The sequence below is a fragment of the Castor canadensis genome, chromosome 1 (assembly GCF_047511655.1).
Source record: "Castor canadensis chromosome 1, mCasCan1.hap1v2, whole genome shotgun sequence".
NCBI lineage: Eukaryota > Metazoa > Chordata > Mammalia > Rodentia > Castoridae > Castor > Castor canadensis.
The window spans coordinates 136806826-136878914 of NC_133386.1; the positions used below are offsets into that span (position 1 = coordinate 136806826).

At 34.0% G+C, this 72089-nt stretch overlaps 4 protein-coding genes, 1 non-coding gene and 3 pseudogenes across 5 annotated transcripts; 6 read left to right on the top strand and 2 right to left on the bottom strand.

The window, feature by feature from the left end:
- The first annotated feature begins 14348 nt into the window (after positions 1–14348).
- On the top strand, positions 14349–15267 carry LOC141424144 (olfactory receptor 8K5-like; annotated as a pseudogene).
- A 9490-nt stretch (positions 15268–24757) lies between these two features.
- On the top strand, positions 24758–25615 carry LOC141410488 (olfactory receptor 8K5-like). The gene has a single exon (XM_074066490.1). The coding sequence runs from the start codon at positions 24758–24760 to the stop codon at positions 25613–25615; it is 858 nt and encodes a 285-aa protein (XP_073922591.1).
- Positions 25616–30879: 5264 nt separating this feature from the next.
- Positions 30880–31012, bottom strand: LOC141416599 (small nucleolar RNA SNORA1). Its single transcript, XR_012441236.1, has one exon. It is a non-coding gene; the product is annotated as a small nucleolar RNA SNORA1 (small nucleolar RNA).
- A 6814-nt stretch (positions 31013–37826) lies between these two features.
- On the top strand, positions 37827–38774 carry LOC141425730 (olfactory receptor 8J3-like). The gene has a single exon (XM_074083104.1). It carries the CDS (start codon positions 37827–37829, stop codon positions 38772–38774), a length of 948 nt encoding a protein of 315 aa, XP_073939205.1.
- An 11594-nt stretch (positions 38775–50368) lies between these two features.
- LOC109677132 (olfactory receptor 8K3) lies at positions 50369–51328 on the top strand. Its single transcript, XM_020153271.2, has one exon. The coding sequence runs from the start codon at positions 50369–50371 to the stop codon at positions 51326–51328; it is 960 nt and encodes a 319-aa protein (XP_020008860.2).
- A 4322-nt stretch (positions 51329–55650) lies between these two features.
- On the bottom strand, positions 55651–57634 carry LOC109677131 (RNA-binding protein 7 pseudogene; annotated as a pseudogene).
- Positions 57635–63078: 5444 nt separating this feature from the next.
- Positions 63079–64038, top strand: LOC141425731 (olfactory receptor 8K1-like). The gene has a single exon (XM_074083115.1). The coding sequence runs from the start codon at positions 63079–63081 to the stop codon at positions 64036–64038; it is 960 nt and encodes a 319-aa protein (XP_073939216.1).
- A 7751-nt stretch (positions 64039–71789) lies between these two features.
- LOC141425734 (olfactory receptor 8J3-like) overlaps positions 71790–72089 on the top strand; it is a 1103-nt pseudogene continuing 803 nt past the window's right edge.

A 72089-nucleotide genomic window follows, 5' to 3' on the forward strand; every position in this document is an offset into this window, starting at 1 on the left:
TTTTTGTTTTTGTAACCTGCTTACAAGGGTATCTAGGTGATATCCCTTTGTTCTCAGGGCTCAGCATTTGGATGTGAATCTGCTGAGCCCCTGCCAGCATGCTAATAAATATTACTTCCCAAAAAGCCTTGGTTTCCTGTGTTTCTGTTTGAGATTCCTGTAGCATTCATGGGGCTCATCTGGCACTCAGAGGAGAAGGTGTTTTCACCTCCCTCTTGCTGGGACTTGGCATCCCCGGCTCCTCAGGAGAGTGACAGTGGACAGTGGCCCTGTTGGTCAAATTGAGGGAATCACCTCTCCTGGTGTGTTGGAGAGCACGTTTCAGTTGCAGAAAGGAACCTGGAGAAGGCTCAGGAACCAACTGGGAGCCTTGCCCATCAGACTGCCAAGAACCCAGGTTTGAATAATAGGCCTGCCTTTGGGAAGCAGGAGAGACTGATCACCTCCCAGAGACCTCTGAGTAACCCTGTCTGGTGTGAAACTGGGTATCTCAGGTTTAGGGAGCAGGGTGAAAGTGTGTGAGATACCTCCAGGAATTTGTGTGAGACACCTCCAGGAATTGGAGTTGAGCTCTTCCTGGGAAATAACCACAACTGAGGTTAAAGAATGGGTAACAAAAATTCAATTCCAAAGAGGGAGACTCACAAGAGAAGAGATGCATCATCCACCATTCCACCAGATAGCCCCCTAGTTGTGGTTTAAAAAGTTTTACTGAGAGTGCACTCTAATTGTGTGTGTGTGTGTGTGTGTGTGAACTTGTTTACAGCATTGAGAAAAATTTAATTTACTTCTGGAATTCCAGTTTATCTTATGCATGCTTAAGTTGACATTTTTTTTCTGGCATGCTTACTTTATAAAACTTGTGTGTGTGTGTGTGTGTGTGTGTGTGTGTGTGTGTGTGTGTGTAAGCATCTTCAAAATGGTTCTTAAGCTGCTGTTATAAGGTTAATGTGATATTCAAGGTAACAAAAAACCGGGGTGTTTATTTTAAAGATCTCTGTTATAAACTGCTAAAGCTTTTTACATATGAATATGTAAATATTTTGAGGATGGTTTTTATTATACAGTCAATGTAAAAACTTGTTACTCTATTCTACTGCTTCTTTTAAGAGAACCAGTTTTCAAACATTTCAATCAGGTCTCACTAGGATGCAGGCATTCAGGGGTTAACATCCTGGTTCAGAGCAGAGGAGAAAAAAAAAAGTGGGCAGAGCACAGCCTATAGCAGGAATCTTAAAATTTTGGTAGTTACAAAATGAACTTAACCTGTCGCATTCTGTCATAAATAAAATCTGGGATTTAATACTCTCTTATAATACATGGATCTGTTAACAAATAGACTTTCTATATATTGTTTTTATACAAAAAATAATTTTAAGGTTGCTTTCTTTCTGGATTTTTTTCATGCAAATATAAGGCTTTAAGTTAAAAGGGTTTATGAGTTATTTTCAACAAGTAACAAATATATATATATACATATATATATGTGTATATGTATATGTATATGTATACATATGTGTATGTATATGTATGTATATATGGTATCAAGGATATGGGTTTTTAAAAATAAAAGGTTAAGAAATACTTTTTAAAAATGGATAAAAGCAAGTTCCCCAAAGGATACAAAATAAAGTGTCATAAAGTTACAGAATAAGTTGTCATAAAGAAAATGGAGTTTATAAATGCTTATGTATGTGATCAAGTTGACTAAAATCCAGTTACATTAAAGGTTTTATAAGGTCAAAATTTAATGTACTGATGTTAAACTAAAACTTAGTTCTCTAAGCTTGTAACAAGACTATCTTTAAAATATTATATTGTTCCTGATAACATTTACAAAAAAACTGTCTTAAAATGGTTTTTGTTTTGTCAAGATAACTGTCAGAAATTTTTGGTGCTACAGGTTAATCCAGAGATTTATCAAGACAAGAGTTTATAAAAACACAGAGAGGCAGGAGGCAGCTGAGCACAGGCAGTGCTGCTGCACTGATATGAGGGTTATGACAGATTTACTTATGCAAAGGAAAATATATTTAAAAAAAGCTAAAGTGGACGTGGACTCTACAGATAGGATTAAAAAAAAAAACTCAAAAAGAAACATTACACTGGAGGTCAAGACCTCTAGTTTTTACTGGAATCATTAGAATGGGGATGTTAGTCCTACTCCTTCCACATGCCAGGTGGAGGGAATTTTTGGCCTAGAATGACCAAATTCAGCCTGTTATTTTATGGGGGCTCCATTGACTATAGGTTGGTGGTATCCTGATGTATGTCTTGAGCCATGTGTTAATTTCAACAATCTGGGATATGAACCTTTATCAACATCTGAGTCATGATTATTGGCCATTAGGTTTCTTAAATCCACACTTAGTCCTCATAAATACTTACCTGTGCTCTTTGGTGATTTTTGTCAGGGTTTTGACTATGAAGGTGACTGAGTCATAATTAAATAAAAGTTTATTTAAGAGTTGGTTTATGTAAAATTTTCTAGATGACCTCATGGTTAGAAAACTTGGGTGATTTTCTTGGGTGATTCTAATGCAATCGGTATCCTACATGTGTCTGTGACTGGGCTATTTGGGATCACTGACATTGTTCTTCCCCCCTCCAACTGATGAGAAAATGTAAGGTTTTACTTCAAGAGCAAAAATTAAACTAATATGTATATATAGCCTCTCTAGAGCCTTGATGCTGTTGCTGGTTCCTGTATACTAAATATATCTATGTTTTTCAAGTATATCAAGCCTTCTAAAATACAAAATTACATAAACATTGTAACAAAAAGTTAATGGTACTGATATACTGTTCTGTGAGTTGCTAAATTGTCATCAGAATTATAACCATGGATCTTTTAAATTTTTGTCATTACAGGTCTGATCCTTCTGGGACATTTACAATCAAGTCCATAAAAAAATGACTCTAAAAAGTACTTATGTGTCAACCAAGTAAGCTTTTTAGGATGTCTACTTTTGTTGGATTTTGTTTTGTATTGTCCTTGTCTAGAAGCCCACTGTCTAAGAGCCACTCCTTCTAAGCCTCTTTGTTGCTTAAATTTGGCCAAAAGGGTTTAATTGCTACTGACTCCCACCTGATCTGCTCATTACTCCCCCCTCACAGAAACATGTGGAACTAAAACCAACAAAATAAACAAAATCCAGAAAGAAACCAAGTCCTCACAATAAGGGGAAAAAACGAAAACTCGAGAAAGATCTTCAGTCTAAGGCCAGATCACCCTTAACACTCCCCATCTCATCTGATCTCACAAGCTAAACAGGGTAGGGCCTGGTTAGTACATGGATGGGAGAAAGACCTTCAGAGGAGACTGCTCAGAGACAAGCAGTTTGGAGACAAGTGGGGAATGCCATCAAAGTACAAATGGTCTCACTTATGCCAGACCTCTCAAAAATAACCAAAACTGAGAGGATTGAGGAAACAGTTCTTACACATGTGTAGCTATCTGACATTAAAGCCCTTCCAGATACAAACTCACATTTTTTAGACAGGGTCTTATACTTAAATAGAGACAAAATGACTATTTTTACTGGCTCTAAACATGCCCTCCGGTACTTAAAGATGGTGGGTTAACTTTTTTTAAAACAACATGTTTTTCTGGACATATATATTGGTAATATATTGTTGTCAAGATAATTCTACTCAGTTTAAAAAAAAAGGTTACTGTCTGGGTAAAAGAATAAAATGTCCAACCATTAAAACCCCATTGAAGGGGCCCTTTTATTGTTATCTTGTCTATCCCCACTACAATGGGACTCTAGTCACTCCAGAAGCTGACTAGTCTATGCATAGTGGAAGTTTGAACATGGGACATACCCCTGCTCTCCTCTACACATTTGGACTCTTACCTTTTGGGTTGGCCCTTGGAAGGTTTCCACCATGTGGTAAATGTTATAAGAGAGCCATTGTTGGGACCTCCACACAGCCATACTTTGTAACATACACCCACCAACAGGTCCGGTGTTACATTGGCTCACATATTCCCCAGGTTTGCGATGTCACCAGTATGCAATATTAAAGTCCCAGAGTAAAAAACACTGTACAAGCAACATTTGTCATGGAAAGCAGGAAGACGGATCTTATCTTGGGAACATGTTTGATGTTTTCCTGCCTGGTTCCCTTAGTATTGCAGTCCATCAGGACCATTATAGAGGTCACTATAGAGAAAAAAGCTGCCCGTGTAATGATGCTATAAAAATACAATCTCCTAAATCAAGATGATACTCTTGGACCCTAGGTGGGTCGGAGCATCAAAGGAGGGAATAATTCAGCAGGTAGGAGGGTCCCCCAAAAAGAAACAAGTCTGTGTTCTGGTAATGTAGCAGGGGGGAGGAGATGGCATAGCAGGGAGACAAAACTTAAAAATCTAAACTTGAAGAAGGTCACATAGCACTGGGGGAAAAGTAGCCAATAGAATTACACACAACCATATATGGGATAAACCTTTCTTTTTGCTTCTGTAACCTGCTTACAAGGGTATGTAAGGTGAAACTCCTTTGTTCTCAGGGCTCAGCCTTTGGATGTGAATCTGCTGAACCACTGCTGGCACACTAATAAATATTGCTTCCTGAAAAGCCTTGGTATTCTGTATCTCTGTTCGAGATTCCCTTAACAATACCAATCAATAATGTTATACCATGCAAACATATACTCTAAAACTGAAAAAAATATGACTTTAAGTGTTTCCAGTAATGATCAAATAAACAAAGAGAAGCCATCACACAGGTAACAACTAATGTCAGGAAACAAACCCAGAAATTACTAGAAAAAAAACTCAAATCATCTCTCATTTTTACCACTTTTATTTTGAGAAAACAGCCAGTTTGCACTATGAGATAGAAATCCACATACAATCCACAGTCTTTCTGAACTAGCAAACCAGGAAAAATTTATGGTAGCCAAAGGAACAAGAAAACTTAGATGAATCTTTGTGAACATGTAGCCACAGAAAGGGAAATCAATGTTCTGTGTATAAATGCTGTGTCATCAGTGACAGTGAGACATGCAGTATCCCACAGAAAGCTAAAACATGAATTGATATATGCATTACTACCTATAAGGTTGAAATTATATTCTGAGTCAAATCATGCTTGTTTCCTCTTAATATCTATTTATTTATTTCTGGGAGGATTGTTTTATTTTATCATTTTAGGTTTACTTACACATACACACATTATTTGAGCCACCCACCCTCCTCCATCTCCAGGGAGAACCTATTCCACCCTCTTGTTCTCAGAATTAGTTGAAGAAAAAACCTTAAAAGATAAAAAGAAAAACATAGTGTTTTTGCTAGTTTGAGATAAAGATAGCTACACAGGGATATTTCTTGTGTTGTTTCCGTGCATATGTATATTTCAACTCAAATTGGTTCATCTCTACCAGACCACTTCAGTACTTCCTAATTCCCTTCCCATTGTGGGCTCTGCCAGTTTAAGATTGTTATATTCACTCCTATACAGTGAGCACATCAACCATATTCAAGTTTTTGGTTTCCTTCCCTTTCCCTTTCCCTCCCATGTGTGGTCTCCCTTTACTGTGTGACCGATGTCCAATAATATTCCTGCATTCATTTTAGGTCTATAATCCACATATGAGAGAGAATATGCAATTTTTAGCCTTCTGAGCCAGACTAACTTCACTCAAGATGATGTTCTCCAGTTAAATCTATTTTCCTGTGAATGATAAAATTCCATTCATCTTTGTGGTTGAATAAAATTCCATGGCATATAAATACCACATTTTCTTAATGCATTTGTTGGTAGTGGGGCATCTTTGCTGCTTCCATAGCTTGGCTATTGTGAATGATGCTGCAATAAACATGGGTTTGCAAGTGCCTTTGCACTAGCTTGAGTCATATTCCTTTGGGTAGATTCCTAGTAATGGTATTGCTTGATCATATGGCAGATATGTTTTCCATAGTAGTTGTACTAGCTTATATTCTGACCAGCAGTGTGTAATGGTTCCATTTTCTCTGTATTCTAGCCAACATTTGTTGTTGATATTCTTGGTACAGTTCTAACAGGAATGAGGCAGAGTCATAGTGTGGTTTCGATTTGTATTTCCTTTATGACCAGGGATTGTTGAGCATTTTTTTTATGTGCTTTTTGGCCATTTGGACTTCTTCCTTGTTTAGTTCAGTTGCCTACTTCTTTTTGGTTCATTGATTTTTGGGGAGTTTAATTTTTGGAGCTCCCTGTATATTCTGGTTATTAGTCCCTTCTCTGATATAATGCTAGCAAAGATATTCTCCCATTCAGTGTATGGTCTCTTCAAGTTAGAGACCATTTCTCTTGTAGCACAGAAGCTTTTTAATTGCATGTATTCCCATTTGTCAATCTTTTCTCATAGTTGCTAAGACACTTGAGTGGTACTGAGGAAATCATTGCCTATGCCTATTGCTTCCAGAGTATTCCCTGCTCTTTCCTGTAGTAACTTAAAGTTTTGGGTCTTATATTAAGACCTTAATCCACTTTGGGTTGATACTAGTATAGAATGACAGGCATTGGCCTACATGTGCTTTTAAGTCCTTAGTGTATGTATGATGAAGTTGGGTGCACTAGCATTGGGTGTGTATAGGTTGATAATTGTTATTTCCCTTTGATGTATTCCCCTTTTATTAGCATGAATTGACCTTCTTTGACTTGTTTGACCAATGTAAGTTTGAAGTCTACATTGTCTGGTATAAGTGTAGCTATTCCTTCCTGTTTTAGGGGGCCATTACCTTGGTATATCTTCTTCCAGACTTTAACCCTAAGCCATTATTTACTTCTGTCAATAAGATGGGTCTCTTGTAAACAACAGCTTGTTGGATCTTCCTTTTTAATCCAGTTTGCCAATCAGTGTCTTCTGATGAGGGAGTTGAGTTCATTGACAGTCAATGTTAATATTGATCAGTTTGTGGTGATTCCTGCCATTTAGTTGTTTTTATTGTTTATGGATTTAAGTGTGTACAGCCGAATCAGTGCTACTCTCTGATTACTTATCTTTTCTTCTTCTGCAATTTAATATTGCCAGTCAACTTGTGGTTTTTTTTGCTTTCATCTTCTGTGTGCAGAGTTCCTTGTAGAATCTTCTGTCATGGTTGCTTGGTGGTCATATATTGTTTAAGTTTTTGTTTATCATGGAAGATTTTTATTGCTCCATCAATTTTGAATGCTATTTTTGCTGGGTAGAGTATCCTAGGACTGAAATTATTCTCATTCAGATCCCAGAATTCCCCATTCCATATCTTTCTGCTTTCAAGGATTCTGTTGATAAATCTGCGGTTATTTTGATAGGTTTACCTTTATATGGCATTTGTTATTTCTTTTTTCTCTTATAGCCTTCAATATTCTTTCTCTGTCCTCTATACTTGTTGTATTAATGATAATATACCATGGGGAGGTTCTATTTTGTTCTAGTCTGTTTGATGTCCTGGAGGTTTCCTGTACCTGAATGGGCAAATCTTTCTCGAGGTTTGGGAAATTTCCTGCTATTATTTTATTGAATATATTATGTATCCCTTTGGCTTGCACTTCTTATTCTTCAATGCCAATGGTTCTCAGGTTTGGTCTTTTGATGGAGTCACTGAGTTCTTGGAATTCCTTTTACAGCTCTTAAGTTGTTTGACTAAGAGTTCTTCTGTTTTTCCTTTAATTTCTATTTTATCTTCAAGCTCTGAGATTCTGTCTTCCACTTATTCTAGTCTGTTGGTGTGACTTTCCACTGTGTTTTTGGCTTGACTAAAGGGACTATTTTTTCCCAGGATTTCTGTTTGAGTCTTTTTACTGAAGTTTTCTATATCTTTGTTCAACTCCTCTTTTATATTTTGTGTTGTCTTCTTTGTTTCATATATCTCTCTTTTTATACTGTCCTTTGCTTCACTTTGGTGTTTGTTGAAGTCCTCCCTGAGTTCATTTAGTTGTTTCTGTCTTCTCAATTTCTTTATTTGTGGTGTCCTAAAATTTCTTGAGTGCATCTTGTCCTTTCTGGTTAAATATATCTACTATCTTCTCCATGAGTTTCTCAGGGCCTTCTTCCTTGATTTCCTCTTTGAGAGATTTTTTGTGGGCTTTACTGGGTTCATTAGGGACATTTATCATTGTTTTGTGGGGAGTCAGGGGCTAATATCCATTTTCTTCATTTCCCACTGAATCCTCCTTTGAATTTTTTTTTTTTTTGAAAAGTGTATTTTCCTTCCCTTCTTCTTCTCCCCACTGCTGCAATTGGGCTGTGCAACTATGTTCTTGATTGGCTAGTTGGTGTTTTTTAATTGCCTATTTTTTTTCCCTTGATTTAATTTTTGTGTTGTTACTGACATAGTTGTTAGCGAGGTTTATGTGCTATTTCTGTCCCTGGCCTGGAGGTGCAAATTAGTAATATCAAATTCACAGGTTCATTGCCAGACCAGTTATTTACCTATTACATATAAACTCCCTTGATGATAATATCTATAAAGAGTGGGAGTTGGGGAGGTAATGGTTTTTGGGTAGATATAGAAATTTGGGTAGTTAATAAAGGTGGCACTAAAGAGGGTCAGAAAGAGGAGTGGATGGGGGAAGAGGTATGGGGGTTGCTGGGTTTTGTGGCCCTTGTGTGTGTTTGGATGTATTTCCACTGTTCTAGTGGATGGTGCTGTGTCAGGGATTGTAGGGTCTGGGGTGTGTATGGTTGATACAATAGGGTAGTTAGTGGGTGGCAAGTGTGTAGGAGGGAGGGGTAGTGTGTGACAGGTTGGAGAAGGATGGGGGGTAAAGACAGGGGGAGAGAGTGAATGAGAAGGGACAGAAAGAATAGTTGGGAGAGAGAACAATGGATTGTAGCACAAGAAATAAAGGAAAGTGAAGGGGGTACAAATAGAGATAAGAAAATAGTGATGGTGAAGTTAGTAATACAGAAATAAAAACAGGTATAGCAATAACAAAAGTTCAATCTGCTTTTTCAAAGTTCTGGACTTATTCCTTTGGCATCCAATTCTGGTATTGGTGTTTGATATTCTGGGCTTTCCAAAGAAGGGTGTTGCCCCTCTTGTTGGACACCTTGTGGTGGAGACTGCTGGAGGGATTTTTTCATTTTTTTCCACTTTCCTTGGTCTTATGGGCCTTCCATTGCAAGTGGGAGTCCCAAAGTGGTCTTACCAGGCTTATAAACAGTAGTTGGTTCCTTCTGTCCACAGTGCAGGTTGCAATTGTGACCTGAAGTAACTCACTGCCAGTTCATGCAAGGTGGTCAGATCTGTTGTTATTTTCACCAGGTGGCAGCTACATTGTCTTACAGCTGCAACTCTGGCTGGTCAGCTCCTCCCCCAGCAAGGTAGGGCAATCAATTTTCTGTACAGTCCTCAGTCCTGTGAGACTAGCTCAGTGATCCAACACAGCTCTGCTTTGGGAGGTTGGCTTGTTGCCCCACTCCTGCTCTCAGCCTTTTTACTTTTCCTATCTTTATTCACTGAGAGTTCAGCTCCTTGCCCCATCCCTGCTCTCCAGGGCAGATTCAGCATTCCACCCCATTCCCATTGTTGGTGTTAGATTACAATTCGCTGTTTATGCTTTTCTGTTTTGTTTGGGGGTTTCAATCTGCCTAGGGGCTGCCTTGGATTAGGTTCCCAGGAGATCAGTAGGGGAGTCACATGTAGTGCATGTTGCTCACCTGTTGTGTCTGCAGGTTTACAGAGGCAGCTTTGAAGCCAGCCCATGGGGAGAAATAACATGCTGTTTTTCTCAAGGCAGACACTTCTTGGGATTGGGTTCAATATGGCAAGGTGTAGGGAGGCTTTCCAAGGGTTAGGGTCCAGGATATCACAGAGTTTGATTCTGGTTGATGCTTTATCTTCTGCTTATTGAAGGAAAATAAAGGGAGAAATGGCCACAGAGCTTTTTTCCCAGGGCAGACAGGTCCTGTAGGCTGTGCCATTAGGATTTTCTGGGTGTTAGTTGCAATTAAATGTGGTTTTAAGGGTCAGTCCTTGAATTTTATGTGCACTAAATGTGTTGGCAGTTATTATTTTGGCTAGAAGCAATCAGCATTACCTAAGTGTAGCTTCCACATCTTGAGGTGGTTTCAAGAGTCATGGAGCTCACGAATTCTGGTTCCTCACCCTAACCATCAGGATCTAGCTCTTCCTACTATTTAAAAAATAGTCTTAGAAAATTATACCACACTTTAGTCTTTTCTAGGTCATAATTTGCAATGTTCACAGTAAAATCCATAACTTATTACACAAATCTACGGGAATATTAAATCAAGGTTTTATGTGGGAATGAGACTGGCTCTTTCTTATTTCTTTTTTCTGCTATTCTTAAGTGGTTTCTGTGTACCTGGACCATGGATTATGGCTTTATTAGTTTCTGATTTCTGTTATTCATTTCTACCTTCAATTACAATTAGTTTTCTGTATGAGGAATTCTCAGATCAGAGTCAATAGACTCTCTCTTCTAATGATAAGACAATTCTGCTTTGTAACACTGCAGGGTATTAGACTAAAGAACTAACCATGAGCACCAAAATAACCTGTGCTGTAACTCAGTTTCAGAGTGCTTGCATAGCATGTATAAGGCACTGGATTCAATCCCCAGAGCATGAGAACACACACCACTTAATTTCTAAAATAAAATCTGAAAAACTATTTCAATCTAGAATAAGTACAATTGTTCCATACAAACCAATTAAAATGGACAAAAGTTTAGAAAATTTAGAAAAGTAGATGAATGAATGCTTAACATATACAGGAAGTAGTGTTCATTTATACCTAGGAATAAACTTAATTAAGGAAGGGACAGATAGCTACAATGAAAACTTTTAAAAGCTTTCTTCAGAAAGAAACTGAAGAAAACACTAAAAGATGGAAAAAATCTAAATTTCTAAATTCACGGATCAGAGAATTAATACTGTAAAAATGGTTACATTACCCAAAGTGATCTACAGATTTAATGTACTACCCATCAGAATTCCAATAACATTCTCCATAGTAATAGACAAGAAATGATACTAAACTTTATGGGGAGCACAAAAGACTTTAAATAGCCAAAGAAAACCTAATCAAATTGAATAATACTGGCAGTGTCAATATAACTAACTTCAAATCACACTGTAGACTCATAGTAGCAAAACCAGTATGCTATTTGCACAATATCCATGCATCAGACTTTTCATGATAATCCTAAACTCAAGTATGGAGCAATAGGAGAGTGGGTTAAGAATGGTGGAATATTTCTGCATTGGAATATCATGCAGTAAAACAAACATGGATGAATTTCAAAAGCAATATGCAGGCTGAAAGATCAGATCAATCTTATAAATTAGAACTGGGCATGGTGGTGCATGTCTGTAAGCTCATTTCCCCAGAAGGAGGCAGGAGGGATGCTAGTTCAAGGCCACCCAGGCAAAATTAGTGAGATCCAGTTTCAAAAAAAAAAAAAAGCAACAAAAAACAAAAGAATTAGGCACATAGCTCAAGTGGTAAATACTAAGAAATAAACCCACTTAACTAAGAGTGTAAAAATTCACAATTTCTAGTAAAGAAACTGAAATGCAGTTATTTTGCTGTTAGTTCTAAAAACAAGCAAATTTGATGTACGTCAACAAATATACTTTTTTATATTAGCATTTATGTTAGGCTTTTCATAATAACCTCCAAGTCAAATACCTATCAATAAGAGAATGGATAAAGAATTGTGGTTTTCTCCTGCAAGGGAATATCGTACAGCAAAATAAACACAACATGGATGAATTGCAAAAGCAATATGCTTATGAAGGATATCTGATCAAAAGAGTTGGAACCAGGCATGTTGGTGCACACTTGTAATCCCACCACTTGGGAGGAGGTATATTTCTAGTTTTGGAATCTCCAGGACTAGCAGGATTTAAGGCATAAGGCGACATTCTTTCATGTATAACATGCTCTCCTACGTGAACTAAACATTAGTCAATAGGCACAAAGGAAACACATTTTCATTATGAGTCATGAATTTGTGCAGTGTAGAAATATGTATCAGTATATCATTTTTTCTAAATTCTTAGACACATGAAAGTCATAAAGAAATGGAATGCAATGTTATGAAAAGTGGTATATTCTACCTAACATTTGTCCTCCCACTAAGATTATACTGAATATTATACAACAGTGGCCAGATAGATAATATATTACATGTATGTATAGTACATGTTATTGCAGTGCAATTATTTTAACAGAATGCATGTTACTACAATGACTACCCAACTGCAGTATTTCCTGAGGTGAATTGCTGTTACATTAATCATTGATTCATCATGAGTGAGTACTTTTACATAATGCAGGTCTCTACAGAAATCTACAGAAAATTTGCGTTGTTTTGTTCCTTTGTTTGAGTTGTCTCTTACATTTTCTCACTGGGGAATTATCTTAGATAATTAGTATGAATATTAAGGCACCATTTTTAAGTCTCTCTCAAAAGATTTGGCCATAATGATCTAAATGAATTAGATACTGCTTCCTCAGGGATCATTACAAAGCAGGAGGAAGACCATACATTCTCCCTACTCAAAGAAAAAGTATGGACATGGGAAAAAATTGATTCTTCATTAAGAATGATAAGAATTGTTGGTGATTTTGACAATTACTTGGACATGGATAATTTCTCATTACTTCTGACTTATTGTAAGTACTCCTGTGGTAACTGTTTGATGGTTCCTTCAAACAAACTACAAAAAACCTATTATGTCCTTTGTTAATTGGAGCCCCTGGAATAGTACAGTGTTTTTAGGGCATAAATTTTATGGATTAAACAGACATCCTGGTCTTATTTTATTTTTGAGAATTGATATTCTCAAAAATATCAGTAAAAAAGATATTGAGAGATATTTGAAAATTACAAATATCTTATGGATTAGAAACAAACCTTATGGATTAGAATCTATTAAGTATAGAATGTCCAGATAAAATATAGGATGCCCTGTTACATTTGATCTTCACACAAATAACAATAAATTATAACATATATCTTATCCAATCTTAAGGAAATAAAAATATTATTTTATGTGACTCTATATGGAGCAATGCTGAAAAAGAATATTTTAAATATTTCCTGTGCACTGTTTTATAAACTTACTAATTTTTGTAACACGTTGCATGCCCAAATTACAGATTTTTTTTCTTACTCAGCTGTTTTTCTTAATGGATTGCTCACTGATGGGTTACTTTTTGCTGAACAATCATTACAAATTGACAAATACACAAACATTTTTCAATTGTAGAAGTTTTGAAAAACTAACTGCGAATTATTCCTTACAAGCTTATCAGATCAATAAATTGAATCAGCAAACGTTTTTCACATTAGAAGAATGATCGGAGTAAAAGAATCCATTCATCTTCAGAGTGAGATGATAGCTCATACTAAAATTTGGAGAGACTTTCAATAAACTATGGGCTCATTCTTAGCAAAGCATTGAGCCTTCAGGATGGTAGGATTGAGAATGGGACTCTGAAGAAGAGATTTGAAATAGGAATGGGAATCAAGGGAGAAACCACAGACAACTTTCTCTAGGAAGAAAGAATAGAAGTGGCTCAGGATCTCTACTGCTGCCTTGTTTCCCAGGACCCATTCCTTGAACCACAAAGGCAAGTTGGACACCGATAATAAACAGATTCATAGAATTGCTGCCAAATGTCATGTGGCTTGGGATTGCAGTGGCTCCAACTTAGAGATTTGTACCTTGCAGTGATCTCTCAAAAGTATCTACCTGATAGTTATGCAAGCTAAGCCTGGTTTTGCATTGCACTATCATATTTCTAGCACGTACTTTATCTCACTAAATTTTTTGAAATCCTATTATTAAAAATCATCCTTACAGAGATCTCGGTTTTCACAGGGATAAACAGACTATAATAGGTAGGGAGTTCAAGGAAGTTAGGGTGAGTCAACATCACTGTATTTAATAAGAAAATTTCTATTCTGCATTACATATTTTTGTAAATTTTGTGGATTAGTCATGAGGTGATCATAACAGAAATACTTGAAAAACCACAGTATTACTGATTATAAGCACTCCATTATAAAATTGAAATCAATTGACATTTTTGTAATAAATATCCATATATATTTTTTAATTGCTTTGTTTGCAATGAATTTTCTCCAAACATTACTTACTTTATTTAGAGTTTAATCTACTTTATATAAATTTGTATGTTTTATACGGATTCTTTCTTGTGGGAAGTAGAAGACTCATTAAATCTTATTCAAAATCAGATGTAGAAATAATTTGTTTTTCCAGTATTATGAGTAAAAATTTCCCTTCTGTCTATAAATAATTTTTAGGTGATGCTACAGAAAAGCTTAAAAATCCACCTGTTTCTTCCTAGAAGAGATAAGTGAACTATACAAATGGGCCACAAAAACATAACAATGCCAACTGAATTCATTCTGATGGGAGTCATGAGGGTGCCTAATCTGCAGCTTCCTCTTTTTGGGGTTTTTTAATCACCTACACAGTACAGTGGTGGGAAACCTGGGCCTGATCATTTTGACCAAGCTGGATTCTCATCTACACACACTTATGTATTTTTTTTAGACACTTGGCTTTCATTGATCTTGGCAATTCCACTGTCATTTGTCCCAAGATGTTGGTAAATTTCATTGCAGATCAAAGCACCATTTCTTTTTATGCTTGTGCTACACAAATGGCTTTGTTCATTATGTTCATTGTCAGTGAACTTTCAGTCTTGTCAGTTATGGCTTATGGCTTATGGCCATCTGTAACCCTCTGCTCTACAATGCTGTCATGTCTCAGAGACTTTGTCATGTGCTAGTTGGCATTCCATATCTGTACAGTGTCTTTCAGGCTCTTCTGTTTCCTATTAAGTATTTTACATTGACTTTCTGTGGAACTAATACCATCAGACATTTCTATTGTGATGTTGCCCCTTTGTTACCTTTGATCTGCTCACATGCAAGAGAAACAGAATTGTTGACTCTGTTATTTTTAGCATTTAATTTAATTTCCTCCCTCCTGGTAGTGCTTTTGTCCTACATACTGATTTTGTTAACCATATGTCAAATGCATTCTGCAGAAGGCAGGAGAAAAGCTTTCTCCACATGTGGTTCTCATCTGACAGTGGTGGTGGTGTTTTATGGGACTCTACTCTTCATGTACGTGCAGCCCAAATCCACTCACTCATTTGAAACTGATAAACTAGCATCTGTGTTTTACACTTTAGTGATCCCCATGCTTAACTCCTTGATCTATAGCTTAAGGAATAAAGAGGTAAAAAATGCCTTCCACAGGGTCTTTAAGAATAACTGAAATCTTTGTATGTATTTTTCAGTATAGAATAATGGTGGTATAATAAAATATGATAAATGTAAATGTCACATGGTAATTTTTCTGAAAAATAAGTACATTTATTTTTAACTCTAGAGCAATGACTAATTATAATAAACAAGTTGATTGTTTCCATCACATTTAGCTAAGCTATTTGTCATAGTTTAGATCTCAGTATGACTTCCATATTAATGTTCCTTGCTTCTGAGTCTTTTAGTGTTATGTTTTCCCTTTTAGAAGGGAAAACATAAAGGATAATAAGAAAGGTACAGAATTTTTGCTAATTTGAGATAAAGATAGCTATACAGAGAAATTCCTATATTGCTTCCATGCACATGTGTATTACAACCCACATTGGTTCATCTCCACCAGACCTCTTCACTACTTCCAGGTCATTTTCCCATAGTGGCCTCTGTCAGTTTAAGATTACTGTTTCACTCCTCTACAGTGAGCACATAAACCACTTTCAAGTTTTAGGTTTCCTTTCCTTTCTCTATTCCTCCTGTATGTGGTCTCCCCTTACGGTATGACCCATGTCCAATAATATTGCTGCATTTGTTTTAGGTCTATAATCCACACATGAGGGAGAACATATGATTTTTGGCCTTCTGAACTTGGCTAACTTCGCTTAAGATGATGTTCTTCAGTTCCATCCATTTACTTGAAATGACAAAATTTCATTCTTCTTTGTGGCTGAGTAAAATTCCATTGTGTATAAATACCTCATTTTCTTAATCCATTCATCAGTAGTGGGGCATCTTGGCTGTTTCCATAGTGCGGCTATTCACTATTGTGAATAGTGCTGCAATAAACATGGATGTGCAGTTGCCTTTGGAATAACCTGAGTCACATTCCTTTGGGTATATCCCTAGGAGTGGGATTGCTGGATCATATGGCAGACCTATGTTTAGTTTTTTAAGAAGCCTCCATATTGTTTTCCAAAGTAGTTGTACTAGCTTACCTTCCACCAGCAGTGTATGAGGGCTCCTTTTTCCCCTGCATCTTTGCCAACACTTCTTGTTGGTGGTATTTTTGATTATAATTATTCCAACAAGAATGAGATAGAATCTTAGTGCAGTTTTTATTTGCATTTCCTTTATGGCCAGGGATGGTGAACATTTTTTTTGGCCATTTAGATTTCTTCCTTTGAAAAAGTTCTGTTCCAATAATTATAGATAATTTTTTTCTTTTGCATATTGTTGTTTCTTTTTAGATGTGATATCATTTTTATGTATTTAACTTTCCTTCCTCTACTAAGAATTTTTTAGTTTATGACTGAACACTATATTGTGAATGCCTGTGGTAATAGTGAACAATGTTGCTAAAAATAAAAAAGTAAGAATAAAATGTTAATGTGCAATTGTATTTTATATTTTACAAACAGAAAATGTTAAAGAATTATATTTTGATTTCCCAAATTTTATCTCAAGAATTTAATATTGTTATAAAGCATTCATCTTTGCTTTATTTATTTATATGTATGTATATACATCCATATGTATGCATATATCCATCTAATATCTCTGAGTTTACTTACCCTTGCCATTATTGATAATTTGTGCTAGATATTGCCTCCTGGATATTGTACATAGTAAGTTATTTTACAGAATAACTAGCCTGCAAATAGTTTATGCCCATAGTGTAAAACCTCCCAATAATTCCATTGGCTTATCCATTTCTCTAGACATTGAAAACATTATTTGATTTATAAAGTTACCCCAGTTAAGATCATTGTTTTACATGTATGACTCTGTTTGACTTTTGACTCTTTTTATTTATGAAGATTGGTTTTGTTCAATACATTGAATAATTTGTATATATCTTATTTTTACTGTATGGAAAACTTAAGTACTCCCAGATGAGAGTACATGAAAACTATGGTCTATGTTGCTATCTCCATCTATATAGGTTCTCTGAAAACGTGAGAGTAATATTAAAATCTAACCACACATTCATTCCAATGGGCATCATAGATTTTCCCTGAGCTACAGGCTTCTTTCTCTAATGTTTTCCTCATTATCTAAGTCAGTTTTGTGTTGAGAAACTCAGACATGATAATCCTAACTGAGGTGAACTCCAGGATACAAATATACATTTACTTTTTTTCTTAGACACGTGTCTCTTGCTGATTTTAGTTATTCTATAATTTTATGAGCCAAATGTTGGCAATTATTGTTGTGAATCTAAACACAATTCCCTATATATTTGTGCTACACAGATAGTTTTTCTCCCTTGTGTTCCTTCTTTGTAGTTCTTACTCTGTGGTTTCCTACAGTGTTTCTTTGGTCAGTTTTAACCCACTGCCCTACACTGTCATCATCTCACATAAGGATTGTCAGGTACTACTGGCAATCTCCTGTCTCTACTGCATTTATGTGTTTCTTTTAGTCACAATCAAGATTTTTACTTTAACCTTCCATATCTACAATGCCATCAGTCATGTGACAGTCTCCTTCCTTTATTATTTTTATTCTGCTCATGAATTTGAATTGATAAATCTGATCTTGCAGTTTTTTAATTGATTTCTTCTCTTCTGATCATTTTTATATCCTACCTGTTCATATTTGCAGCCATTATTGGGATGAACTTAACTGAGGATGTATATAAGGCTTTCTCCAACAAAAGATCCAACTTGAATTTGGTCATAGTGTTTTACGGGACTTTGATATTTATATATCTGAAACACAAGTCCAGTCACCCCTTTGACACTGATAAAGTGACTTTCAGACTTTACATGCTATTCTTCCACATGTTGAAATGCCCCATGAAGATGTAAAATATTTCTGAAAAATAATGTGAAAAATGATATAATTTTCTTAAAGTTATATATAATGTGGTTTCTATAAATTTGATTATGTACGTGAAATTTTGCTCTTGAAGCCTCTGTATGACTTCAAGAGGAACAGCAAGCACAAAGGAGTTCAACGTATGTTTATCTATTTTCTTACACATGACAGTCAAGTCTATTTTTAAAGATCAATTAAGAAAAATAACATTAGAAGCCTCTGGCTTCCTTCAGAGAGATAAGTGCTTTATATGCATAAGTAAGTTTTACATTAGGGCAGAATGTGCTAGATAAATATAGAACTAGGAAAATCAGGTAAAGAAAGTGAGAATGGTGATAGTAGAGGTATTGCTAGGTATTAAAGATTTTATCACTGTTATTCCAGTATTTTATGGATTCTTGCATTAAAGATTCTGATGTGTATATCAACTATATCAACAATTGGAATAAATGTTCAGTGCCTGTGTCTGTCTTGTATGTGTTTGTTCTTTGTGTCTATGTAAGCTCATTCCTTCTGCCTCAGTCTTCATACTTTTTGTTGGTTTATTTTGGAATTCTATAGGATAGTAGTTGTTTATGAAGTTTTGATGATATGAAGTACTCAGTCATACTAATATATACTCAAGCAACATTATTCCAGAAGTTGTGATCACAATATTTCTTTAATACATTCATTTTTTACATGAGTCTTTTGAATGAGCATACTTTGTAATTCAGTAATTCATAGGTTCTGACTGACACCTGACCTTGTCTCAATACTACTAGGTTATTGACATTAAGATACATCAATTAAGATAAAAAGTTTAAAGTTGCTCATAAAATTCTTGTGTTTGTCTCTTCCCCAAGTTGTTTTTATTTCATAACTGATTTTGATTTTTCATGGGTTTAATGTTTAAAAGTTGCATCCCATTTGTTTTTCATCTTTGGGTAAGAGGACAACTGTATAGTGAATTCATTTTGTTGTCTTTCATAGAGCTGATATTTCTGAATTTTGATGCATATGATGAAGTGCTATATTTTCATGGTTGACTGCATCAATTTGTTGATTGACTTGTGAGAAGAAAAAAGAAAATAATTGGATAGATGGCAGTCAATGCAACCAATGTCATATTAGTAAGCAAGGTGTATAGTTTTCTTGCCTTCCAGCTTGCTTCCACGTAGCTCCTCATATTTCCCTTTGTGATTTTGTTAAATTTTGTTCTTTTTTAATAACCTAACATTTTACTGAAGATATTTAAGTCTAAATTATTTTCTATGTTCACTATCATGAAATAAAATTTCCTGTATAGTCACTAAAAAGTGAATTAAATGTTTTATTACTTACATAATATACTGTCCCTTGAAAATAAATATTACCAAATTCTTGGTGTAGTTAAATTTAATCTTTAAATTGTACATCAGAACTACTAGATGATAGTTACATATCATACCTATTGATAATTAAATAATGGCATTCTTCATATCTTAATTAACTTAACAATTCCAACATCCTTGAGTTAAGTTCTACTAAAAGTTCCATTAAAGGTAGTAAAATAGAAGCTGGAAGAGAGTGAATAAATTATCTCCACTCACCAAGATACTAGTTATTAGAAGAAGATCTATCTCAGATTATATAATCTTAACAAATGTTCTATATTGTCTCTTAATAATTGATTTCTGCTTCATTAATGTCATCCAGAGATGACAGATAGGAAAATCTAACTTTGGAAGTTGTCACATCAGGAGAGTAGAAAGACAGTAGGATCATGAAAAAGGAGAGGGTCTGATATGAACTACAGAGAAGTTCAAGCAGAGGGGTGCTCTGGCAATAAAGGTTGCAGTGGATAGAGACCCTTCCCTCCCTGGAGAGCAGCAAATTTCATCACCTGAGGGTCACTGCAGAAACAGCATTGAGCCCATGGCCTTCACGTCCTGACTCTTGGTTTTGTGTGTTGCTTTGTGTGTGAGAGCCCTAAGACCAGATCCTCTGAATTGCAGGATTTCCACAGATTCTTATTCCTACAGAGAGGTGAACTGCTGGGCAGGGTCTGAAAACAGAGGGCCCTGAGCCCAGGCCTTTCAAGCCACATAATTTCCACAGCCTCCTTCTCCTCCCCTTGAGGTGATCTTCTAGACACAAACCTTGAACAATTCACTAATCTGAAATCATTTAGATGTGGGTAGATTCCAGTAATCCAGGCTAGGCTAAACCAGTGGGAGAGGTGAGGCAGCAGGGAAAGGGTGTAGGAGGGTGAATGTGGTGCAAATACTGTATACACATGTATGTAAATTGAAACTATTCCAGGAATAGGGTGAGGAGAGGATGAAGGAGATGGTGGAGGGGATGAAGGATGAATTCCAGTATGATATACTTGATACATTGTAAGAACTTTCATGAGTCCCACAATGTACTCCCACCCAGCACAACAATAAAAAATAAATAAAACCATGAAGTGATATGTGAAAAATCACTTACAAAGGTTTGCAGTCTGAGTCAAACCATGTTAATTTCCTCCAAAAAAGAAATCAAGAACAAACAAAATTAATATTCTTATAGCCTCCTTATTCTAATGTGAAAAAATACATAATAACTTCATGATGACTTTGGAACTTTTTTTTTAACAGATAAACCTGATGTCATTGTGTTTTCCATTGTTACTTTAATACTTGACTGGATACATGAGGGAATGAGGACCTCTCTGATCTAGAACTCCAGGGAGTTGAGCTCATGTATGTTGTTTTCTTCCTTTCCTAGAGCTGACCCTCACATTTTCTCACGAGGGAATAGGTAGAATGTCATCACAGCAATTTTATTTTAAGTCTCTCAGATGATGTAGGCATAATAAATTGAATAAATTGTATGTTATTTCCTCAGGGAACACCACAAATAAGAAAGAAAACCATAAATTCTTGCCACTCAAAGAAAAAGGAAGAATAATTCAAGAGAAGGAAATCTGACTTTGTGAGAGGTGAGTGGATAAGAATTGTCATGGGTTTTGATGATCAGCAGGGTTTGGCAATTTTCCCTTGCTCTTGAAGTCTGTCAACACTCTTGTCTGTGAAAGATGATTCCTTCACCTATACTAAAAAATCACTATCTTCTGTGTTAACTGTTGTCCCCTGATTGAGTATTTTGTTTCTAGAGCATGAAATTCTCTAACTGAATAGATGTCATAAACCTATTTGATTTGTGACAGTTGAATGTGCCCCTTAGATATTGCAAGTGAAAAGTAAGCCAGAAAATCTTAAAAGTGTATCATTGATCTCATTGATTAGAATCTACTAGGACTGAATTTTCAGGTAAAATATTAACTCTCAATAATTTCTAATATGAGCAGTTATGAAGTGTAAAATTGAGCCACCTCCATTCATACATTTTGTACTCTGCCTTTATGGTTTGCCATAAATGGAGATATTTAGCTTATGCAAGTTAAGATATTCAGAGAAGACCAGAGATATTCTTTGCCACACAGGAAGACTAAAAGGATACAGATTGGCAGATATCTTCACAGTGATATAATAACTGACATTGAAAAAGGAGAGAGATTTAAGAAACAAACTAGAGAATCCTTGGAAAAATGTAAATACTTCAAATAGTAAGATTGTAAGTCTAAATTCTTTTGCTCAATACAATGCTTCTTGTCTATAGTAAAATCCTACTCTGTGGCCCTATGCATTCAAAATGAAGTTTTCAAAAAGAGACTTCTTCAATTGAAGTAACAGTTGTGTAGTTTTCATTGTTCAGATGTAGAATCTGATAGCAGAGAATTCAGTAGATTAAGCTGAAGTAGGTTCACTGTGCTCAATCAGGGAAGGCACACTTTGTTTTCCTCACTTCCGAGGGTAGCTTTATTACACAGAGGGCTGGCACTTATTACTGAAATATTGGAAAATCATAGTATTCTTTGCTCTAAATGCTCTATTGCAAAATTCCAGGAATAATTTAGCTTATTAATTACAGTACAATAAATGCTAAAAAGAATATTTTAAATGACTTATAGATCCTGCCATCTTCATGTTATATAATATGAAATAAATCACATTAAATTCTCAAATTTCATGCATGTTGACATAAACTGTATTTTTAGTAGGAATTGATCCACATGATGTATGTCTTCTAAGCTACACTAATTAAGGTTTTCTATTTTGAAAAAGAAGTAAAATTGTACATACTTTCTGAGAAAAAAATGGAAATATTTAGAATGGAAAAATTTTAAATTCAATTTTAAATAAACTATTTGTCAAAACAACATAAAATCTATGAGTAGTTTAATTTTTCTAATGAAATTCCAGTCTCATTTCCACATACTGGAGGATAAGAGTGTTTTTGAAAGCCTTTGCTATAGCATAAGAGAACACTATTCAATAATAAATATCACTGATTTTGAACCTTGCAAACAGATCCAGCAATCATCACACACAGTACCATTATTTCAATTCCCTGTTAGTTGAACCCTACAATTGCCTGGAGATAGGTTGATGCACCATGTTTTCAGATATCATGTGATGGAGTAAAAGTTTGGATGAAAAGAGAAAGTGAGAATAGCTGATTTTAATTAATATAGGTTGCTTCAGTAAACTGAGCAAAGACATATCTTTGTGAGTTCATTTTTAAAAGCCCCACACAGGACCTCTGAAGTACAAATGAAAGACCGTAAGTTTAAATTTCATTGGTTTCATGTTATGTATACTTCTGTCGTTAAGAGAACCAAATCCCCATAAGAATTGTCAAAAAAAAAAAGGAAGTATTTTTTGAGGGGTGTAATTCAGTTTATTAAAAGTCAAGGAAGGGAATTATAAAATGTAGCACAGTGGGACCAGGTGGAAGCTGGAAAAAGAGAGAGGTTTTTTTTCTTTCCCAGGTGCTTTTAAAACTTATGCTAACCTGTGGAAAGGGAAGAACTTGGGAATGTGTCTGCCTCAGTACAACAGGATAAAAGTGGGGAGAAATGAAAAAAGGAGAATCATTTCCTGCTCCCCATGAAGTAAATGGAAGTACAGACTCAAGTGCTGGCCCTCATCTCTTAGTCTATACTTTCAGAGAGCTGAGGGAAACACATGGCCAAAGATAATGGATCTTGGTGGTTAAAAGGATGTTAAAACAGGAAGGTGTCATCCAACTTCCTCAAATCACAGGGACAAAAGGTGTGTATTAGAACTTCCATTTGGTAGACATGTCTTTCATTCTTTCTGTCCCTCCTCCCATCCAAGGAGCTTTGGAGCTTGTTAACATCTCAAAGAGAAAGGCAGATGCAGATAGCCCTGGAAAGCAGATAGACCCGTTCTTGCAACTTAATATGCTAAAGGAGATGGAAGGGGATGACTAGTCCTGCTGGTTTTTTAGTTTTTACTTTCTAATTTTAGTATCTGAATTTGCCATGTTCATCACCTTCTTTTTTTTTTTTTTTCTTTTGCAGTACTGGGCTTACCCACTTGAGCCACTCCACCAGCCCTTTTTTTTGCAATGGGTTTTTTAGAGATAGGTTCTCACAATTATTTGCCCAGGCTGGCTTTGAACCATTATCCTCTGATCTCTGCTTCCTGAGTAGCTAGGATTAGCGGCATGAGCCACCGGTACCCAGAAAACCCCTTTTAATAATTATTAAAATGATATAACTTCCCTGTTTCCTCATCTATTTATCCTGCCTCATCCATCATTCATGGCTAACTGCAATCTAACATTCTTCATTCAAGGACTAGAGACCCTGAAATCTTTTAGGGAATTGGAAGTCATAGACAGTCATTAACTACTTCCCGCTGACATGGGACATAGGCCTAGGTCAGGAGTCTCTTGCTCTTGCTCTCTGTAAGTGGAAACATCTGGAATCCCAGGTCACAGATGATCCAGGGGTTCCTAGTAGAAGAGTGCATATTATTTGGAAATCATAACCAGTGGTAGTTGTGTTTAAGTAGAAGAAGCAATTCTCAGAATTTAGTGAAGTTAGCCCTTGAGTTATATCATCTGTAGTTTTACTGCAAGAGGAAATTGTCTCTCCTATTTCTTTCCCTTGAAACTCATTTGGACACGAAGTATTTGCATTATTGCCCAGCACAATCAAGATTTCTCATGGAGATCTGGATTGCTCATGGAGATCTCATTCATTTTTAGAGATCGATAGCCCTGTTACCCCATGATTTGGGTCCTAAAGGCTTTCCATTCACTTCTACTCTCTGTCTCACCACAAAATGTTAACAGCACTGGTGCAGTCTGTGATCAGAAGACTTCCAAATTCTTTGTATCCCACCAGGAAGAATCCATGGCAAGACCCGTGGGTATAATAGGAGTTAATTAAAAGTTAAAGAAGGGAAATACAAAGGGAAGCATGGTTAAGCTCAGGTGGAAGCTGGAAGCAGAGAGAGTGTGAAAGTATTTTAAGAAAAATTGTGACTCCATTTTATAAAGGAAATAAAGTCCAATAGTTCTGTATTAACCCCTGTATTATTTTGTTACCAATAGGTATATTCCACATATCATTGACTCTTTATTAAAAATTCAATCTATGTTATGACATTGCACATATTTCATATAGATCCCTCCTTTTGGAAAGACGGTCCTTGCATTAACTTTTTACAATCAGAGGTTGAAATTACTATTTTCTCTCACCTTAGAATAAAAATTTCCATTCTTTCTATGAATTTTATAATTTATTTTGATCATTACATATGAAAACTTATAACACTTCCTCTCTCTCTTCTCAGAAGGACAAAATGAGACCACAGAACCTAACAGTGCCTACTGAATTCATTCTGATGGGAGTCACCCAGCAGCCTGAGCTACAGCTTCCCCTTTTTGTGGTCTTCCTCATCATCTACATAATCACAGCAGTGGGAAACCTGGCCATGATCATTTTGACCAAGTTGGAGTCCTATTTGCACACACCAGTGTATTTTTTTATCAGACACCTGGCTTTCATTGATCTTGGCAACTCTACTGTCATTTATCCTAAGATGATGGTAAATTTTGTTTTGGATCAAAATACCATTTCTTATTATGCTTGTGTCATACAGATGGCTTTCTTCATTATGTTCATTATCAGTGAATTTTTCTTCTTGTCTGCCATGGCCTATGACCGCTATGTGACCATCTGCAATCCTCTGCTTTACAAGGTAATCATGTGTCAAAGACGTTGTTATGTTCTGGTGGCAATTCCTTACTTCTACGGGGCCTTTCAGGCCCTAATGATCACTAGCAAGATTTTTACATTGGCCTTCTGTGGTTCTAATGTTATTAGTCATTTCTACTGTGATAACGTTGCCATGTTACTTATGCTGTGCTCAAATGCAAGAGATACAGAGTTGTTAATTATATTGTTTTCAGCAATTAACTTGATATCCTCCCTTCTGGTAGTCCTGGTATCATACATTCTGATTCTGCTAGTGGTATGTCAAATTCGTTCAGCAGAAGGCAGGAAGAAAGCTTTTTCCACATGTGCTTCTCATCTGACAGTGGTGGTGATGTTCTATGGGACTTTACTCTTCATGTATGTACAGCCCAAATCCACTCACTCCTTTGATACTGACAAACTGACATCAGTGTTTTATAACTTTAGTGATTCCCATGCTTAACCCTTTGATCTATAGCTTTAGAAACAAAGAAGTAAAAAATGCATTTTACAGACTTTTTAAGAATCAATTCAAAATTTGTACTTAATATTATGTAAAGAGTACTGTTTTAATAAACTGTGATTATGGCAATGTACTTGACATTATTTCTGATAGATATGGATATATACTTTTGTTTCCACATCAAAAACTCTTTATAGCACACAGAAAGTAAGATTTCTTTGTATTCAACCACATTAGCCTTCATCTTTCAGATCTCAGTTAAAGCACATCTGTCCCAACATTCATGCTTCTGACTCAATGTTCTTTTAGCACTCCAGTACAACTTTATATTCTCCCAATGGAAACATATATTAAACTTTATATTTATAAGCGATGTTTGCTTTTCAGTTTTGTTTTGTTTTCTTGATAACTATCTTCTCAACCTTACTTTTGTTACATGTTCTAAACCTAAAACGATAATGTAAACAAAGTGAGTCTCTGGCAAACAAAATGTATTTAATTGTTTTGTGCTTTTTCTTGTTTTCTATCTTGCAAATGTTTTCCTTTTAGTTTGAGAACTTATTTATATTTAAAGTACTGGAAAGAGAGGACATACTTTTGGTGTTGTTGCTAATTGTTCCCTGCATTGCAGTTTGTTACTGTTGATATTTTTCTCTGTAAAATATTTTCTTGAGTTTGTGGCTGAATTCTGAATTGCATATGTCTACATTGAATGTCCACAAATATTGAAGAAGAACAGTCAGGGAATTGTAAGTCGAACAGTTCCTAAAAATCCACAGGACATAAAGATATTCACATTACAAAAAGCCATAGTTCAGAGTCCTGTTAAAAGCCAAGGCATCCCACAGAGATCTCAGATGCAAAAACTACTTTACATACATTTGGGAGCTTGAAAATAATTCTCAAATATAACTGACTGATCCTTGTTTAAAATAGTTGACATTTTTAAAGAAACAAATCAAAGCAAACTCAGTATTCACTAATGTAATATTTACAGTACTTAGCATCTAATTATAAATATAAAATTGATCAGGAAGCATAAATATGTGACTCTCTACAGGCAAAAATTAAATTACACCCTTAAATGACAGTGACACTAGAATAAGCAGTCAAGGAATTTAAGACATCTGCTATAGATATGTCAAATATACTGAATGTTTTAGCAAAAACATAAATATTGCAATGGATCAATTGAAGTGTAAATAAAAACTAAATGGATCTTCAAACAATGGTAGTAGAATATTAGGAAGTTATTGAAAGACAGTAACACAAAAATTATACACAGAAAAATAAAAGATGGTGGCTTATACAAGTGATGCTAGGGGTAACTAAAGACCACACAAAATGAAGACAGAAAAATCAAAACACTAAAAAAAAAAAAAATCACAGAAATATTCTTTGTGAACTGTAGAGTAAAAGCAAGTTATTTCACAGATTCATAATTGTAGGTCTAAATGAAAACAATAGAAACACGGGAAGAAATGTTGGCTTGAATTTTTTTTCAAAATTACTTTTTTCGAATAAATCCAGAGCTGGGTGTGGGCAATATGCATCTGTAAACCCAGCTACATGTGAGGCTAAGGCAGGGAGATCAAGATCAGATTCTGTTAAAATAAAATGAAATAAAATATCAGAGACATAGAGGCTAAGAGAACTCTAAGAAATGTAAACACAAAAGAAATTACACAGAAATGTATCAAAATCAACTTCCTGAAAACCAATCATAAAGATAATCTTTAAAGACAGCCCAAGATAAAAGACTCACTAGAAACATATGAAGAAAACACTTACTAGTAATTTCTTGGCAGAAAAAAAAATACCAGTTATAAGACATTATCCTAGGTCAATCTACATGTATAAATTAATAAAATTCTATACCCAGCAAACATATCCTTGGTCAATAGATGCTATATTACCAAATATTGTCCAATCTTTTCCTAGAAAGTTGTATTTTATTTACTCATGAATTACATTTTATGTGTGTGCTTATGTGTATGATTATATGTGTGTGCTTGTGTGTGTGTAATATACATAGTAAGTGTATAATATATTAACAATGAAATTCAAACAAAGATATACATATATATATATACCCCATGGCTAGTGATCTTACTTTTTTAAAATTCAGTTAGACTAGGCATGAAATATTTTGGGCTTTTTCTAATGGGATATTCTGAGAATAACAGGTAAGCAAGGCACTCTCCCTTAGGTAATTATATGCAATTAATTTACATTGGAATTAGATTGAAACGTCAACAAAATGAGTCTCAAGGGCAAAAAGGGAAATTTAAATTCATTCTGTAACAACCTGTCAGGAGTAAATCTGAGGAAGTCGAAGGAAATTTCCAATAAGGTAAGTAGAAAAATTGATGTTTGTAATTTTCTAAGAACAGAGATCAAACTACGTTATTACCAAAGATCCAGGAGGGACCTAGTCACTGCAAACAAAGTTTCTTTACTTTGAAAAATACTGCTCTATAATCAATAGGATTAAATCCAGGACAAATCTATTATGCTGTCCCAATACACTCTGTTTTTCATTATTTATATACCTTAGCTTTCAAATTAATCAAGTGCTTCAGTTCACTCTGTTAAGAAGGACCTTTGTCTATCATTATTTACCTGGCATTCTCCTGTCATATTTTTCATTTAAGGGTAAATTTCATGGGGAAATGGCATGCTGCAGTACTTATGAGATCAATTCTTAGGGCAGAATAGCATTATTTGACTTTGAATCCACTATTTATTTTTTTTTCATTTTTCTTTTATTATTCATATGTGCATACAAGGCTTGGTTCATTTCTCCCCACTGCCCCCACCCCCTCCCTTACCACCCACTCCGCCCCCTCCTGAATCCACTATTTATAATCTGGGTGACTTTATTAAGCCAACCATCTTTATGAACCTGAGTGCCCTTGCCTTTTAAATGGGGATGTTATGACCACTTACTTCCTTGACTAGTGTGGGGATCATATATACATTAATATCTGTGAAATGCTTACAAAATTGCCTGTGTACAATGAGTTTCTTCTAGTCTTTCATGTTTATTTATATTCTCTCTTCTGGGCCTCCTTTAATGATTTCCATTAAGTGTTCATGCGTAATTAGAGTTGGCAGGTTTTTGAGGGCAGAAGAGAGATGTATGATTGGGAGGTCATCAGAAACGGCTCATCAGTCAAGATGGTAGGATGCAGCAAACACAAAGATATTTTAAAAATCCTAATATACACATATTATAGCATTAGATTTTGAATTTGGTGAACAAGCAGGGAGTACTGAAATGCCTTTTTAACAGTCAGATGTTTCCTCATCACTGCCTGATTGATCACCAGTAATACAGAAAGTCTTTTTCTTTCAATTGTTTAAATAGATGTCATTGTTGGCAGTAAAGCAAGGTATATGAATTAGGTATAAATGCTTATTTTAAAATTAAATGAAAATTTTAAACAGCTGAAACCAGCCTTTTTTCTATACATAAAATGACTTTTGGCCAAATTAAATAGATCTTAATATCTGAATCAAAACAACCATTTCAAAATAGCTAACACTTTAAACACTTATTTTACTGAAGCTTCAATAGATTTGAGTGTTTCTCTGTATGTCTGTGGACTGACAGGAGCAGTAGTTTGTTCTTGCTTTAGTTTTTGTGGTGCTGGCTGGTGAACCCAGGGACTAGCAAATGCATAGAAAAACTGAGTTACACCTCCAACACTTGTCTATATTTTGAGAAAGGGCTCAGCCTTATCTTGATTTCAATATATGGCCAGACTCCCTCAAACTCATGACTCTGCAGCCTCAGCCTCCTAAACACTGTAATTACAGAGTACACGGCCATACTCAGTGGGAGCAGAGGTTTCTATTTGGAATTTGAGACAAAGAAAGCAACCACTATGTAGTCAACTGCAAACCCCTTCTCTACATGGTCACTGTGGCAGAAAAAGTGTGTGTGGGAATAGTAATTGCTCTGTCTCTACCTCTGCTGTCTATGCCCTTTTGGCGCACATGCCTTAGGACAGAACATTCTGATCTTCTAAGACTGTATTTTGCCTTCCTGCTTCTTGATTGGTCTCATGTATGACATATTTATTCTCATGACTATTCTGAGTCTGAGGAGCAGAGAAGTAAGAAGCTCTAAAGAGAACTTTAACTCATTAATTTAAAATACCAACAAAATGCCTTAATATTCAATTGCACTATTGGGTTCAGCCATCTTCATTTCATGGTGTCAGGCCAGTTAAAGTATAAATATTTTTACCAGCTCAACTTTTCTTCTTTTCCTGGACAAAAACTTCCTCTGCGTGAACTCTTATGTGTCAAGAATTTAACCTAAATAGGAAATATCATCTAAGATGTCACATCTCTCACAAATAAAGGGTATCACCTCAGAATGTGGTTTTCAATCCAATTAGTATTTTATGTCTCAATAATAGAAAGGACTCTTGGGATGATTTTTTGATTAGGAGCATGCAAAAAGTTCTATATTCTTCATGACAGATTCTTACCCTTTAGCAGACTTTATTCTATAATAACCTTCTCATTAATAAGGTGACTTAGAATTAGAAAAATCAAAATAAGATAAATGTATTGTCTGGTCATTCACTAGAGTTGTATGGATATTTTGAAAAATCAGTAGCTCTGATAACACACATTAAAGATAACACATACATTAAAGGAATAATTGTGATGGCTTTCATGTGTTTGTTGTCTATATGATGATAAACACTTAAACAGTGACATGGAACTCTGCTAGTACAGAGTTCTATTCACACTGTGTATTCTCCCTCAGCAAATAAGTTGCATCCTTTTTTTTTTTTTACTGAAATGATTTAATTTTTATTCCTTCCACAGAAAACACTAGAGAAACTTCGAGCCAAAAATACATGCTGACTGACTTTTTACAGTGTTTTTAGGCAAAATTAACGTCAATAAATTATTTAATAATTTTACATGTTTTGGTTAGTTTTTCTGCACATCAAGGTCACCTTTAAAGTTGATTTTTCTTCCAGGATAGCCCTCTTTAAAAGATGCTTAATCCAGTTGTCCACAAAATTTGGGCTTCGTCTTTAACGTGGCCACTTGAATTGCAGATTGGAATTATTGATGGCAACTTCAAAATTCCTCATCTGAGGACCTGTGGGATTTAATTTCCTGAAGCAATTTATTGTTCAGTCCTAGGAGATTAATTATAGAAAGCACTTTATAAATACCAAGTTTTTCTAGGAAACATTTTTCTCATTGCATCTTTTCATCCATGAGCTTAAGCAAAATGTTAAAGATCTCATTGTCACCACTGCAATGCATTTACTGTGATGGAAGCATGACCTGTGTCTCAATTTAGCCACATTGACCAATCTAGGACACCAATCGACAGTGCCCCCTCTCATCTGGAATGAGGCAAATAAGTTGCATTCTTACATCTTAGCATTATTCTTATGGTTTAAATAGAATTTTTTATTTCAAAATAGATGCATTTTCCCAATCTTATTTGTTCCAATCTACCTTAATATTTAAAGTAGGAATTGAGAGGAATTGAATCAGAAAATGACTCAATATAATTTTCTAAGATCCATTCTATTTATTTATTTTATTCCTTATTCACTTACTATACTTCACGCTTTAAAGAAAAATTGAACCCAATAGCAGGGATATAATATTGCTTTATCAAATCATATCTTGTTTGCTTACCATGTTACCTCAGATCCTTTCACTAAATTGATTTATTGGCATGAGTAAATTTTATTTTCAGGAGTAACATTTTATATTATAATGTAGAAACATTATAATAAGTCTTTGGTCGTGTAAAATTTTCCAAATTATATAATTTCCAAATCCTATTAGCTCACCATTAAACTTAAAAAATATTAATAGCATTGTCTAACATCATGAAGATAGAAAGGACTTTAAACAACCAGGTTAAATTTTGTTCCCTTTAATTTCCTTTCCTTATTTGGGAATTCGATAGAAACATCTTTCCTAGATAAAAGAATTCATTGTTTTTCCATTATTAATAACAATGTACAACAGTGGAGTATAGGTTTCTTTAATTTGGCTATTCTTTTACTGATGAACATTGGGTTGTTTTCAGCTTTTTATTTATGTATTTTCACACACACAATTCTGTAATACCCTAGTACTTATGAAATTCTAGTGCCTGTTCATTCTAAAATAAGTATGCAAGGACTCGTCCACATTCTAACAATGAGTTGTGAGAAAAATATTTTGTAAGTATGCATAATAATCTGAAATCACAAAACACAAAAAACTACTGTTTATTGTGATTCCTTTTACTGATCAGTATTTTCTTCTTCATTTTCTAAAATAGGATCCTATATTTGCTGCCGTATACTTTCCATTTATGACGATAAACCTGAAAACCTCCAGTACTAGGTATGTAATATCAGCCATCCCATAGATAAAACATGAATGATATCAAAATTACCTTTTCTATTAATTTTTTTACAATACTGGAGTTTGAACTCAGAGCACTTATGTACAGTTGTAAGTTAATGCATGCAAAATAGAATTATTTCAACTATGTCAACAGATGGAAAGATAAATTTCAGTGTATTTATAAAATAGAATACTGTTTACAAATACAATGGACTGTGAAATACTAACATTAAAGTCAGCATACATGAATTTCAACAGTTTTAATCAGGCATAAACATATTCTTCCATTTTTCTGAGGTTCCACAACAGGTCACAAATCTATCATGATAGAAATCATAGCAGTTGTGGCTTGGGATATAGTGTGTTGGCACTATGGCAAAGTAGGCAATACTTTGGGGTAATGAAAATGCTTTTGAAGAGAGCAACAATAGCACAGATGTCATTTTTTCATATGTCATCTATAAACAGTTGCATTTTAGTGAGCAAATTATAACAGTATAATTAGCAGTTGACAAAACTGTAGTATTAAGGCATATAATATATTATTTTGAGATATACATAAACACATACACATTGTAAAAGGATTGCCATAATTAAGCTAAATCATTGTTCTTCATTGGCTATATATTATTATTTTATAATATGTTATAAAATATATTATAGCCAATGAAGAACAAATTTTGCTCTCACCAGATTTCAAGTATAAAATTCATTACTGTGAGCTATAATCACCATGCTGAATAAGGTACTTTCTAGTATTTACCATACCAAGTAATAATCTTGTGAAAATTTTATTTATGTATTTTAATAACATACTATTTCTGCAGAACAGAGTTCCAGAAGCAGGTTTTCTGCAAATGAAGATTTTTTCAACTCTTTGTTGCACTAAGATGAGAATTTAAAAATATTTGTTTCTCACTTCGTTGTAAATGATCATAATTAAACCAGGAAATCTCCCCTCATTTTATTTTCATTTTGACTCCCTATTGTTATGGGATGAACTTTGTCTGATCCCAAAATAATATGTTGAAGGAATAACTCCTAGCACTTCAAAATGTGACTATATAGAGAAATAGAACCTTCAAAGAGGCAATTAAATTAACATAAGATCAATTAGCAGGGCCCTAATCCAATAAAAGTGAAGTCCTTATGAGAAGAGAGACTGTGGAAAGAGGAAAGGAGACACCAGACATGCATGTCACATTCATTTTGTAAGGGACTGGTAGTTATGTATAATTAAATAATGTAATGCTTATGCTAATGGCTCAGTGCTTATGCTAGTGCTTTTTTCCTAAGATGCATACTTGTAGTTAGCAATACAAAGTGTCAAATATGGTTCATCTATTTATATTTTTAAATTGGAACTGACATTGCTATGTCCAATATACTAAATAAATAATATCAATATCAAAATGGATTTTTCCTTGATCCCAATCCAAAAGAAAGGATTTTTCCTTTCTGAAAGTACTTATAAATTAATGTGGTGGTTTTGTTTTGGCAGTGAAATTGAAAATCAAAATTGCATACTTTATAAGAGAATCTTTTTGAGGGGAGCTGTATATACATCTGCTCAATGTCAAAATGATGCCCATTCTTGGGAATGTGACTGCAGATCCAGACATTTTCTCAGGAAAATTATCCATTAAATTTGGTAGAATACAGGAAAAATATCATAATATATAATCAATATGATGATACAACATGTTTAGATAAACTATCCATCTTGTTGAAAAACAAATCTGCTAACATTTTAGTTGAGAAGATAGCAAAAAGACGGATGGCGTTATTAAATAAGACAGACTTCCATTTGAGGAGAGCCATTGGCATACGCAGGTGGAAGTCTTAGGTTGCAGAGCCCTTGATTGCTACGTCGATTAAACCAATCCAATATGTTACTTCAAGGGGGAAATAAAACCCAGGAAATATTTATTTCCTGGTTTGCCTGTAGTTTACCTTACCTAAATTTGTGTATTCAAAAATTAATCAACTTTGGGCCAGGCACTGTGGATTGTGCCTATGTTTCCAGCGAAGATTAAGAAGATTACTCCTGTTCCAGGGGGTAGTTAGACCCATCTCACCAGATACATCAGACACTGTGGTTCAGGGCTGTAATTCCAGCTTCCTGGGAGAATATAAGTTTGAGGATTACACCCCTGGGTTGGTCCATGACAAAAACGTAAGACCCTATATAAAATAACTAAAGCAAAGAAGACTGGTGGAGTGGCTCAAGTGGTAGAGTACTTGCTTAGCAAGTGCAACACTCTGAGTTCAAATCCCAGTACCACCAAAATAAATAAACTATCTTTTCATTTTCTCCTATAATTTATAATAACAGAAATATCTGAGTAGAAGGAAACTTTTTAAAATGCACTTTTAACTCAGGCTTTTGTTAGTCATTAGCTATATATATGAATATATGTATCCATATATTTATAGCATATAATCAAAATTATATTATAGGTCTTACAAAATTCAAGCCTGAATTGACACTATATTCATTCCTAATTTCCGATTTGTATCTACTGCTGTAAGCATTACAAAAATTTCTTTCATATAAAATGTCACATCTCACCAAAAATTTTTAAAAATCTCAGAAGAATTAATATGTATAAGGAAAACAGAGGCCCCAAAATGCAAATGTATCATTGGTGTGAACCTGTAGGTAGCATAACTTACAATATGATATAGACCTAATTGTGGAACACGTTGAAAATAAAGAAAAATGTATTTCAATTTTTCTAAAGAAGAGTTGAGTTGAAGCATTTTAATTAACAAAAAGCTTTTATGACTATTCTGTATACCAGAGCATCCTGTCACCATGAGTAGGAAGGACACGGTTATCAATGGAAGTGTTAAAGATTGTCCTAAGGAAGTAGAACACAGAGATGTTTACAATGGGAAAATAAAGTATAGAAAATAGCAAATACTCTTATCTGAAGCTTTGAAAGAGAAAATTAGGGGATAAACATGTTCCTGGAACTTTTAAATGATTACTTTAAAAATACTATTGCACTTTCACATATAGTACAAATTCAGTACCACACTAAGCTTCAACAGAAGTAGAAAAGATATAATTTGAAAGCATTAATTTTGGCTGATAGTTAATATGTTTGACAAAAGTAAAGAGTGAAAGACTCAGAAAAATAATAAAACTACAAACTCAGAAAAGTCAACAAAAAAGATGAGGGACACAGAAGTAATACTGAATAGTATAGGGTTTGTGGATAAACAGAAAACTAGGATCTTAAAAACAGAGGAGCGGGGTTCAGGGGAACAAGACGCAGATTGAATGAGGAACATATTAGGAGTTTCAGTTACAAATTAAAAAAAGGGAAAAATCTTGAGCTAGATGAAAAACAAAACAATATGTAGGGTAATTTCTCTAGTTTCTGCAAATCTAACGCTATGAAAGTGTTCTAGATTTAATTAGCCTTCCAAAACAATTAGATGTTTCCCAAACTCTTAAAGCTGAAGGGGTTCTCAACATCACTTTGCTCACTCCATCTCAGACCACATATTCTGATATAAAATAAATGTCATGAACACCTACTTAACCATGAAAGAAACCCAGAAAAGTCTTGCTTGATCTACCCTCTATTATTTCCTTGTATGTCACTCACAAAATTCATTATATAAATTGTACTGAGGAAAATGTCTTGTTGCTGCTCCCAGCTGTGAAATCTGCCATCTTTGATAAAGCTTCTCCACTTTGGCCCAAGCCAGGGTTATCTTCCACCAGAAATCCCATAGCAAACTGCTTGATTTTTTTTTTATTTGTTTCCACTCATCCCGAGACTCTATACCTTTCCAAACCTTAATTAGATCTGTGTAACAGCAAGAGCAATATTTTCAAACATAAAGGTTATCATGTTGTTCATCTACCTTCCCCTGAAACTTCTAAATGTCTTCACACTCGGAATAAAATCCTATGTTATTGTGACTTACATTGCCTGCTTTTTCCAAATTTTCTACCTTATCATTAAAATCCAGAAACAATTTCCTCCAAGTCTGTACTCAAAAATGACAGTGATAACAACAGCAAAAACACCACCAGCAACAAAAAGATAAATTCTTTTCTATGGCAGAGAAGTATTTTCATGGAATTCATTCTCTTTTAAATTAATTGTACAAAATTATGTGTTTCATTGTTTCATTGTCACACTTGCATACTATACTATGTACTTCACCTGGAGTCTTGTTCAGTTTTTGCTATCATTCATAGAATAGCTGATTCCTTCTTAAGTTTTTCATTTCAATTCAAATGACCCCTCTCTGGAATACTTCCCTTAATTTCTCATGTGAAATTTCTTTCCAAGTTTATCTTAATGTATCTTCTGGTTTAATTTACTGTTATACTTACTTTCTGTAATTATCATGTTCATATACATCTCTAACAGATTTTTGTTCATTTTCTGTACTGAACTAGCATGCCAATGAAATGATAGATAAGTAATTTAACTGATGCTTGATCATTGTCCAGCACAGAGTAGAAATTCAATTATGTGCTTAATCAATTAATCCTTAATTCAAATAAGGAATGATAGAGAGTCTCAGAAACAAAGTGATATCAGATCTTCAGCAATGTTGGAAATTATTTTAATCTTATTTCTCTGATTCTTCAGATATTCTCATTTCATTATTTTTCTTACCTCAGACAAGTTTTCTAATTTTTTCCTAATATATTATTTTTTAAAGGAGAGAAAATGTCAATAGCTCTTAGCTTTTACTGCTCAAACACTTAGTACAATATAGTCTTGACTCTGGAATTTAACTTCAAGTTTTTAGGATAGGGAATAGACTAACGGGATATTTAGTCTAGATGTTCACCACTCAAACTATCAATCATTATTGCAAAATGATTGCAATCGGCTTAGTTAGGTGTAGGTGATCATTCTCAAAATAAATAATTTTAGGAATACAATTAATTGTATTAAAATAGCATATGATTCTATGATAAATATATCTAATGCAATTATCATAGATACCTTATAAAATAAAGATGCTTATTATTTTAAAATATCAATATCATAAAATACTATAAACATAACAGATGAAATTAACCACTTTTAATGAATTTTATAAATAATATTCTATTTTATAAATAAAAATAATTTTGAAAAATAAGAGGAGTAAGAAGAATGCATCAGACAAAAACAAGAAAGGAGTAGGAAGTCATCCAAAGCAGTATTTAGTAAATTACGTTAAGGAATAACAAAAATTTATTTATTAAAAACTAAAAAGAAGATAAATGCCATGGAAAATAGATCTAAGGACATACCTCCATGTATTTTTGTCTAAGTTAATAAAATAGAAAAGAAAAAATAGTTAATAGACATAATGGTAACTTCAAGTTCTGTATAAACCGTAATATATATATATATATATATATATAAAGGAAATGAGGCAGGATGTTAGCAAAGTAGAAAACAAGACATCTCATATTAAGAAATCAAAAGGAGACCTTGGTTTATTTAGAGACACACAATTCATTAAGCCTCTAGTACTCTATACAAGGGACATAACCTATAAATAATGGATTCAAATGTGCAACTGGATTGTAAGAGAGTAAATCCTCAAATTTTTGAGTGATATGATACTGAGCTGTTATTTGATTTACCATTTTCACTTTTTCTGTCTCCCAAACAATGGCAAGGTATATTTATTTACCCTGGATCTTTGAGTTTAGAAACTGAGCTACATTAGTACATTATTTCAGGAAATCTTAACCAAGGAAATGCCTTTGCTATCTAATGACTATCCTAAACAATAATTTCTTAGAGTTCTTTTTTCTTCCCCAAACAGATGAATCTTCAGCACCTGCATGGCTCCTGGAAATATCACCCAGGTCACTGAGTTCATTCTCATTGGTGTCTCAGACCTTCCTGAACTACAGATCCCCCTTTTCCTGGTCTTTCTGGTCATCTATGGGCTTACTATAATAGGGAACCTGGGTATCATCACCCTCACCAGTGTCGATGCTCGCCTCCAGACCCCAATGTACTTCTTCCTTCGACATCTGGCTATTATAAATTTTAGTAACTCGACTGCCATTGCTCCAAAAATGTTGATCAATTTTTTAGTAAATAGGAAAACCACCTCATACTACGAGTGTGCCACCCAACTTGGTGGATTCCTGGTTTTTATTGTGGCTGAGGTTTTGATGCTGGCTGTGATGGCCTATGACCGCTACGTGGCGATTTGCAACCCTCTGATGTACGTGGTGGTGGTGTCTAGGAGGATCTGCCTTCTGCTGGTGTCCCTCACATACCTCTATGGCTTTTCTACAGCTATTGTTGTTACACCTTGTGTATTCTCTGTGTCTTACTGCTCTTCCAATGTTATTAATCATTTTTACTGTGATATTATGCCTCTGTTAACATTGTCCTGCTCTGATACCTATGTTCCAGAAACAATTGTCTTTATATCTGCAGCTTCAAATATTGTTTGTTCCATGACTATAGTTCTAGCATCTTATTTCAACATTGTTTTGTCTATTCTAAGGATTCAGTCATCAGAAGGAAGGAGAAAAGCATTTTCTACTTGTGCTTCACATATGATGTCTGTGACAGTTTTCTATGGTACTTTACTGTTCATGTATTTGCAGCCTCGAACTAACTATTCATTAGATACTGATAAACTGGCTTCTGTGTTTTATACATTGGTGATTCCTGTGCTGAATCCCATGATCTACAGCCTGAGGAATAAGGACGTGAAGGATGCCTTAAAGAGGCTCATGGCAAATCCATGCTATTTCCTTAAGCCAATATAGGTTTTGAACTCTGTAGGTAAATAAAGAGATATGTTGCCTTTATGCAATAGAAATAATTGGTTTAGGTGGCTGACCTAAAGGTTTACAAGCAATTGGAGAATTAAAAGAAACTTGAATTTGTGGAGCATTGAATTTAAAAAATTCAACTGAAATGTTTTGAGTTGTTGGAATAATTCAGAAATAAAAGGTGTTACTTAACAACTTTATCCCCTAAAAAAGCAAGTATCAGTTTTCTAAGAAATGTGTCTGGAATCAGAAGAATAATAAGATAATACTAAGTATATGCTTCAGTAGAACAGCAAAATATGAATTAGAGACATAGCTCAGTTTTTCTTATTTTTTGGTTTCTATTTTTCAGACCTCCTGATACAAACTCTGTTGTTTGTAGCAAGCTAAATGATTAAGCGTAGCAAGTCTCTGTATCTTGAAAAACTGTAATTATGGATGAATAAAATAATTTTTACAAATAAGTTATCAAAATTCAACTGAAAATACATTTAAAATAAAGCTCCTTCTTTCTTAATACTCTTTTAGTGAAGAATTCAATATTCTGAATGCCAAGCAGAATATATCTAGTTATTTTATTCCAATTAGCATAATTTATACAACTTTGAAGTACAAGACATGGAGTACTTTTTTGTGGTACTGGGACTTGAACTCAGGGCCTACACCTTGAGCCACTACACCAGCATGTTTTTTGTGATCATTTTTTTCAAGATAAGGTCTTGCAAACTGTTTTCTCAGACTGGCTTTGAACCACAGTCCTGCTGATCTCTGCCTCCTGAGTCACTAGGACTACAGGCATGAGCCACCAGTGCCTAGCATGGAGAATTTATCATTGAGTATGCTTTCATGCAGAATTTGACTCATATATGCAGTATATTCCATGAAGGTTTTCCTTTCCCCTTGTCCTAGGTATCACTTTATTTTACTGTATAAAATACATTATCTGGTTCTTGATAATAGTGGGCATTTCTGCCATTTTGATGGAAGATCCTTAAATCAGTAGGGGAAAATTTTAGTTGATTTTGTAAAATTTTATTTTGCTTTCTGTTAGTTTCTGATCAGTGGGCATACACCTAAATACCTTAAACAATTTTGAATGTACTAGAAGATCAGGCTAACTGTCAGAACTATCAAGTGAGAATTTTATATCAAAGCTCCATCAATCCATATTAAAATCTGGATTTTAATAAAGCCCATGGAGGATTATGACACTGCATCTTATGACTTATTCTGGCAAATAAAATATTAGACAGGAAAAGATAAAAGGTATAGGAAATCAGATTAACATTCCATGTTTATGTCTATTTTGCTTATAACTAGATACTAGTGTTTCATAGTTCTCCCAATATAGTCATTAACTCCTCAGGCACAATAGGTATGATGCAATAAAAGAAAGAAATAATCTTACAAGTTGCCATTGGGTCATCTTCAGAGTGGTCTTAATGTTAATGTAGAGAGTCCACTTTTGTGCCAAATTTTCTTATCCTCATCACTTTCATGAAATGATACACATTCAAGAGCAAGTTTGGGACTATGTGGAAGAAAATTTCTCCAGGCAGAAGAAATAGCAGATGCACAAATCTTGTAAGCCAAATGTGATTGCTATTTTTTTTAGAAACTGCTAGAATGCCAGTGGGGCTAAAGTGTGGATATCCTGGCAGAGAGTACAGGGATGATTTCCCAATGGAAAACATGAAAAAACAGGCATCACTCTAGAGTCTTTATCGACTAATAAGAACTCTGTGAGCTTAATCAAGTCACCAAAATTTAGTCAGTTCACTGTAGCCACTAGGAAACTCTTGATTAAAACATCTCCACTAACTGAAAAATTATCCAGAGCTTTCTTTCACATTCCCTAGCTTAGGGAAAGGAAATATGAGTAATCCTACGTGAAACATTTTCTTCTGTCACATTGTGACAAATGTTTAGCTCATACTATAGGTTATTTTCTATACTTCAGTAGATATTTCTTGATGGATGGGCCTAGCGTAACAGTAAGTAACTGCAACAATGCTTCAGCAGACAAGGGGATCCCATAATCCCTTAGAATCATTTTACTTTCTTGAAATTTAGAAAATCTAATTAAGAATTAAAACTTACATTAAAAATAAGAAAGAACAGAATTATATAGTGTCTTTTTTGCATTGATTAGCCAATTCTAAACACATATATTAGTCTATTCTACTATGATAAGATAGAAATCATTAATTTGCCACACTCAACTGAGTCTCATCACCCATTGTTTGTTACTATACACGACTCTTTCACATGTTTATTCACAAATACTGTGTCTGAAAATCTGGATTGTGGTGTGATATGAAAGTGAGGAAAGGAATATTACAGGATATAATAAACAACAGTTATCAATGGATACTCATAATGGTGTGTGCAATTCTGAATAATAAATTTAAATTGCATATTAAGGCCCATAAGGTGAGATATATTCAGGGTTCCTATTAATAAATCAAGGTGCTTTGAGATTCCATTGGAATGTGGATGTAGGTTTTCTTATAATCTTATATTCAGCACAGTTTCACATAATCTGTTGAGGTCCAGATATTGCACATCATGAACTCACCAGCAATTTACACCTGTTCTGAGAAAAGCTGGGAATACCCTCTCCTTAGATAGGTTGCGTGTATTTCAAAATAGTGGTATTGGGTAATAAAATTGATATAATAGCTCAAGATAAGAATGCTTAGAATTTAATAACAGTATACCATGTAAAATAAGCATCAATCTCTCAAGCATAAAATGTCTAAACATGATCAGGGAAAGACAAATGGAAAGAGATGATATTGATGAGTGAGAAAAGAAATACAAGTGAGGTATTCATAACATTTTTCTAGAACACACATATGAAAGATATTAAATAAACATGGGAAGGAAGAGTTGATATTTGAACAGACCTTGAAGGATAAATGAGAATTTTCCCTTCAATACCTATTTTTCTCTAAAAGAGTGAGAAATGACAAGGACAAATGCAGAAATAAGGAATAGCATGTGTTATTGACAAGTGGAGACTAATAATGCTACTGAATAAATAAAAATTCATTGGTGGTTAGGGGTTGACTGGCTAAAATTGTGAAAAGTCACCCTTTCAAATATGCATCCTCTCTTGAACTCAAAATAATTTCCTTTCATACACAAATTTTAGATTTTGGTGTTTTAAAAGTAGAAAAAAGCAACAGAGATGAAAAGTGACAAGAATAAATAAATGAAAGTTGAAAGAAACATTCTTTCTGGTCTAGTTTATTGTATGCGTTTCATAGAATTTACCTTAAGAATATATGTAATATCTGGAAATTAATAGTTCTCATTCTGTGATTGAATGAAAGAATGCATAAATTGAATAGCTTCCAAAGGAAATAAGAAATACACAAAACTCTATTTCCTCTTTCCCTCTTTTTGTTTTGTGTTGCGATGATGCAACTTTCATATTTTAATATGCAAAATATAGGTTGGGATTCATGAATTTTGGTTCTTATTTCCTTTAATTTCTAAGTGGATAAATTAGAATTTAAAACTCCACCTGTATTAGAGTTTGAGGAAAAAGTAGTTCATTTGTACAGGATAAATTTTAAGTGAACAAGTATGTCTTGAAAGTTGTACTTACCTTATAGTGTCTCTCAGCAATCATGCTTATTGAAACAAATACATGTTTTGATAAATTTAGCCATAGTTGTTAGCACACCAGAGCCATTAGCTACTTCTAAGGAAAAAATGGAAAGCACAGACCTTGTTTTATTAGTGTATTTATTTCTAGTGTAATTACCACAGTACATGAGAAAAATTACGATTCTTCCTATTTTTTTAATTTATCTTTTCAGATATAAAAAGAAAATAAAAAAGATGAGAGTTACTACATTTGAAATTATTTAAATATTTATTAATTCAATTATGAAAACAGCCAAAATGAATCAGAAATGACAGACAAATATTCAACTTTGAATGCAGTAGAAAAATGATTTTTATAAGAGGGGGGCAGGGTTTACTACATAGCTCCAGCTGGCCTCAAACCTGCTATTTAGTCCATATTGGCCTCAAACTTGAGATCCTCCTACTTCACCCTCAATAAAACAAGTGCATTATCTCTACAAGTTTGGTTACATGCTTAAAGAACAATGCTCAGACATTTGAACAGAAGTCAAGGCATTGTGAATCATTCCAAGATTCCCATATTAGTTTGTCCAATGAGTTTTCAGGAAAAGATGTTCAAATTTTCCGCAAAATAAAACCTCTTCTTACTCTGTATTCCTTTCTCAGATTCAGAGTATGCTAATAATGTACATTGGTAACAAAAACTATATATGAGATATTAAGTATAAAATGTCACTAACTGGACTTAAAATATATACCATTTGGCTTTGGCTTCTCTCTACTTCCTCATCTAAATTCCTGAAGACACAAAGGAATTCATTCTCCTGAATCCATAGGAGTTGAAGAGGCCCCTCTTTCTGGTATTTTTACTCATCCTCTTTTTCACAGTGCTGGCAACCTGACTTTGACCCTGGTCATTAGGACAGATGTAAGACTCAATACATTCATGCACTTCTCTTCCTGCTTACTTGACTTTTGTTGACTTCTGTACTCTTTTTCCATTATACACAAATGCTGAAAATTTCTTATACAACAAAATAATACGTGCTTCAGTACATTTTCTGCTCAGTTAAGCTGTTTGCTGGATTTCCTGACAATTACATGCTTGCCACTGGCTTCCATGGCCTATCACAGATATGCAGTCATCTGTAAATCCCTTCTGTACATTGTCGCAATGTACCCAGGAATCTGCATTCAGCTTTAAGTGTCCTGTGTATCTGCAGCAATGTCATTCCCGATGCCATTCCTTAATCCCCATCTTTTGCATCTCCTACTGCACTGCAGTATCATCAGTTCTATGGTAGTATCTCCTTTATGCCCTTACACCAGCCTCTAAACGTTCTCTTGACGTAAAGAAAATAGGCTCTGTCTCCTGTCACCTCCATGTTGAACCTCTTGATCAACAGTCTCAAGAGGCGGGATAAAGACAGTTTTTGTAAGTAGAAACCAATACTTTTTTTTATGTTCATGAATTAAGGAAAACAGCTTCAATAAATAAAACAACAGATTTTATTTAACGATCTGTTTTTTCCTCCCAATAAAATTAATAGGCGCCTTGGTCTTCACTGGCAACTAATGAATATCTGTTCATTGTAAAATGAAATAATGGAATTATTTGTAAATAAGTTTTCAGGATATAGTACTAAATTTATATCAAATGATATTTTTGTCATAAAAATATTTTAAAATTTGACATCTACACAATGGTGTGCTTGGTAAGAATAGGTAAAACTAAAGCACCCAGAACACCCAGTATGAGCTTATTAGAATGCTTCAGTAATATGTTGATAAGTGTGCTAGAATATTTTTATTTGGATATAAATTGTTAATAACATATCCCAGTATTTCCCATTTTCTAGTATTAAATTATAATGAACTATTAACTCATGGTAATCCCATTCCACTCCAGGATGCATTTGACAATGACAAGAAATATTAATGATTTTCATGAGAATGAGGAGTTGTTGAGGAATGCTGTTGCTGCAGATGAGAGAGGCCTAGGATGATGCAAAATAAGCTATGACTCACAGGTCCTCACACAAGGAATTTATCTCTTCCAAAAAGGTTAATGCCAAAGTTATGAAAATACCCCTCTGAACAATTGTTTTCTTAACAATTATAATCGCTCTACAGATCTCATTCAGCCTACACTGGTTGATAGTGCTTCTTCTATAGTCTTGCTTGTTTTCTGTTCATCTGTGCTGTCAATCCTTAAACCTGTTTTAAAATTTGAAATTAAATTATAATTTGACTTTTCTTATCCATCAGTTTTAGTTTTAGAAAATCTGGGGTTCCTTTGCCATCTCTGCATGAATTTATAATTCCTAAATTTACTTGTTTTTTTCTACTAAATTATTCCTTTTTGCCTAGAAATGTATCCTACTGAATATAAATTATAGCTCATGCTTTAAAAGTCAATAGTGGATATTGACTTTTAAATTAACAATGAATATCTCTGAATATGCTTTATTGGAATATGAAACAATTCATTTTTAGTGTGGTTTTTGATGTGGTCGAACTTATATCTGTCATTTTACTATTCCCTTTCTAGCTGTGTTTTTGTTTCCCTGTTTCACTTTGACTGCCTTCCTTTATTTTGAAATGTTTCGACATATAAACTCAATACCTGTAGTGTTAAATAAACACACACACTTGCATTAATAGTGTATACCTCCAATTGTTCCTTAGGTTGGATAAATTCTATTTAACTATTTTCAAGTTCATTCAATACAGAGCTAAGAAAATACCTTACAGATTTTCTTTCATAGAAAATGCATTGTCCATGCAAATTTGTTCCCAAACTACTTATTTGAGTACGTATCTATCTAAAAAGTACACAATTTAGTGAATAAATATATATGTAGATATATTCTGAATCTTAATCTTGCCTTGAGTCTAACTATTAAAATTTATCAGTTTAGCTATTATGTTCTTTAACATCAGATTTTCTGTTTAGTTCTTAGAAACACAATTCTTTTATTAATTTCTTTTTTCCTTTGGTAAGATACTGTTTGCACATTCCATTATTTCTTTATAAAGGGAGATTTTTTCTTATTTTTCAAAACATATTTACAATAAGAATTTTAAAGTCTTTTTCTATTAATACCATCATCCAGATCCCCTCAACAATCATTTCTATTGACTGCTGATTTTCTGTATGCTACCATTATTTCCCTATTTTTTGTGTTGTAATGTGTCTTGAAATTTGGACATTTTATGGCATATCAAGTGGCAACTGTGGTAACAATCCCTGTAAACATACACACACACTCACACATACATTCATATAATATACCGCCAAAATTGCATTGAAATCCCCGCAATTAATGTAGTTGTTGCTCCTGTTTGTTTGTTTAATGAATTTTGGGACTCTAGAATGTGTTAAGTGGAAGTGTATGTCCAGTTAGCTGAGTCTTAAGATAATATCTGAACAGAAATTTTTATAAGTTTCTTCAACCAATAGATTATGTCTTCTATCTTTGCTGAGTATTTGTGATGGGGCACAACTTTAACGCTGCTACAGTCTAGAATGTGATCCTCAAAATTCAGGTGTTTCTGTTGATATTATTAAGAGGTGGAGCTTTTATAAGGGATCAAGTTGGAAGGGAAGAGAGCTATAAATGGGTGAAAAGAAGGCATCTAAAAAAGGACCTGAGGAAGTGGGTTTGCTCTTCTTCTCTTAGGCACTATGAGAACACCTATGAGAGGTTATATATGAGAAATAGGCTTTCCCCAGACACTAAACATGCAGGCATCTTGATCATGTACTTAGAGCCTACAAAACTGTGAGAGAATAAATGTCCCTCAGAAATTACTCAACATCAAGGTATTATATTGTAGCAACACAAACCAAGACAAATGTTCATGTAGCTGACAAGTCTGCCTACATCTTTACTTCCTGCTTATTCAGATCCTCAAGTCAGCCACATGAAGAGAATGGAGCCCTTCCAGCTCAGCTTCGACCAGAGCTCAGTCTTTCACGTGGACTTAGTTTATTAGGTCCCCATTAATACAACAGAATTTTTAAGCCCCTTGTGGACATCTTTTTAATAAACCTTCCTTCTATGTTTTTGTTTACCCCAAGAGAATTTTCTAATGTAAACAATTGTCAATGATTTTTTTCAACAAATACTCCAGTCATAAAACAATTAGTGAAGAATAATCTTTAAGTGAAGTCAAATGAAGACAAAGGTCCATGAAAAGGACTTTCCCAGAAAGCTCAAAAAACAAATTAAAAGTGACAGTGTACTAGACATAGTAGTCTCTGAAGTACTCCAAAACTGATTTGGTCATTCCAACAGCAACAAGTTTTCTGATTTTCATAGATGCTGTGGTTGCAAGGCTTTCTTTTTAAGACTATTTCATAATTACAGAATGGTGAATAGAATAGGATTAGTAACAAAACCATAAATCTTGCTGTTTTTACCAAGGTTTAGCAGTTTTCCTTACATAATTGAAAGGATTGTTGCTATGCTTTGATTTAGTTTAGTTTAGTTTTAGTTCTATAAAAGTACCATTTAAAATACCAGTGTTCTTGTTTACTTTATGGAGGGATGAGTTCATGAAGTTCCTCACATATCAGTTTTTCTTGATTAAAATATTTCAGAATAAATTTATAATTTCTCAGTTAATCAGGATCTTTCATGATTGCATAAATCTTTACCCATTCATCATAAGGGCAGCAAGATCACTTGAGTAATCACAGATGGAAATGTTTCAGTACCTGTATTATTGGGATATGTGATTTACTACCTGACTAGGAGGTGATGACATTTTAAAAAGGTAAACCATGTGAGTCAATTCCCTCTATATATACATGTATATATGCATACATATAAACATGTGTGTGTATTGAAAAGGGTAGGCATAAATATTCTATTTTTATGTTATTCTGTTTTTCTGGAGAACCCTAATACACTAAAGAATACAAATTTTCCTTGATTAACAGGGAGACTCTAGGTGTTTTGTTATACTCTCAAATGATTTATGGATATCCAGCTGAGTGTTTGGCAGCTTCTTAGGGAGTGCCTCAAGAGGTGGAAAAAATCCATAAATTGTTCTCACTATTCCATGGGAGAAACGGAGGAGTCAAGAAAGACTCTTCATTACAGGTAAAAAAAATAACCAGCATAGAACATTGCATGTGGTGCCATATGTTGCACATATCCACAATGTTTCAGTGACATTTACAAAGTGCCATTTTAATTTAATTGCAAAACCTCAAACTCATCACTTAGTTCTCTGTGCTTTCTACCACTCAATAATGCCTGAACAGAAATAAAATTTTTAAATATTTTGTATAGTATGATAGCTAAAAGTGTATTAATCTTACAAATGACAACATGGTGTTGCTTATAATGTACTTGTTTTATATAAATAAGGTTATCTTCAACTGAGGCAAAAATTGAGAGCAAACTGAACACTATTAAAAGGATATGTATTTTTTTTTAAATGGCATAATGAGAAAGCTATCTGCTCATGTTGATGTCTTTCCAAATATTTAATATCTCTAGGCTCTTGTGACCCTGTAAGGTAATCTTCTAAGATTGGCTTAAAATAGTGTAACATTCAATAATTATTTTAAGTAATATATGGCTATGATTCTTTTCTCATTTGTTGATGAGAAAGAAAGGGAGTTTTTACATCATGCTCAGATGTAAAAAACACTATTTGAAGACAAGAAGACTTTGAAAAGCCAGTTTTATGGTAAAATAGAAGTCCAGACTGTATTTTGATTTCTAGTGAGATATGACAAAAAGCAAATATAATTTTCTCAAAGACAATGTTTTCATAAAAATGTAATTACTACCCAAAAAAGACAGTAGAATCCAAAAAGCAATCCAGTTCTTTCTGTAAAACTCCAAAGCTGACTGTGAGAAGCTCCCTACAAGAATATAACTACTTACCTAGTGTGATTTTCTTTTTGTTGGTGTTTTTGTTCTTAATTATAAAACAAAACAAATAAATAAAATACAAGGTTTACTTTGCTTATTTACTGAATAAATTATTCTAATACTATTTACTGGTTCTTATTTCCATATTTCTAATACAAGAAAGACATACTCATAGAGACATAGTAGGAAAATAGGAGATTTCTGTCTTATGAACAATATTTTAATTGATTTAATTATAAATTACATGTAATCATGTTAACATTCAATGTAAAATGTATGCTTTATTTTTACTAACAACTCAGAGATTGCTTTCTTAAGTATTAAAACCCATTAATTTCAAATAAAAAATTTTCTTACATCAACATGCCTTCCTCCTCATAATTTTTAATCTTTAGGAAATGCCAATATACTTTTTCTTTTAAATGTGTATCCGCATTATGTGTTATATCACAATTTGAAGAAGTTCCTGTTATTTAAATGCACAAAAGAATTTAAAATCACATCCAAAGTTCATGGGCATCTGATCCATGGTGTGTTTTGTCCCTTTCGTATTATATAACATAGAGTTTCAGCTTTTCTTTAAACTTTAGTACTCCTTTAACCAAAGGACATTTTCAAGAACTTCCAATGCTCTTGTTCCCAACTGTCTCAGATTTCCTATCATTCTTTTAAAATCTTCTGTGATAAAGTACATTTAACCTTTTACATTCTAGTTAGTGTTCCTCAGTTATAATGAAAATGCCTTCTTAGAAATAGTAATATTTCAAGCAAATTTATGCCAAAATAATTAACATTAATTTATGCCAATATAATTAATATTAAAGTATTATTAGATGAGTTGTGGAAAAACACAAAGTGAGAAATTCAAAACAGTAGCACAGTGATTGTCCAGTTTTTGTCATGGAGTGGAGGAGAGCTGGGGAAAAAACTGAGATAAGCTGTACGTATTACATCCTGCTTGATTCGTCATCAACTCATCATTGTAAACCTGACAAGTGGCTACATCCTACTGCAAAATAATTTACATATGCCTATGAAAGTAAAACCTCTTCCAGGTATGATACATTCACAAATTTAAAAAACTAACAAAAAGAACATTTTATACTTAATATTTTAATATTATTTCTAAGTAGCATAGGAACATTGAGTCATTTAATCTTCATAGATTCTTCTCAACAAATACTTGAAAGACATGTTGGTTTTCAGTATGAGAATAAAGAGCTCTAAATCACACAATCTAAAATTCACTCTTTCCCCAAAGAAACCTATGAATGTTAATACACTAGACCATATCTTTGTACATATGCCTCCTGGCATTTTCTTCACTTATACATAAATGACGCCACTGTGATCTGTCATGTTGTTGCTATTCATACAAATGCACAATATCTATTCAGTGAATGGAAGTTTTAGCTGCATGAACAGTAAATGTAAGTGTTTTCAGAGGACTATGTTTTGAAGTAAGTGAGTTTGTGCATTTCTGGAATTTGTATCCAGAAATTTTTTATAAAACTGCAAGTATAGAATATTATTAAATTAGATTAATAAATATGACTAGATAACAAGAGTCACAAAAACAATAAGGAGTTTAATACTTGACCATATTTTGAAAAATGAATTTTAACATAAATTTAAAAAAATTATTTTATAAGCTATCTATGAATTAATCTATCATCTGTCTATTTCATCAGGATTTCTCAAACTCAGCCCTATTGATATTTTGCATTGGATATTATTTAGGCAGGAATACTGGATACAGTAGGATGTTAACACTTTAACATCTAACCTTTAGATACCAGAAGCAGCCCAATTCCTATTGTGACCAAAAAATGAGTGTAGACATTGAAAATGATGTCTGGTGAATAAAATCAATCCCAAATTATCACTAATGATCTATCTCTGTTTCTACCACTAATTCTATCACTCATATTTTATTTATGAAAAATCAATTTATTTTCAAATACTGTAAGTTGGAAAGTTTGATGTATTTTATTTGCTCTAGCTTTATTTACTAAAATTCTCCTTAGTAAAAACACTCAAAAGATATTGAGTATGCTGCTATCTCTCTCCAGAATAGTTTTCTTATAGACCTGAATGGAGAAGCACAATCTCACAGTGGTGAGTGAATTCATTCTGGTGGGCATCACAGATCGTCCTGAGCTGCAGGCTCCGTTATTTGTGCTGTTCCTCAACATCTATGTGATCTCAGTGGTGGGCAACTTGGGCATGATCATCCTCACCAAGGTGGACTCCAGGTTACAGACCCCAATGTACTTTTTTCTCAGACATCTGGCTTTCACGGATCTTGGTTATTCAACAACTGTGGTTCCAAAAATGTTAGTAAATTTTGTTGTAGATCAAAATACAATTTCCTATTATCTTTGTGCTATACAACTAGCTTTCTTTCTTGTCTTCATTGTTAGTGAACTTTTTATTCTGTCTGCAATGTCCTATGACTGCTATGTGGCCATCTGTAACCCATTGCTCTACACAGTCATCATGTCACAAAGGGTGTGTAATGTACTAGTGGCAATTCCCTATCTCTACTGCACATTTGTGTCTCTTCTAGTCACCACAAAGATTTTCACTTTACCCTTCTGTGGCTACAATGTCATCAGGCATTACTACTGTGACAGTATCCCCTTGTTATCTTTACTTTGCTCAAATACTCATGAAATTGAATTGATCATTCTAATCTTAGCAGCTTTTGATTTGATTTCCTCTCTTCTGATTGTCCTTGTGTCCTACCTGCTCATCATTATAGCCATTCTCAGAATGAGCTCTGCAGAAGGCAGGCGTAAGGCTTTCTCCACCTGTGGGTCCCACCTGACAGTGGTCATTGTCTTCTATGGGACTTTGATATTCATGTATGTGCAGCCCAAGTCCAGTCACTCCTCTGACACTGATAAAATGGCTTCCATCTTTTCCACCTTGATTATCCCCATGTTGAATCCCTTGACCTATAGCTTGAGGAACAAAGATGTAAAATGTGCTTTACAATGGACATGGAATAACTTATGCAATTTGTTTTCATTATCTTGTCATAAAATATGATTCCTGCAATTTAGATTAATGGCATAAAGTTTTATTCTGTATGAATCCAGAAGAAATAACAAGTAAAAATTTTTAACACGTATTTGCATATTGAACTATGCATACAGGTTATTTTAGTTGATGTATATAGATTAATAAAGAAAAAAATTAAAATGTTGCCTTCTTTAAAAGGGATAAATGAGTCATATGCATAGTAAATAAGTTTTATGGGAGATAGATATCTAGATACTAGATGGATCTAGATAAAAAACTAGCAGCAAAGAAAGTAAGGATGCTAAGGTGGAGAGAACCCTGGGAATTACAAAAGGAAATACAAAGGTATTGTGCTTTCATTGCCTGTCCTAATAAAACTTACAGTGCTTATCTCCTGCATGTGCATTTTGTTTGTGAGTATGCAATCTCACTCTTTCTGGATTAGCCTTCCTAGTTTTCAGTAGTATATTCTGCAATGTATTTAGCACTAGTTATTTATATGATGTTAATTATTTGAAGCCTTATAGCTATGCTGAAATAATCAATATTACAAACATTATTGTCTTCCTCAACCTCATCAGTGCCTTTATTTCATATACTAATCTGTTTAACTGAAACTCAGTAATTCACAGATTCTGACTTTCACATGCTTTTATCTCAATCAGCCCATGTTTTTTACATTCATGGGAGGGTCCATGAAATAAAATATTATGAAGCCCCTTACAAATGTGTGGAAGTTTATGCATTTACTCCAGTTGTAGGTCTTTGTAACACCTGTTCACTTGTATAGATTTTTTTATATTCGTAATAAGTAAGGTAATCACTGATATTTGAAATTTATGTTTTCCCTGTTTCCATATCTTCAGGTGAGAGTGCCATTTAATAATGAATTGATTTTGTTGCCTTTTATACCATGTTGACATTTGTCAATTTTGATCAATACTGAATTTACATTGTATTCTTATGGACTTTCCTCATGTGACTGCATTCATTTATTGTGGAACTTGTGAGAATGAACAGAAAACAGCCATTGAGAGCACAATTTCACACTACTCTTCTGGACTTTGCATGATTGTTACATATCACTCCCCACATTTTCCCATGAAAATATGTTCATTTTTTAAAATCTTATTATTTTTCCTTAGGTCACCCACACTAAATAAAATCTATGTATAGGCAATAAAAGTTAAATAGACATATTTCATTGACATAAATTTAAAAGTGCACAGTTCATTGTTTCATGAGGATAAACACTACCATATTGTTGAAGCAGTTAAACTCAGTCTTTAAGATGATCACATGAACTACCAAGAAACACTAAGTAACAATATTATTGAATAATAAGTGATAGATATTCTCCCAGTCTCAGTTAATTTAGCCATCACCCCTGTGAGGTCAGCTCAACTAAATATTACATTTTTCAGATGACAAAATAAAGGCTTCAAGAAAGTAAATTTACAAAATTCTCCAAGGGGTGAAATACTGGAGCAAGTTGTTAAAACCAAGTGATGACTCTCCAGATTACATACTCTTAACTACTCTATATTATCACTTATGTCATCCAGACATAAAATCTCAGTTTGGCATGGTTCAGATTAGAAGAGGAGAAAAGTCATAGGAATCAATTATAAGATAAATAAATTCTGGTGATCTAAGGTACACTGTGTCTAAATACATAATACCACATTTTTTAATTGAAATTTGGTGAGAGTAAATTTCAAGTGTCCTCCCCCTCTAACACATACTCTGGGTGGTGGATTAGTGAATGAATTTGTTCATGGTTATCAATACACTGGGTTTCTGTATATGAAATAATCAGATTATACACCTTCAAAGTATATAATATTATTTCTCAATGAAATATTTTTAATGAATTAATATTACTGAACAACTAGAACCATGTCAAACATGTAAAATGAATTCATGAAAGACATAAAAATCAGTAAATATGTAGACTCAGAAATATAAGTGCTCAGTCTTCCATTTTGGGTGACGTGGCTAAAATAAAAAGTCATCACTAAGTGCTTAGATGCAGGTAGCTTAATAACATTTAGAATAAATTATAGAGCAGAAAGGTGTTACAGAAATTAGTATTAAGTAGTCACACATGTACTCAACAATTAAAAACTAGTTTTCCTTGATTTCTGTTCTTTGAAGTTCAGCCACTTTTGAGAGGGAAAATGGAGGAGAAGCAGAACTTTTAAAAATGGCTACAGCTAGGCTGGCAGAGTGACTCAAGCTAGAAGCCCTGAGTACAAACCCCAGTACCACCAAAAAAGTAAAATAAAATGAGATAAAAATTGCTGTGGCTGATGATCTGTAGGTAGAAGTCTACCAGGGACAATTAAGAGACAAATGCTTCTCCCTAAGGAAAGGAAGTCAGTCGAGGAAATAATTATTCTCTATTAAATTTTCTTTCTTGGAAAAATTGTGAGCTTCAGACATGTAGGGGATTAATTTAAGGGCAAAAGATGACAAAAATACTAACTCTGATATTGTGGAGTTACTGAATTAATGAAAAAGAAATCTGCCAGGTTCCAAGAGTAGACATTTTTAAATGAATTTATCTTCATTGAACCAAGGTTTGTTGAGCAGCCCAGTATATGAATAACAGAAATATTTCTAAGTAGTACAATTGGGAAAGGCAGAACTCAACATCAATTAATGAAGGTTGAACACATGTTATTTTTCTAAGCTGGGCCATTCATGCAGACTTAGATGGACAAATTGCTTCTCTGAAAGATTTACCATATATTTCATATCACCATGATTAAGTTAAACATCAAAATTAGCCACCACAGTGATTAGATGAAAAGGGAAATACAACTCAGAAATATATGTCAACCTCAAGAAAACAAACTCAATAGAGTTTGTCATTGAAGGAGTTTCTGGAAAATAAGAAAGAAAACAGTAATTGAGGAATTTGAGAATGAAATTTAAACATTATTATCTCTAGAATAAGAAATCTTCTGTGATTTAAAAAATATTTTATGAATGGTAACAAACTTAATTTTCTCAAGTCAAATTGTATTTTCACACAATTTCTTTTTTTAATATTCCATAAGTTTTACTTACAGAAACACCAGTGATATTTTAAAACTCTAAATGAAACTTACAAGGAGGAAAACAAAAATGACTAAGATGAAGATAATATTGGAATTGCTGATTAGACATTACAGAAAAAGAAGGATTAGTGAAGTTGAACATATAGCAATAGAAACTATTCAAAAATGGAACATAAACAATTTTTTTTAATAACACAACAATGAGCTATGGAACAATGGAAACCAGGACACTGTGCATGCTAGGTAAGCACTCGATCACTCAGGTACATCCCCAGTCCTGTGAAACAATATGAAATGATCTGAACCACAGCTAAATTGCAATAAAACAGTATTAGTGTTTGTTAATATCTACAAATCTGCTGAGTTATTTTTCATGAAGAAGATGCCTGAAAATAACATGCTCATGGAAAACATATCCTATTAATCTGTTTAAACAAACACTTTTTAAAAAATCTTTACTCTATGTCAAGTAGTTACATAGCTCAATTTACCAAGACACAAGACTGAGTACATTTAGAAAAAGAAAATCTGAGCATATACAAACTCCTGGAGACCAGGGACAGTTAACTAGCTCAAAGTGCTCCAATTTATAATCCAGAGGCCACGGAAAATCTAATTCTAAAACACCAGGTCCCATTATCTACAAAATATGTATTTCAGGATGCTCCAAGTTAAAGACTAAATAAAAGTTCATTGGTAACTTACTGAATGCAATGTGTCGAAGTTAGTGATGCCAAAAAAGGGGCACATCTGTCCTTTTTATGCTTTAATATATTTTTTAAAAAGGTACAAATGCTGTGGCTAATATTAAAAAGAATTCAAGTTTTTCAAGAAGCAAATTTTTATAAACAATACTGCAATGAAAGGGAAACAGTATGCTGATACAAAAAATCTTTTATTAAGCAAGATTGAAATTTTTTATTTATTTATTTTTTTCTTTTATTATTCATATGTGCATACAAGGCTTGGTTCATTTCTCCCCCCTGCCCCCACCCCCTCCCTTTCCACCCACTCCGCCCCCTCCCTTTCCCCCCCACCTCAATACCCAGCAGAATCTATGAAAATTTTTAAAATCAGAAAGTGTTAACATTGAATTCTTTCTAATGTTTACACAAAAAAAGCAAGCTGTACAATCTCCATAATAAAATGTGTCCTTGAACACTTGTCCCGGTTACTTTTGCAAATGTTAAAATTTATAGTTTGAGTAATAAAATCTTTATGAATCTTTCTTCCTAAGAAAAAATACTTTCAGTGAAATATTTTACCTTTTTATGACTCATTGATATTTCTGTTTTTCCTGAAAAAGGGAATTTACACTAACACTGTAATTTTTTTCTTTTCTTTTTCTGGTAGTACTGGGGGTTGAACTCAGGGCCTCCTGCTTGATAGGCAGCCCCTCTATCACTTGAGCCATGCCTTGAGTTCAACACCGTATTTTTTAATATAAAACATACATATAAATATTCAGCTTCCTGAGTGATCAGTCATACATCAAATATGATTTATTTTAAAATCCCAAAATTTTAGGAGTAGTATACGTAGAGTTACACTTGTATGTTCAATCAGGATAAAACTCAGTGCAGCATGTCACAGAACTTATACTCAAGTTCTCTAAGTTAAGCAATATGATTTCTCCCCAACCATGATAAACCTTCTCAAACACTAATAAAATGAATCATTCAGAACTTATGTTTTCTTGTTGACAAAATACAGATAGCCATTAGTGTATTTCTGTGAATCCTGACTGATCCACATGTGGAGGACAAAATTTCCCGCCATATGACACCTAGCTCAAAACATTGTTCATCACTTCTTGTCTCTGATAATTTTCTGGAGAAGAGAATGATCTCTGAATAATTTGTGAAGATGGAGTCATATTATCCACAGTCCTTTCATATCTGCTGCTAGGAGCCTATGTGGTAGTAGGACTTGAATTTATGATACACTGAAACTCTGTGAGGAATGACTACTTCCTGACCGAAACTGAATTTTTATGGACCTCCCAAAAACTTTGATGCAGCTAAGTAGAGTCATTGCATAAGGAACAGATACTTCATGTTTGAAATTCACAAATACATACTGCTTTGGTTTGTTCTCTTTTATCTCTTGGAATTTTCACCTGTACTACTAGCTCAGCCTGGTGGAACAGCTCGAATAGGAGCTCCTCTGTCACTTTAGTTTCAAGGTTACCCATAAAGAGAGTTTGGTCCTTCTGCTGTTGCCACCCTCATGTCAACGTCATTCCCTCGCCAAGTAGGACTCAGGGTCTCAGCCATGCACTCTAGGAAACCCCACATTATTTATCTTTTTATTTTCAATAACTTTTTATTAGGATATATTCATTATAAAGGGGGGAATTTGTAGTGACCATCCTGATTAGACTTATATTGTGCCTTATTGACATTACCCACATAGTTTCTCCCCCTCACCCCCCTTCCCACCCCACTTAAAGCAATTGCAAGAGGTTTCTTAGTTTTGTTTCATATAGGCATATGAATGCCGTATAACATCACCTTAATCTCCTTCCTTCACCCTTCCCTGGCCCTCTCCCACTAGTACTCCCCACCTACATACACACACACACACACACACACACACACACACTGTACTGATTTTACAGTCCTGTTTTTCATTATTAATATTTAAGTTGATGTTCAAAGGAGTCTCTCAGTGTATGCCCACTGTGAGTATACTTTGCTTTGGTTCGTTCAACCCCTTCCATTATTCTCCCTTACCCCTTTACCTACCATCCCTTCTGTCAACAGCTTTCAATACACATCCTTATATCCTCTACCTTCGCATATTATGTTATGCTCTGATGCTCTGTCTAATTTTCTTGATTTCTTAATTGTGGAAAGGTACCACTGAGAAGAGGTGCAGGTGGCATGGAGATGACAACTTAGTAAGTCCATGGATTCCCTGGACAAAGAGTAAACCATCAGAGAGCTAAGCAGTGTTACAAAGAACAAAGATTTCAGGTCAAGAAACAGGAGAAGATATATTCTAATTTCCATATCAGTGAGTGCCACACCCAGGATTAATGAGAGATACACCCTTCAAAGAGTGTGTGATGTTTTTCTTTCATTGCCCTGTGCTGTATTGAAGTTTACATTATACTCAGTCTTACCTTAATAAAGTCTTAATGATAAAGCATAAAACACACTGTCTCCAGATATCATTAAGCTACTGAAGTAAGGAAAAGGAATGCCACCTGGTTCCGATATTATATATTTTTCAATTCAACTGTCTGCATTACACCAGCATTCATTGCGCAAGGTAGTCCATGAATGATAAAAGTGTTTTTAAGTAGTACAACAGGGAAAAACAAAACTCCACATGAAATTCAGACACTTCAATAGAGACTAGGTTATCCTCAGGGAAGGTACGGCGGCATGGTTTGATTAATTTCATTACTAGGATGTGTAAGGTGAAGACACAAACCAAATACCTTTCACTATTTAAGTGTACATACATTATCTTTGATAACACTAGAATGCTGTGGTCTTGAGGAACACATGGAAGGAGCACACAGCAAGGAGCACATAAAAGGCTGGTGTTTCATAACCCTGTTCAGCTGTGGCAGGTCCTATGTGGTATAGAAGTGTTACCATAAGGGTACAGGCTTCATGAACTTTTCATCTTGAACTATAATGCAACTCTCTGCTATTGATTTTTTACTTCAAAATGTAGCAAAAGAAACAAAGTTTTGTTTTTAACACATTTTAAACTACAGTTCAGTTTTAAACTGTAGTGGGCATATGCTTCATTTACTTCCAAAAAAGTTAAAGCAGCTGGAATTGGCTTGTTTTGTGGTGTGGGTGAGGACCTACACTTGTTTTAGCAGTCACTTAACCTCCTCCAGACAGGCAATGAGGGATTCACTAGGAGTTAGTGCCTGATCTTTTCTTTTGGGAAAGGGTGGGAGTGAACGTATTGTGGAGGGGAGGGAAGCAGGAGAATGAAATGGGAGTGTGAGTGAGTGTGCAGGTGTCAGAAAATCACCATCACCCCCACCTGTGTCTAACAAGAGACAAGTCTCGAACGTATTTTGCTCACGACTGCAGTGTGCATGGTTTTTTCCCCCTCTGTGTTTTCTAAGCCCACACTGAAAGGATTCATCAAATCACCTTGTTCAGATGGCTCAGGATTCTATTTCTTTTGCTTAGTCTGTGTTCTTGGATCCTGTAGTATTTCTACAATTATGTGATGAGAATAGTGTTGTACTGTAATCTATCATGCAGAGCTACATGTATGGAAAAGTTTAATCAGTTTTTTTAAGAGATGTATCCTATTTGCAAAGGCACAATAAAGTTTTTCAATAAAACTAAGAATAAACCTTACTTAACACAAACCATACTCATACTCTCTGCTCATCTGATTTTGTAAAAAAAAGTCTAGCATATTCCCACTGGTTTTAGGAATTTCATTTTAGCTTAAAAAATTCTGATACATTTAATTTATTATTTTCAGACTGATATAATAGAGTTTTTGGAAAACTATAAGGAGGTATTTGTTAATGTGTGCATTCTATGTAAACACATGACTTCTCTTTTGTATTGTTTTTAAATTAAAGAAATGCACATTTAAAAAGTGAAAAAAAGAACACCTGGAACATATAGAATAGAATTCATCCATAGAAAGGAACGAAGTCATGACATTTGTAACATCACGCATGGAAATAGATTACATTATATTAAGTAAAATAAGCCAGGCACTGAAAGCATGCTACATGATGTCACTCATTCGTGGTACCTACAAAAAAGTTGATTTCACATAAGGTGCAAGTAAACTGGTTTGTAAATGGACAGGTAGAACAATAAATACTAAATTGTAACTAAAGGATATGCAATTTCATTGTAGGCTGTCTATAATAACAGCAGCATACATTTTAAAAAGCTTAAAGAATGGATTCTGAAAGTTTTCACTAAACCAAGTGAGAAATATTTGAGGAGACAGATATGTTCAACTTCATATGGACATTATAGAATTTATCATTACCCAAAATACTGCCTGGTACCAAATTGTACCTGGTAAATTTTTAATGAATTTATTGTCATTTAAAAATAAATCAAAATACCATCTCCTATTACTCATGTGCCATGCTGATGGCTTTCAGCATATATTCCTCATCAGGCAAACTCTGCTCTGAAGTGATGGCAGCTCCTCGTATTTCTCCACATGGGAGCACTTATCTTTCCTTTGCCTGTCCTTCTTTCCATACCCAGCAGTTTTCTGGTGACATCAACAAGAGTGGGGGGAGGTAGCCTAAACAATGTATACACATGTGAGTAAATGTTAAAACAATAAAATAAAAAAAATTGACAAAGCATACGTTTGTTTTTTTCGGTTATGTGGGGGGGGTGGTACTTGGATTAGCGCTCAGACACTTTCTATCTAACATTTGAACTGGATAGGGCCACATGATCCATTATTCCTCCAGCCCTTTTTCTTTACTTGTTTTCTGGGCGAGGATCTCATGTTTCTGCCAGGGGCCAGCCTCCCACCATGGTCCTCCCACCTTTACCTTCCACCTAGCTGGGATTACAGGCATGTGATCACATCAAACTTATTTGTTGAGATGGGGTCTCACTAACTTTCTGCCCAGGCTGGCCTTGAACCATAATCCTCCCAGTTAGTTGGGATTACAGGTTTTCATTTCTTTTCTTAATAATATGTATGTTCTCAGTCTTGTTTTCATTGTATTTTCTGAACCTAAAATGATAGTATAAACAAGAAGATTCTCTTACAGAAGACCTTCTTTAGATCATTTTTAAGTCTCTTCTGTCAACCTCTCTGCCTTTAAATTCTGAAATTTAATTTATTTACATTTAAAATAATTACACACTATGGAGGATATACTTCTGTCCTATTTCTTTTTGTTTCTTATATGTCATATATTTTTGTTCTCATTTTCAATCTTTCCTCCATTATACATTAACCTTGAGTTTGTAACTGAATTCTAAGTTGTGCATCATTAATTTGGATAGCAGCAAGTTCTTAAAAGTATAACCTAGTATCACAAACTGAACAATTTCCAGAAATCACATAGAACAGCAAGATCCTGGGGTTACAAAAATCAGAGGGTAGAGTCCTTGTGGAGCACCTGGGCATTCAGTAAAGATGTCAGAAATAAAAGCTGCCTTAGATCCAACCGAGAGATTGAAAACTAGTCTCAAATAAAGCCAATGAATATTTACTTAAACAATCAATATTTTCAGGAAAATAATAGAGCAAAATCTAGCACTTATAATTCTTAATATTCGGTATCCAATAACAATTAATAAACATGAGAAAGCAGGATCATGTGGCCCTATCCAGATGATAATTAAAATACATCTCGAAAGAGCAGTGATGATAGAAAGGGCTCTAAAAGAATTATTACAAACAAGTTTAATACACTGAATAATTTAGTAAAAACATTAACACCATGAGGAAGTGAACTATTCAAAATAACCCAACATGGGCTTAGGTAGATAAAAATGCAGTGTTAAATAAGAACAAATAATTATGTCATGAGAACTGAAATAGACTATATACTGAAAAAGAAAATGACTTAGTTTAAGAATGCCACACTAGAGAATTCAAAATAAAGTCAGAAGGAAAAGAAAATATTGAATAAAAATCATAACAACGATTTTATCAGGTTACCTATCACATGTTTAACTGAAGGTCTAAGTAGAAAGAAGAGGCTATGTTACAAAAACCTGAGAAGACTTGCCAGTCAGAATTTTTTCTAATATATTTTAAAGGAAAATGCAATTTCATAGATGTAAAAGTCTATGGTAACTCCAAGAAGGGTAACAGATAGGAGAATACAACAAGGTGTATGAAAATCAAATTTCTGGAAAGCATGAAGAGATAATTTACCACTGGTTTCTTTGCAGAAACAAATACACCTCTTGGATGTTGTTTCCTGTCAAGCTATTAATTACCACTCTAAATTTATTCTTAAGCAATGAGTTTATTGTCAAACGTGTCGTATTCACTGTGAACTTGTCCTCCCTTTGAGAAGTGGAGGCAGGAAATATACTTACAGTTGCATCGTATTCTGTAACTAAAATGCAGATAAAGGATATTTGTGATTTCCAGTGCTCAGTGATATTGCATGATTTATTTATCCCATTATGTCCAGAAATGAAGTATTTTTTCTTACTTTTTTAAAGGAATATTTGGAGAATAATTAATAGATATTCCAGGCACCACTGGGTAACAATGTGTAATTTGTTTATCCATGTGTTACATTTTAACATCCATACAACCAGCCTCAAGGGAGTAGAAAATACTTAAATCTAGTAGCAATCTGCAGGATTAAAACATTAGGCTGCTGAAGTAGATTTTCCACTGAGGTAAATTGAAACATTGAGTTTTGAACATTTCTGAGGGCAGGTAGTTTCAACTGGGTTATTACCAAAGATACAGAGGTCCTCTGTTCTCTGTAAAAGTGTTTAATGTACTTTTCTATCATCCATAGGCTTGATATTAAGGACAAACCTGTTATACCGTTCCTAATACTCCATGTTGTTTATTATTTATACCACCTTAGTTTCCAAATGAACTGACTGCTTTGGTCTTCTATTTTGATGAGAAGCTTTGCCCATCAATTTTACTTGATGTTCCTCTCTTCGTGTTCTACATTTCCAGTCTACTCAGCATGCACTTCATGGAGACGTGGTACATTATAGAGTTTAGCAGACTTTTTTTATAAAGCAAAAAGACTTTATTTGAATCCTGGTTCTACCATTTAAGCCTGAGTGACCTTTGTTAAATTATCTAATTCATTGAAGTTCAGTTTCCTAACCTAATAAGTGTTATTACAACCTAGAGTTGTATAGATTACAACTAGAGTAATTCATACCTGTAAAGTGCTTAGAAAATTGCCTGCACAATGTGCTCCCTCTAGTTCTTGCCATTGGTATTATTCTTTCTACTGGACCGCTACTCATATTTCTCCCTGAAAAGTTTGACAGTAATCAGAATATTCCCTTGGTCCTTTTTGTACAGAAGAGGAATGGATGATTGGAGATGATTAGAAATAGTGAGTGATTATGAAAGAACAGGACAGATGTGAAAAAGGCAGACATAGATATTAACAAAACTCTAAAGTGAATATATGGCATTAGATTTTATATTTGGCAAATGAACCGAAATGTATTGAAGCATGTATGTACCTGACAGTCAGAAATTTCTAATTGCCACCTGATTAATCATGAATAGTGTAGAAGGTCTTATTTGTTTTGCTTTGCTAAACAGATATGATTAATAACAAGGTACAATTTATGATTTAGGCATAGGTATCTGTTTTACAAATTACTTGGAATTTTAAAAAGCTATAATGAAATAGATAACTCTTTTGACATAATCAAAGGATGTAGAATTAAAAGGTTCACTTCAACATGACTTTGTGCTTTTTTTTTTTTTTTTTGGTGGTACTAGGGTTTGAACTTAGGGCCTCACACTTACTAGGGAGGCACTCTACCACTTGAGCTACTTCACCAGCACTATCTTGTCCTTTTAAAGCATATTGTACCATGATTTCAATGACTTGAGTGTTGCTATGAGTGATTTTTTGGCATGATGAGTAAAGGGCTGACCATTTGGCATTTAAGACAAAGAAAATGTTTCTGTTTCTCACATGCTATGCTGTAAATTATCTTAGAAGAGAGAATTTCAAATATAATTTGTATCTTTTCATACTTTACATAGGTTACCATGATGAACCATATGGAGACATTCAATCGTACTATAGTGACAAAGGTAACTGAATTTATTATTTTGGGAATCACCAATGAGCCTGGCCTACAGGTGCTACTCTTTGGAATCTTTCTCATCGTATACTTGGTCACAGTGACTGGCAATCTGGGCATGGTTGTCTTGACCCATTTGGACTCCAAGCTACACACCCCCATGTATTTTTTCCTTAGGCATTTGTCAATCACTGACCTTGGTTACTCCACTGTCATTGGCCCAAAGATGATGGTAAACTTTATGGTACACAAGAACACCATTTCTTACACAGGTTGTGCTGCCCAGCTGGCATTCTTTGAGATTTTCATCATCACTGAACTGTTTATTCTCTCAGCAATGGCCTATGATTGCTATGTAGCCATCTGTAAACCTCTTCTCTACATGGTCATCATGTCAGACAAAGTGTGTTGGGGGTTGGTGCTTGCTCCCTATCTCTACAGCACCTTTGTGTCACTATTGCTTACAGTTAAGTTGTTTACATTGTCCTTCTGTGGATCTAATATTATCAGATATTTTTACTGTGATTGTCTCCCTCTGATGTCCATGGTCTGTTCTGACACACGTGAATTAGAACTGATCATTTTGATCTTCTCAGGCTGCAATTTGCTGTCCTCTCTCTTGATTGTTCTAGTATCATACATGTTTATTCTTGTGGCCATTCTCAGAATGAACTCAACTAAAGGGAGGTACAAAGCCTTCTCCACATGCAGCTCCCATATGACAGTAGTTGTCCTATTCTATGGGACATTATTATTTATTTACCTGCAACCCAAATCCAGCCATACTTTTGATATGGACAAAATGTCTTTTGTGTTTTACACTGTGGTCATTCCTATGCTAAATCCACTGATCTACAGCCTGAGGAACAAAGAAGTAAAAGATGCTGTAAAAAGAACGTTAACTCATGGATTCAAAATCCCCACTTAATCCTTAATATTTAGTTTCACAGTGGATCTATGTCTTTGTTTAATAACTGTGTCAGATTAATGAGAACTGCGAAAAGTAGAACTATTTTAAAAGCTTAAATTTTTCTCTTTATTTGGATAAAACATTTCCTCTTATGTCACCTGTATGTATTGTCCTCCACTTCAAGAATAAATAAATATTGTAGACTGATTGATAATAAAAGTCCCCAGTGATGTCTATAATCATATTATAACACATAGTATTTATAACTAAGAAAATTCGTACCAAATTTGTGGTTGAACTTAGACTTGCAGGATTTAGAATAAGTCTCAACTAGTTAAAATGGAGCAAATTAAACCATGTAATTATTAATATGTATTTTACAGCAGTCATTGGGTATTAAAGTTAAATGAGGTTATTCCATGAAGAATGTGTCAGCTACACATGATGCAAGAAAGAAATAATATGTGACAATTAACATGACATGAAATTTTGTTTTCAAAACTCTAGGGTATGAAGAAAACGAAACATGTCACAACAGAATGAGGTTTTCAATCAAATTATGATAACATTATATATATATCAAGAATATTTTGGATACCTAAAAAGAGTTTTTATTAGAAACTGCAAAAAGGGTTAGAAAATTCTATGTCTTCTAATATATTCTTATGCTATAGCACACTTTGGTATTTACAGACTCCTAATTCACTGATTTCAGATTGAAAATGCAGCAATAAGCAAGTTATTTGGCAATATACTAGAATGGCATTATTACTTTTAAAATATATAATGATGATTACACAGGCTAAAGATAAGTAGATACACTAAATGGTTAATTGTGTTTTTATTGATGTGTCTTTTGTCTCTATCCTTATATGTAGTGACATGTACTCCATGTTAACAAAATGTTTATTTCACATTTCTAAAATCTCTAAAATCTCTAATATTCCTGCAATGCATAACTCCAGTTCTTGTCTCGTATCTTGATTCACACAGAAAAACATTCTCTCTTGATGAATTTTCTCAAAGAATTCAAATTTTCTGCAATGGAAGGCATTGTGGCATTGAGATGTTGAGGATTGATAGGTAAATACAGGAAACTTACCTCTTTCAGTAAGCCTCCAAGGGATTCATCCTGGAATTTAGTCCCATGGAGTTGAGATCAAGGTGCAATTTTAACAGGCTTGTCTTAGTTAGACATCAAATTTTAGTATCATTTTTAATAACAACTGCCATGGATAACTTGTGAGAAGAGAAAGGCCTATACCTATCCTCATTGTATAAAGTCAAGTTGTTTCGTGTATAGCTTTAGGCTGCTTCTTTATAGTAGGGAAAAGATCCAGAACAGTCAAGACAATCCTAACAAAAACAATATTCAGAAAACTCAGAGTACTGTTTTCAAGACTGACAATCAACAAACCTACAGTACATAAGATAATGCTGCATTAAAAATATAGATAAACAAGTCAATATAAAGGAATAGAAATTCCAAAATACATGCACATATGTCTGTTTAATTATCAAATAAGACATTCAGATAATTAAATAATATGCAATATAGGAGTATCTGTTTCATTACATGGATCTCTTTCTTGTTTCACTGGCCTGCAAAAACTGTATCCAGAAAAATACATGCTAACTCATGTTACTCACAGTTTTATTCAAAATAGTAAAAAATGAAACTATTTACTTTTATCAAACAATAAACTCATGAATTTTTGTATTCATAAAGCCGTACTACTCAGCAGTAACATCAAAAGAACTATCTATATATTCAGAAATATGATTGAATATCAATAGTACTAACCCAAAATACCCCATATTATTCTTTTTTAAAGAGGTCCTAAAATAAATAATCTACAGTAATAAAAATCATGTCAATTGTTGCCTCAGAGATGATAGGAGGAATTTCCTGCAAAAAGAAAGTTGAAAATATTTTAATGTGATAGAAATACTATAGTGAGGAATATATGCTAGATATTTTTACTGTAATCTTAATTTTTTGACTACAAAGTAATGACCCTTTTATTTACTTTTCCAGATTTTTTGAGTTATAATTGCTAAATAAAAATTGTTTATATGAAAGACATATGTAATGTTGTTGTTATTGGAAATTTGACATGGTTATCTACCTAGGTCCTTGACTATGGACAAAGAAGAATTTAGGCAATACACTACAATGTGTGCAGGTGATATGAAAGGTTTTTAGGAAAGGAGAACATTTTCAATAGACTGAAATCAGGTCATCTCTACAGCAAGAATGAGAATGACAATTACTTTTACCCTGGCACCCATTTTTAATTGAAGGTGGAGGGGCTTGGAATTTAATCCCCTCCACCTTCATGATAGTGCATATCATTATCTCTAGGAATTCCCCAGGAGGCTGAAGTCACTGGTTCAATTAAAGATCTATTGTTTTAGAAACTGATGTATCTTGTGACATCCCACGACCATGGTGGGCTATTTGATCTTAACAGAGGCTGTTAAAGTATGACCCTTTTATTTACTTTCAGATTTTTGAGTTATAGTTGTTAAGTAAAAATTGTATAAATGTAAGATGTACATGGTATTGTGATACACTGCGTGAAATGTTTACTCTGATCAAGATAATTCACATATCCATCACCTCACATAGTTAATGTGTGCTTGTGTGTGTGTGTGTGTGTGTGTGTGTGTGTGTGTCTAGTGAGGAAATTTAATGTCTACTTTGTTAGCATAAGTTTATGACTCAGTATCGTTAACTACAGTCAGCATGCTGGAATTAGCTCTCCGGAATTATTTCATCCACCATTACTGGAACATTGTACTTGTACTCTTCTATTAACATCTCTGAATTTTCCCCATCCACCATATTGTGACCACCATTCCACTCTGATTCTCTGAATTAACATTTATGACACTAAAGTGTGACCATGAAACAAAATTTGACCCTTTTAATATTAGTTTTATTTTTCCTCTCAGAAGCTTTCCTCAAGTTTCTATATAAAAACAAACATTTTAAGGCTAAAATTTGTGCTGATAGCTTGCTTAATAAACTTACAACTGTATATAGCTTCCAATATTTCATTGTATTGAATAATGACCTTATGAAGATTTTATTTATATACTTTTATTACTTATATTAGTTCTATAGAATAGATTTCCAAAAGCAGGTTTTGTACCTAGTGAATATACTATCTTTTCAACTGCTTGGTGTATAAACTGAGAGTTTGAAAATAATTATGATTCTTAGTTCATGGCACATTATCATGGTTCTGCCTGCAAAGTCCCTTTCTTAATTTATTTTTGAGTCTTTATTTTGATGTAATTGTGTTCACTCCCAAATTTTTATGTTTATACTCTAGCCCTAGTACCTCAGCATGTGAATCTATTTGGAAATTGGGCCTTTAACTAAGTTAAAACGAGCTAATTTAACTGGGCATGTATCCAATAAATCTGGTGTCCTTAAAGGAAGAGGAGATTAAAACAGAGAGATGGAGACACACTCAACACATATACTGACCAGAAGCAAGCACATCAGGGTACTGTGAGAAGGCTGCCCTTTCTAAGCCTGAGAATAAAGCAAAGCTGCAGACACCTTAGTCTTGGACTTGTAATCCAGAAAACAATGATGAAATAAATTTTCATCACTGAGCTATTCTTTTGTGGTATTTTCTTATGGCAGCTCTCAAACCCTAATAAAACTTTGTCTTTATTTCCTTATTCAGTCATAACCACCCCATCAGGCAGCCACACCAGAGTGTTTAATGCGACTGTGTCAGGTTCTTATGTTCTTACAGAGTATACATTACTGTGCGATGTGCGTGCATTCACTTTGTATAAGTGTCATCATTCCATGTATCTACTTCTAGCTCTAAATGAAATCTTACAGGAGACAGTATTAATATATATGTATATTATATAAAATAATATGTATAAATTAATAAGCTCTATATACACAAAGTAGCATATGAGCCCACTTTAACTAATTGCCTCTTTTTAAGCCCGATTTCCAAGTACATTCACAGTCTCAGGTAATAGGGATTGGGATTTAAATATATAAACTTGGGAGTCAACATTATTTGGATCATCAAAATATAATGTATTCATATATATGCATATCATTTTCTAAATATATCTATAACACGTTGAATGTATAACATGTGCATAGCCAAAATATCTGGTATTTACAAAATACTATCGTTCACCAGGAAATTTATAGAAATCTCCAAAAATAACATAAAGGTTTTGTTTTTTCAGTAGTTTTTGGTTCTTCTGCACTTGTCACAATGGAAGTTTAAACAAAGTATAAAGGAATAGTTTGTTATATGAGAGGTTTTTTTGGAGGAGATAGCCTTCTTTTAACATTCATTTCATCCCATTCTGATTCTGTTTGAAGTAAAAGGGAATAAACATCCAACAGAGATGACAACATAACAAACACTTTCCTTATAGTTTGTTCTCATTTGATTAGAAAAAAAATCAGCTCCCGGGTGTTAAGTATTACATTTTTTAATCAATAATCTCTGACTGGAAATGAGGTGATGCCTTGACAGACACACTTTAATCACTTAAATGTTATGGACTTGAACTCAGTTCAATACCACAGGCTGAGACTGCAACAAAGAGGTCTCAAAATATGTCTAAATGAGTTCCTAGAGGTAATCCTTGTCAAGGAACAGCTCCCACGTGGCATACTCTGCAAGGGTGTAGCATATGTATGGATCCTAGGCACAAACGCTTCAAAGTTAGGGTCTCATAGGTGTATAGAGGCATATCAGCTCTCAGTGCTTCAGCCATGAAGAGATTCTCACTAAGAACATGAAGCCATTAGAGATGGGTAGAAAATATTCATCTGGTGTTTGTATAAGGGCCTCAAAAATTCCACATCGTGTCCTAAATGACTCGCTCTACTTTGATTTTGGAAGACCAAGGGTTACTTATAATCAAATAATACAATATGTACCCTAACATTTAATTATAAGATTTTAACTATTTTTTCTAGTAATATGAGGTCTTATTAGACCATTTATTTATGTTTCCAAATTGGAAATGTCATCTGTCTCATGTATTGAGTAAATCATAACACTATTGATACAATTGATTTTTGCTTAGTGAGAATACTTATGTCTTGATTGTGTTGTTGCTATATTAGCCAAGATGAAAATTTTATACTTTTAGCATTTCACTTATTAAATAAAAGTGAATACAAAACTACCTAAATTAAAAATCATGTCCATCCTTGAGAATATAACCATAGATAACAAATTTTCTCTGGAAAATTATCACTTAAATCTAAAGATAGCTGGACATGGACATCCCATCCATGCTTGTAATACCAGCATTCAGGAGAACAAGTCAAGGGGACGGCAAAGTCAAGGCCAACCTGGGATACGTAGTGAGCTATATAGTGAGAACCTGAAAAAAAATCTGATGGCATAAACGTATGTAATTAATGCAATAATGGAACACATTTGGTTAAACCATCTATCTTACAGTAAAATAAATCTGCTAACATTTCAGTTGATAATACATTTTAAAAAAGTATTTTCCATATAAGGAGAGGAATTTGCATAAGCAGGTAGACTTCAACTATAGAAGATTCTTGGATTGACATGGCAAAAATTGCCAGACATTTTAAAGGGAATAAAAGCCAGTGTTATTTGCCTTAGTTCAATTCACTTAAAATGGAATGTTCAAAAATGAATTTATCTTTGCTTTATTTTGTTTTGTTGAGGTATGGTCTCACAGTTTAACCTAGGCTTGTCTAAAATTCACAATCCTCCTGCCTCCACCTCCACACTACTGGGATTACAGGTTTGTACCACCATGCCTGACACTTTCTTTTTATTCTACCTTAAACCAGAATCCCTAAACTAATAAAGTTGACTATCCATGGAAAATGAAATAAATTGAATGAGGAACATATTAAAAATTTTTAATAAATTTTTAATTTTTAAATTAAAGGAAGAGAAACTTGAAATAAATGAAAAATATTCTCATTGCTTAGAATGAAGTTTTTCAAGCACCCATGAAAATACCAATGTACTCTGGATTATAATATTTGATTGCCAAATGTTTAATAAGTATTTTATGAGTACACAAAATTTAATATGTTAAAAACATCATTTTGATCACTTTGAACACTCACAGCTGGTCATATTATTGACCTATCTTAAAATTTCTTCACAGTTTACTATTAATTTATAAGAAAACCCAAATATTTATTATGTACTGTGTGGTCTGATTTTACTAAACCTCTCATTCTCATTATAATCCAGTCATGCTCTCCTCCACTAACCTCCCCTTTTCTACTCATAAATATCTTAAATATTTTATTGTTTGCCTCAAAGCAACATATTCACACATATTCCTTGTTGCTTAGAATTCTGGAAGGTTCTTCCTGTTACTCATTAAATATTTGGGTGCGTCTTTTTCTTTAGGTTTCAATTCAAATGTGACATTTTCAGAAAGGATTTCTCTACCATCCCATGTAGAATTATGCTCCTCAGTTATCTTTGTACCTCCGTGTTTAATTTACTCATAGTGTTTAATGTGCTCGGAAATTATCTTGTTTATATGTTTCTTTAACAGACATTTATAAATGGGACAAGTGATTTATGGGAAGCTTGAACATTATTTGGCACAGAGTAAAAATTCAATAGTTTTATGGTTAATGAATAAGTACAAATATGTTTTAATGTGTGTGTTCTGGAAAAAAGTGCATTAGATTTTCAATAATGCTGTAATTAATTTCATTTTATTTCTCTGCTTCACTTTACATTGTTGCTTCCTTCATTTTTTGTCCAACGGCAGATAAAGATTCTATTTTTTTGGTTCTATTTTGTCCTTTTTAAAAGGAGAAAAGGTGCCAACAGCTCTGAGCTTTTACTTCTCAGTTGAGATAATGTTGACTTTCTGGAATTTTAGATTAGGGTTTATGATGTGACTTCCTTGGGTAATGTGCTATCAATGTGACAATTGAATGTGGCTTAAGTTGGGGCAAGTAACCATTATTATAATACACAACTCTAGGGAAATATTTAACCATATTTAAATAATATGTGGTCCTATGGCAAAGGTATGCATTGTAATTATCATAAAACTACCCAAAATAAACCAGACTTTATTATAATAATGACAAAAATTTAAACATTTAAAAGTTAAATTAAAAGATTAACTGAAATCAAATGTAGACATATTTTTAAATTATGAAAAATAGTACTATACTATTTGATAAGTAATATTATGATTGGAAAGTGCAATGGAAGGAATATGCTCATGTAGAAGAGGACAAAGACTAAGAGTAGAAGGGTAGGAAGCAGTATACAGTAAAGAAAACTGACAAGAAATTATAAAATGATAAAACTTTTACTAATACAATTTTTAAAGACTAAAAAGAGAATTAGCAGCCTGAAAATAGATCTAAGGACATATCGTCATGTATTTTTTCTGAGTTAACAAAATGAGAACTGAAAATGCAAAACAGCTGAATAGACATGGGTGGTAGATTATGGAAGCTAAAGTCATTGAAAATAAAAGTTGTGCTAGGATAGAAGGTAAAAATGAGTCCGGAGACTGTCTGGAATCATCTGTTCTTTAGGCAGAAAGCCACAAAGTTCAGATCAGGAAATTGTCAAAATACTTTGTATTATTTGCTACTAAGCAATTCCTCTTCTTTTCTGACACTTAATAAGTCCCAAAATATGAATCACATCTCCAAATGTTTGCAAGGAAAGAACATATCTATAATACAATATGACTGATGATTTTCCTCACTCTGCACTATTGCAAGTCTGTTTATGAGACCTAGAAATTTGCTTTAATAACCCAGTTACATTAACATGTAATTCAAGAACATCCTGCCTTTCCCATCTATGGAATCTTATAAATTCCTTAGAGTTTGCAATCACTTCTTTTCTTCCCCATACAGATGAATTTCCAGCTCCTACATGGCTTCAGGAAATATCACCCATGTCACTGAGTTCATTCTCACAGGCATTTCAGACTGTCCAGAGCTGCAGATTCCCCTTTTCTTTGTTTTCCTGGTCATCTATGGGGTGACTGCCGCAGGAAACTTGGGCATCATCACC

Coding starts and splice junctions, on each gene's coding strand:
- LOC141425730 (XM_074083104.1), top strand. CDS start 37,827: ATGGCTCCTGGAAATATCACCCAGGTCACTGAGTTCATTCTCATTGGT.
- LOC141425731 (XM_074083115.1), top strand. CDS start 63,079: ATGAACCATATGGAGACATTCAATCGTACTATAGTGACAAAGGTAACT.
- LOC109677132 (XM_020153271.2), top strand. CDS start 50,369: ATGGAGAAGCACAATCTCACAGTGGTGAGTGAATTCATTCTGGTGGGC.
- LOC141410488 (XM_074066490.1), top strand. CDS start 24,758: ATGAGACCACAGAACCTAACAGTGCCTACTGAATTCATTCTGATGGGA.